A 72,089-nucleotide genomic window follows, 5' to 3' on the forward strand; every position below is an offset into this window, starting at 1 on the left:
TTTTCACCAATTTATTGTGTTGAGGTTTCATGATGCTTGTATCTAAACAAAGTAGATAATTTTCAAATTGTTCTATATATCAGTTGGGGTCTCTATAAGCTTCAATATGACGTCTAGCTTGAAAGTGCATCCTTGTAGCTGTGGACTAATATGGCCATGGGGAAAGTTTAGCCAATGGTTGAGCCAATTGCAAGTTGAGTAGGGCATTATCACTGGGATGTGAGGTAACAATATGGCCTAGCCTATGTTAAAAGGGTTTTACAAAAGTACAAAGTGTTTGTTAGGTGTTAAAAGATGCTGAAAATGATTCAAAAAAAAAAAGTGATTGTGTTGAATTGTTTTTGGGAAATAAAGATAGACATGGTTTTAAAAAGTGCACAGCAAATTCCCCAGTGTTAAATTACCACAAAGTATGGACCCGTATAGATACTGAACAGTGTTGAACTAACACACTGCTTAGTGTAAAGCTTTAGGCTGGGGATACACAAAGCAACTTTCATGCAATTTTAGTTGCATTTTCAGGTTGCAAGTTACATCATCTCAAGCAACTTCGCTGTTACATGAACCAACTCAAACTTGATTAAAATCGCATGCAACAACCAATCAACTTGAAGCTGATTGTTTGCGAATTCTAAATTCACCCCATGTCATCAGTTACATTACATTGTGGTTTCACATGGTGTTTATCCAACTGTTTGGCTATTGTAACAGCAAGGTTATAGAAGAAATGCAGCCTGTACAATTCTATGGGATGCCACCAAAGGTTTTATTAAAAATTATGCAACTGCATTTCCATCTGGTTTGAATCAATCACAATCACAGACAGAGAGCAGAATTTGCATTCCATTGTAATCATCCCAGTCGTTTACTGGCCAACAAGCTACGCAGTAATGATCAATTAGCTGATATAGCAACTATTGTATCTGAAACTGGGGAATTACTATCAGAACCCAAATTAATAAATCAAAGATTCTCTCGCTTCTATAAGAACTGTAAACCTCTGATTGTAAATCCACACCAAGCCAGACTAAGTCCTTTCTAAAATAATTAAGAACTCCTCTTTTCTCAACTGAAGAAGCTGCCTCGCTGGGAACCCAAATCTCTCTCAATGAACTCAAAAGAGCTTTGAATAGCATGAACAAAGGCAAATCACCTGGATGGGATGGTATTGCCCCTGAGGTCTATTCAAAATGTTTTAATCAATTAGGTCCACTATTGCTCAAAATTATTAACACAGCTGTTCGCAAAGGTTCATTTGGGAGAGATGTGACTCCAGCACTAATTTTGCTTTTATGAAAAAGGCAAGATAAGTGTCATCCCCTATCTTTGATAAACATTGATATGAAACTGTTTTCCAAAATGTCATCTCCTGTCTCGAGACTTACTTAACCAAATTGGTCCAAGCAGGTTTGTTTAAAACATGTTTATCCTCGGATAACCTATCAAAATGCTTCATCTATAAGGGCACAAGGCAAGACCCAAATGCAGACACAGGAGGCAGATGGTTGAGCTCCGATATTTATTATAGCAAAAGGGGTAGGCAAAAGGCAGGTCGGGTACAGGCGACTGGTTCCTAAACCAAGTCAGAGTCCAAACAGTACCAAGCGATAGGGTGGCTCGAGGTCAGGGGCAGACAGAGTGGTCAGGCAGGCAGGCTCAGAGTCAGGACAGGCAAGGGTCAAAACCAGGAGGGTAAGAAAAGAGAGACTGGGAAAAGCAGGAGCTGAGACACAAAAACGCTGGTTGACTTGACAAACAAGACGAACTGGCACAGAGAGACAGGAAACACAGGGATAAATACACCAGGGATATTAAGCGACACCTGGAGGGGTTTGAGACAAGCACAAGGACAGGTGAAACAGATCAGGTCGTGACATAATCAGAAACAACAGCTCCTTGGGCTGTTTTAATATCTCAATGCAGAAAAAAAGCACTAGAAGCAGCAGACAAGGCGATCTGTTTTCTTCTTTGCAATATTTATTATCCATGGATCCCTGGCCCAGGAATTTAATAAATCGAAGGAAATAACCCCAAATTACCTCAAATCTACTGATCATTTCATGTCATTATAGACAGACAATATTTGACTATATCTAGACAATGTATCTCAATTGCTCCCAAATACATTGAAGATCATAGGTGCTTACTTTTGTTTGTTTTCCTTTACATACTAAATGTATTATAAAAAAATATATAACTCTATAATATGATCATAAGGATCAATACTTAGTATTTATATACCTTTATTAATGCTTTTTTTGTGAGTGGCATAATTTTGGGATTATATAATTATTTGTACATTACACCTGTAACGCCCCTAGTATTACAATATATAATGTACAATAATATTAATTAAATATGTAACATTGCAGTGTACAAACTTACCATCATGAAAAGGTATGACATTTACTATTACGGGTGGCCAAAAATAACTATCTAAGAGCTATGCCCCTAATAAGCCATGCCTCCTGAAAATAATTTATTACATTTAAAAAAGACCCAGCTGCTTGGTCAACCCGGAATGAAAGTGAAATAAAACCCAACTGATGGTTAAATTAACCCATGTTTGGGTAATCCGAACAACCCAACATTTTAGGTTATAAACAAAACCGGTCACATTATGCTGGCTTGCTTAGTTATGTTAAATTTCTATTGAAATCCAGCCAGAGTAGGGGTATTCAAACGTCTGAGTTTTTTAATTGCCTGCAACCGGCATTAAGAATGCCAGCCAGGGTTGGGAAGACTGAAATATGAGACTATCTAATGCATCTATACTGGAACAACCATTTCAGTAATGTGTGCAATAAATCCAAGTAACATCTTGGATTATTTTAGAAAATGTACAGTCTGCCATTTATATTTGAGAAGCATAACATTAATGAATAAATCAATGTACATGCAAAAACATAGATATTGAACAATTCTTAAAATCAATCTGCAATAGAATATGTGGGAAATATGATAATGATAGGTGTAGTTTTGGTTCAGCTCTGATTATTAACACCAACATTGGTGTTATTTTAAACTATGTGAGTGTATGCCCTCAAAATAAAGCTTCATGAAATATTTATTGTATATAATAAAATATTAAAGGTCCTGAACAGTCATTCTGATTCCCATGTAAAGTAGCCTTTTGAGTGACTAAAACATGGGTTCCCAATTTCTTCTGGCCCAAGACCCCATTTTGATATCTGATATCTGTTATTAACAGCCAATGTTTATTCATTTTTTATTTGGGCTATGGCAGTCAAAACTTTCAAACAGTATTTCTGATTGTCTTCTCGACTTACATGACCAAAAGTATGTGAACACTTTCTCGTTGAACATCTCATTCCAAAATCATGGGCATTAATATGAAGTTGGTCGCCCCTTTATTGCTATAACAGCCTCCACTCTTCTGGGAAAACTTTCCACAGGATTTTGGAACATTGCTGCTGGGCCCTCTTACATTCTGCCACAAGAGCATTAGTGAGGTTGGGCACTGATGTTGGGCGATTAGGCCTGGCTCGCAGTCAGCGTTCAAATTCATCCCTAAGGCGTTCGATGGGGCTGAGGTCAGGGTTCTGTGTAGGCCAGTCAAGATCTTCCACACCGATCTTGACAAATAATTTCTCTACGGACCTCGCTTTGTGCATGGGAGCATTGTCATGCTAAAACCGGAAGGGTCCTTTTGTATATACAGTGGGGCAAAAAAGTATTTAGTCAGCCACCAATTGTGCAAGTTCTCCCACTTAAAAAGATGAGAGAGGCCTGTAAGTACAATTCAACTATGACAGACAAAATGAGAAAAAAAAATCCAGAAAATCACATTGTAGGATTTTTTATGAATTTATTTGCAAATTATGGTGGAAAATAGTATTTGGTCAATAACAAAAGTTTATCTCAATACTTTGTTATATACCCTTTGTTGGCAATGACAGAGGTCAAACGTTTTCTGTAAGTTTTTCTGTAAGGTTTTCACACACTGTTGCTGGTATTTTGGCCCATTCCTCCATGCAGATCTCCTCTAGAGCAGTGATGTTTTGGGGCTGTTGCTGGGCAACACAGACTTTCAACTCCCTCCAAAGATTTTCTATGGGGTTGAGATCTGGAGACTGGCTAGGCCACTCCAGGACCTTGAAATGCTTCTTACGAAGCCACTCCTTCGTTGCCCGGGCGGTGTGTATGGGATCATTGTCATGCTGAAAGACCCAGCCACGTTTCATCTTCAATGCCTTCAATTCATCTTCAATCTCACGATACATGGCCCCATTCATTCTTTCCTTTACACGGATCAGTCGTCCTGGTCCCTTTGCAGAAAAACAGCCCCAAAGCATGATGTTTCCACCCCCATGCTTCACAGTAGGTATGGTGTTCTTTGGATGCAACTCAGCATTCTTTGTCCTCCAAACACGACGAGTTGAGTTTTTACCAAAAAGTTCTATTTTCGTTTCATCTGACCATATGACATTCTCCCAATCTTCTTCTGGATCATCCAAATGCTCTCTAGCAAACTTCAGACGGGCCTGGACATGTACTGGCTTAAGCAGGGGGACACGTCTGGCACTGCAGGATTTGAGTCCCTGGCGGCGTAGTGTGTTACTGATGGTAGGCTTTGTTACTTTGTTCCCAGCTCTCTGCAGGTCATTCACTAGGTCCCCCCGTGTGGTTCTGGGATTTTTGCTCACCGTTCTTGTGATCATTTTGACCCCACGGGGTGAGATCTTGCGTGGAGCCCCAGATCGAGGGAGATTATCAGTGGTCTTGTATGTCTTCCATTTCCTAATAATTGCTCCCACAGTTGATTTCTTCAAACCAAGCTGCTTACCTATTGCAGATTCAGTCTTCCCAGCCTGGTGCAGGTCTACAATTTTGTTTCTGGTGTCCTTTGACAGCTCTTTGGTCTTGGCCATAGTGGAGTTTGGAGTGTGACTGTTTGAGGTTGTGGACAGGTGTCTTGTATACTGATAACAAGTTCAAACAGGTGCCATTAATACAGGTAACAAGTGGAGGACAGAGGAGCCTCTTAAAGAAGAAGTTACAGGTCTATGAGAGCCAGAAATCTTGCTTGTTTGTAGGTGACCAAATACTTATTTTCCACCATAATTTGCAAATAAATTCATAAAAAATCCTACAATGTGATTTTCTGGATTTTTTTTCTCATTTTGTCTGTCATAGTTGAAGTGTACCTATGATGAAAATTACAGGCCTCTCTCATCTTTTTAAGTGGGAGAACTTGCACAATTGGTGGCTGACTAAATACTTTTTTGCCCCACTGTATAGTGTACTTTTTAAAATCAGATTTTTTTTATTTTTTTTACCCCCTTATTCACCCCAATTTCGTGATATCCAATTGCGATCCAATTACAATCTTGTCTCATCGCTGCAACTCCCCAACGGGCTCAGAAGAGTCGAAGTTCAAGTCATGCGTCCTCCGAAATTGCGCTTCTTAACACCCGCCCGCTTAACCTGGAAGCGAGCTGCACCAATGTGTCGTTGGAAACACTGTTTAACTGACGACCAGCTTCAGCCTGCAGGTGCCCGGCCCACCACAAGGAGACGCTAGATTGCGATGAGCCAAGTACACCCAACCAAACTCTCCCCTAACCCGGATGACGCTGGGCCAATTGTGCATCGCCCTATGGGACTTCCAGTCATGGCCGGTTGTGTCACAGCCTGGGATCGAACCCAGGTCTTTAGTGGCGCCTCAAGCACTGCGATGCAGTGCCTTAAACCGCTGCACAACTCGGGAGGCCCTATATGGTGTACTTTTAATGTGGGGCTATGACAGTCAATTGCAAATTAGTCTGACATAATGCATCTTATCTAACCACTATTAATGAGATGGGTGTGCTTGATGCATATCGCGTCAAAGCTTCTCAAACCTCATCGCTGCTGTCACATCCAACATGGATCAATATTTGGTTTAATGCCACATTCAAAACAAATGGAAAGTCAGAAAAATACAAGGTCAAATCATGACGTCAGTGATCTTCAGGTCGGAATGTCGGAGCTCTAGAAAGAGGTTCGGGTTCCCGAGTTGGAATTCCGAGTTGGATGACCGTTCAAAATGATTTTTCCCAGTCGGAGCAAATTTTTTACAGAGTTCCCAGTTGTTTTGAATGCACTGAAGTCGGAAGTTGTAGATTTCCGAGTTCCCAGTTATTTTGAATGCGGCATTAATGCTCAGAGGGAGACGGGAGGGTATTCCCTTTGAGTCAGGAACCAAAACTCCTCCATAGTAACCCGTGAATGTGTTGTCTGCCGCATTTGGGCACAACACAGCTGGATCAGCTGTTTGATTTCACTTCCCGGCATGTCAACTGAGCCAGGAACACAGTCAAACCGATGGGAAAGCAGGTCCCAAAATGCTCTTCCAAGCATTGGAGGTGAGCAGTCATCACTCGTGTGGGACACTTACTGATGCTGTTTTCTATTATTTTATTTTCATTACAAAGAAAGTCAACCAAGTCTGTTTTTTACAACCACTGTGAATGACAACAGTTCCTTTCTCAATGCGAAAAATCTTTCCAACACTCCCCCTCAATAACCACCAAGCCTCGGTGTGAAACAGAACAATTTTTCTCTCACACATCTCTGGAGAAACCTGAAAATAGCTGTGCAGCGAGGCTCCCCATCTAATCTGACAGAGCTTGAGAGGATCTGCAAAGAAGAATTGGAGAAACTCCCCAAATACAGGTGTGACAAGCTTCTAGTGTCATACCCAAGAATACTTGAGGCGGTAATTGCTGCCAACGGTGCTTCAACAAAGTATTGAGTAAAGGGTCTGAATACTTATGTAAATGTGATATTTCCGTTTCGTTTTTTTTTATATACATTTGCAAAAAAAAGCTTTAAAACGGTTTTTGCTTTGTCATTATGGGGTATTGTGTGTAGATTGATGAGGGGGGGGGGGAATATTTAATCAATTTTAGAATAAGGCTGTAACGTTACAAAATGTGGAAAATGTCAAGGGGTCTGAATACTTTCCTTATGCATTGTATTTGCGATCGACCGGCTCGATTCGGTCTTATGTTGCAAAATTTGAAATTGTGTTTTTTACATTGGATAAAAGTAGAGACTCAGAGCTAGAAAATATTATATCATACACTACAGTTGAGGAACAATGGGAAAGTAATTCTGCTTTGAAAGTTAATAAACTTGTAACATTTGAGAAATGTACCCTTGAATGTTTTAGTACCTACTGGAGAGCTCTTCTTTGTCTACACCCATTCAGCATCGTTCACACCCTCTTAAGCTTTAGCCCTACCCAGCTTCACATTTGAAGCCATGTACTAAACAACCAAATATTTAAAGACTATAGGCCAGTTTTTAAGGATTCACATTTGAAGCCATGTACTAAACAACCAAATATTTAAAGACTATAGGTGAGTTTATACAATGGGTGTGTTCATAAATTCAATCTGGTGTGCCAGAGTGTGCTCAGAGTGCGCTCTGGGCATTCATAAACTCAGAGCGTTGTCAGATTGTCAGTTCAGAAATTCAGAGCACTTTGCACTCTGAGCGTTCAGAGCCCACACTGGACCCTCTGGCTGAGGAGTAGGGTTGATCCGTATGTTCTGAGCTAACAACAGCAGTCAAGCACCCAAGCTAACTGGCTAACATTGGCTAGCTTGCTAGCTACTTCCAGACACAAATGAGGGAACAGCTCACTGAACATTTTACTTGCCCTAGCAGAGCTGGTTAAACTGTTTTTATGTTATCCAGAACATTGGTGACTGCAACTGTGCTGCTGGCAACAATTTAATTATGCTTTATTGCCTACGTTTACTGACATCGGCCATATTGAACGGGTGTTGAGATTTTTAAATGTGTCAGTTATTCTGCGCTCTGGCACACTCAGATGAGTGCTCTGAAATTGGAGTAGATAGCCAGTGCGAATTTACCAGCTACGTCTCTCGACAGTTGTCACAGGGACATCATGAACATTCTATTGAAATGGTTACTTCTTTTGTTTAGACATTTTATTTTATTTAAACATTTTATTTCACCTTTATTTAACCAGGTAAGCTAGTTGAGAACAAGTTCTCATTTACAACTGCGACATGGCAGTTGACTAGCTAGCTAGCTAAACTATTAACCATAATCCCAACTCAAAATGTTACTACACTGCATGAATCTGCAGGTAGCTAACCAATCAGGTGCAATGTTAACTACTTAGCTAACATTATGCTTTAACTAACAATGCAAATGGCTTTGAGATATGAATAATAATTCTACACAGATCATACATGTAACGTTAGCTAGCGAGCCAGCCAGATAACGTTAGCTAGCTAGCTAACAGTATGCCTTTCTGACAAAATTAGAAACGCGTAATGTCTAAAAATGTAGCAAGCTAGACTATCTTACCCGTATACATAGATGGATGCTTCTACGTCTCTGTCACGGATGCCATGGTTGCCTTAGTTTGAAGATGTAACCCGGAGACAGGTGTTCTTTACAACAGCCTTTCTATGTGTTCTCTTTTAGGCTCGTTCTGCATTTTTGCAAACAAACGCCAGAATCTTTTCGATCTCCTTAGCTATTATACACCCTAATTCCACCGTGCATTCCATTGATTTCAAAACTCAGTCCTCCGGAAAGTGGAGAGCAACAACTGTGCAGTTATACTATATGATATCTTTTTAAAAAGCTGTGTTAGAAAGGATTACATACACATACTGACCAGCTCATCTTATAGACAGAAGCGTGCTACATGGCAGACCAATCCATACTCATCTCTCGGTATGTCCAGCCCTCCCATTATCTCAACCAATCATGGCTAGCGGGAAGGTTCCTGGCTTTTTCTGTGACTAAACAAACTTGGCTCGTAATTTAACAGTTTTATTTGTATTTCCAGACGGCATACAAGTTTGTTATTAAGGCACATGAAAGTTCACATGTTCCCGAAGACATTTCTGCCAAGAAACTAATTTAAATTTAAAAAATTATGTTCAAATGTCTCTCCTGTTAAGTAGTAAATCGCGACATACTCCTAGTTTTCTGAAATGTTTATTTTATTTAACTAGGCAAGTCAGTTAAGAACAAATTCTTATTTTACAAAGACGGCCTACCCCGGACAAATTGTGCTCCATCTTATGAGACACCCGATCACGGCAGGTTGTAATACAATCCAGGATCGATCCAGGGACTGTAGTGATGCCTCTAGCACTGAGATGCAGTGCCTTAGACCGCTGTGCCACTCGGGAGCCTTATTGAGTCACATATATTTCCATGACCCCATTTTTATGACCACTAGTTTGGGAACCGCTGAACTAAAATATCACCCATAATATTTATTTTGGAAAAAAATTCTCAATTTGAGAAAAATTACTTTCTCTCATGGATAACTACCATGAAGTTTGAAAATACAGGCTGAGTAAGCGAGGAGCTTATATTCATGAGCTCACCTTGTCTGATAGTTTTTTGAAACATCTATGCCAAGCAACTTGGATGCAGTGAGCAGTGTTGTAGTAAACCATCTCAAGCAAATTTGATGATACACAAAGCAACTCAAACAATGTTGAAATTGCATCAATGTTGTCCAGTCTTTTTATCCCAAATTGTTTTGGCATGTCTTTTGCAATGCGGTTCACAGCAGCACTGTCAGATGTGTTGAGACAGACATTTTTTGCCATGCTGGCTTAAGACCTAGCTAGCCAGTAACTAGCTAACACCAGGCACAGATAGGGGAGAAAGGGGAAACATATAAGTATCTTTGCCATATATTAGTAGGGTAAAGTTTTAATTATATTTGCTGACACCCTACAGTCACATTTTGGCACCAGTATAGTAGCTTTCTAGCTATATAAACCACGCTCCTCTGCAAACACGCCTTATCCGATGTTGGTTACAAGGCAGTACTTATTTATATTAGGTACAAAAATATCATGTTACCACTGGTGTATTAAAAGAGAATTAGGGTGATATCACCCTATTCCCCAAATAATCCCGCTTCCTGAATCCAAGTGTTTGACACGGGGGAAGGCACCAGTATGATGACACTTTATCAATGTAGAAGCAACAGTCATGTTTAATACTTTGGTCAACATACTTTGATCTGGTTCCATCCAAATATCATTACGTTTCATGGAAAACATTACATATTGGTATTCGCTCATGAGCTCACTTGGTGAAGTCCATAGGCCTGAAAATGGATGAATGCAACAACCATGTCTCTGTCACTAACAAATACAGTCATGGGTGGTAACTCTACAATTCACTTGAAAGGCACTCTGGGAAATAAGGCTTTACACCAAACAGTGTGTTAATTTAACACTGTTCCAGTGTCTATACTGGTCCACACTTTCAGTGTTAATTGAACACTCTCAGTGTTTGATTTAACACCGGAGAATTTTCTGTTTGGTAATATTTCATTCAGTACAGAAATGTGTCCACGGCTCAACTTACCCCATACCCGGAGTAAATTGTGCCAATAGACCACTTTTTGGGGGATAATCTTTCTTTTCAAAACTGTAATGCTTACATCAATTCTGATTATTTCCAGGGATACAGAACATCCTGAAATATATGTTAATTTGTTAGAAATAATACTATATTTCTGAATGTGGACAGATGGATTTAAAAAAAAATCAGTACTGAAATAAAAGCCCCACTCGTGATCTTCTTGAATTAAACTTGTTTTGACAGTATGGAGCACAATATCTTGGAGGAGTTTAGATGGTAGGAACTCCCTCAAACCTTTATTCCATAGGCTGGGATCCGCACTATGCAGCTGTTGCACTTACACAATTTCCAATGACTGTCCACTGGTAGCATTTTTTTTTTGATAGGCAGCTTAAAGTTATTCAATTCAATCTTTATTGGGTTAAAATACACATATACATTTTTGAAGAGCCATCCACAACAACCACAATCCATACGGTGCAAATAGCTAAATGAGAGAGCAGTAAATCGCATCAATGCGCTTTGTAGATCAGTGGCGTGTATTCGTGGATGCCAAGGGAAGCCAGGCTGACCAATAAATCAATTTAAATTATAAAATAATAATCTCTGTGTTTTCATAATTTTCCGTCAATTCGCAAGTGGCTGAATCTCAACGGAGAAATCATACGGGCGAGCAAAACAGAGTCCCTTGGTCTCAGTAGGCTATGTATCTGATGCACAAGCAGACCAGAAGCTGTTAACATGTTGCCACCATAGCGTTTGATTGAGTGATGCCAGCAAGCATTTGGCCTCCCTTGATAAAAACATTATAAAATAAGCTGAGCTCAACTGTGGGTGGTCCTGGTGCAGCAAAACAACCCCCAAGGGAGGCCAGTTTGGATTTGGCTTCAGACCAATCAAATCACTTCCATTTTAAGAAAAATGTGTCTGTTTCGGGTTTGCTTGTGTTAATGTCCCGCAGTAGCTAGCTTGTAAAATCGTCTCTTTCCTAAACCATGGATGGAGATGGGGATTTGAACTTGTGGATTTGAATTATTTCTCTGCACTATAAATTAATATGTTAATACTTGAATATATTCTCTCACTGTCTCTGTTTTTGGGGTTCTTAGAAAAATGAAATAATGGAGAATCTTTCTGGTCTTTTCGGGTTGTAGCAAAGCAGCCAGCCATGTGGATGATTGGAGACAGAACGGTTTAGAACGTGTTGTGAAGTTCACTTTACATTAAAGAGGGGTTCCTGCACTGCAGAAAAGCCCACCTGCAGGACGGACCCGACTTACGGGCCACCGAGTTACGGGCCTTTCACAAACACTATGTCTGCTGTCTCTATCCCGTCAAGCCTTCCTATGGGGGGTGATATGTGCCATAATTAAGCCAAGGCAATCGTACCACCTTGTGGCTGTCGCCTACCATTGAACGTCTGACTGACATGACATGATACCAATGCCTTACTAACGTGTGCGTGACATCTGTGTGTAGTAACTATCATGTCATCATACCAATGCCTTACTAACGTCTGCATGACGCCTGCGGGTTAATGAAAGTCATAAGGTGCATAGTTTATATTTATATTAATTACATTTCAACCATAAATGTTGAAACGTACAATTTTTCCCGTGCAAGCCGACATTCCGAAGTAGCCACTGAGCATACGGCTTGTGTATTTCCTGTTATCACTAATTGCCTAGAAAATAATATGTCTAATCTATAGGTAATCTGTCTTTCCCTCAACACCTCATGGCATGGTATGTTATCTTATCTCGCTGTGTACATATCTAAATGTTGTTGGCCAATCACAGACTGTGTTGTTACCAGTTCCCTGTAGCCTACATCACACAACCAATAAGGGATGCGTCCATGGCTTTCAGTCGAATAGAGGAGTTCATATGCTTACCCAGAGGGTCTGTGCTATTCAGTATCCTTGGGATGTCCCTACCTCAATCAAGTATAAATATAAAATGGTTAAGCTTAGTGTTAGTTAAGAGTTATAGTTTAGGGTTCAGAGTAAGGACATCCCAAGGAATCCGGATAGCAGTTACCGTTCAGAGTGAGAGATAGGCATGGTATTTGAGAGCTCGGCGGCGACACAGACGCGCTTTTTGAGTGTCTGCCCCAGATAGTTTCCTTAGAATTACCAAGATGTCCTTGATCCGATTGAGGAGCAAATAGTCTATATTTAAGTTGTGATATTGTTAGGAATATATTTAGGCCTACTGTGTTGATAATTTGGTTTATATTAAAATAATAACTTTTTGTTGATAACGAGTTGATAACGTATTGTCGAAAGCATGTGGGCAATATTGTTTACTGTGTCGATAGTGGAGTAGGCTAGTGTACAATAATAACGTAATTTGATGTTCTAGTATTATGTATTTAATGGATGAATTAAATTGTAAATGAAAATATAAACACGTGGTGCTATAGGATATATACATATTTTACATTGTAATACACTAACCCTACATGCCGTTGTGTGCTGGAGCTATGGGTTTATTTATCCACTGTCACAAGGCCTACACATTCACACTCAAACTGAATTGAATGGGGGATGCATAACTACTTTTCACTGAAGAAGGGAATGAGGTTGTCACGTCTACTCCCGCTCTTCCCCTCCGGGCATTCGACATCGCCGGTTTACTAACCACCGGTCCTGGTATTCATCATTACGTGCACCTGGCATTCATCATCATGCGCACCTGTGCTTCATTGGGCACATATGGACTCCATCACTTCACTGATTACCTCCCCTATTTAAGTCACCTCCCTAGTGCCATTCTCCAGGCAGTATTGACTATGTGTTTTATGTCTATATGCGGCGTGTGGTTCTTGTATTGGGCTATGTTCTGTTTATTATTAAACTCACCACCTGCACTTGCTTTCCGACTCCCAGCGTATACGTTACAGAGGTATGCCACACAACTTCGATCGAAGACCTTAAAAATATTGCCTGACAAGACCAATGAAATCTTAATGGTATCCTAATATAGTATGGATACAGGAGTAGCCTATTCTACAATAATGTACAGTGGTTGCTCAACTAAAAGTTTTGCGATTATGCTGCGGGACTTAGAGGCAATTTGTGGTTTAGTACGGTAACCTGCTCCAGACCAACGCAAGGGGAAGTTACAGCACTGATTATGCTTTTGGGTCCCAAGGATCTACTGTGTCTTACTGACAATAAATGGGCAACATAAACCAAATAGAAACTGATAGAGTGGATTGCGAAAGTATTCACCCGCCTTGGCATTTTTCCTATTATGTTGCTTTACAACCTGTAATTAACATGGATTTTTGTGGGGTTTGTATCCTTTGATTTACACAACATGCCTACCATTTTGAAGATGGAAAATATTTTTATTGTGAAAAAACAAGAAATAAGACAAAAAAACAGAATACTTGAACATGCATAACGATTCACCCCCCCCCAAAGTCAATTCTTTGTAGAGCTACCTTTTGCAGCAATCACATATGCAAGTCTCTTGGGGTATGTCTCTAGTTTTTGGGGATTTTTGCCCATTCTTCAAGGCAAAACTGTTCCAGCTCCTTCAAGATAAATGGGTTCCGCTGGTGTACAGCAATCTTCAAGTCATACCACAGGTTCTCAATTGGATTGAGGTCTGGGCTTTGACTAGGCCATTCCAAGACATTTAAATGTTTCCCCATTAAACCACTTGAGTCTTGCTTTAGCAGTATGCTTAGGGTCATTGTCCTGCTGGAAGGTTAACCTCCGTCCCAGTCTCAAATCTCTGGAAGTCAAACAGGTTTCCCTGAAGAATTTCCCTGCATTTAGTGCCATCCATCATTCCTTCAATTCTGACCAGTTTCCCAGTCCCTGCTGATGAAAACATCCCCACAGGATGATCCTGCCAAAACCATGCTTCACTGTGGGGAAGGTGTTCTCAGGGTGATGAGAAGGTGTTGGGTTTGCGCCAAACATAGCGTTTTCCTTGATGGCTAAAAAGCTACATTTTAGTCTCATCTGACCAGAGTACCTTCTTCCATATGTTTGGGGAGTCTCCCACATGCCTTTTGGTGAACACCTAACGTGTTTGCTTATTCTTTAAGCAATGGCCTTTTTTCTGGCCACTCTTCCGTAAAGCCCAGCTCTATGGAGTGTACGGCTTAAAGTAGTCCTATGAACAGATACTCCAATCTCTGCTGTGGAGCTTTGCAGCTCCTTCAGTGTTATCTTTGGTCTCTTTGTTGCTTCTCTGATTAATGCCCTCCTTGCCTGGTCTGTGAGTTTTGGTGGGCGGCCCTCTCTTGGCAGGTTTGTTGTGGTGTCATATTCTTTCCATTTTTTAATAATGGATTTAATGGTGCTCTGTGGGATGTTCAAAGTTTCTGATATTTTATTATAACCAATCCCTGATCTGCACTTCTCCACAACTTTGTCCCTGACCTGTTTGGAGAGCTTCTTGGTCTTCATGGTGCCGCTTGCTTGGTGGTGCCCCTTGCTTATTGGTGTTGCAGACTCTGGTGCCTTTCAGAACAGGTGTATATATACTGAGATCATGTGACATATCATGTGACACTTAGAATGCACACAGGTGGACTTTATTTAGCTAATTATGTGACTTCTGAAGGTAATTGGTTACACCAGATCTTATTTAGGAGCTTCATAGCAAAGGGGGTGAATACATATGTTTTCTGTTTTCAAGTTTTCTGTTTTTTATTTTTTTGAATTTTTGAAACATGTTATTTTTTTGTGTATGTCCATTACATGAAATCCAAATAAAAACCATTTAAATTACAGGTTGTGATGCAACAAAATAGGAAAGACGCCAAGGGGGATGAATACTTTTGCAAGGCACTGTAATTGTGCACGACTTCAGTATTACTTACTAAAACTGTTGTTACACTAAGGTTTTTATTATAAGAGAAACTTAGACTACAATTAGGTTGTGGAAATGTTAGGATTATTTTGCTCTTACTGTAGTACTGTAACCTACTCCCAACCGGTCACACTGTACAGTACCTGAGTGACACAGCAGTCTAAGACACTGCATTGCAGTGCAAACTCCGTTGCTACAGATACTGGTTCAATACCTGTGTCAACCGGGAGACCCATGAGACGATGGTAGGCTTTTGGTTTCTCTCCCTCTAAAAACAGAAATAAGTCATTCTAAATAACAAGCTGGCTTTATTTACAAATTAGTAACAATGTCTCACCCCATGTTCAAGAATACCCTTTTTCTCGCTCACTTTTTGTTATTTGTCATCTCCAAAATATTGTTATTTTTTAAACAAAGCAATTAATATTATTATTATGAATTAATTTAGAATGATATAAAAGCCCCTTAGATATTCTCACAGATATATTATCAACCCTGTTTTTCACAAGCGTAGCAGGCGGTGAATTTTTTAATCAACGTTTCTAGGATGGGCTATTAGCAGGACAATATATATTGGTCATATTGGTCATGGCTCCTGAGTGGCGCAGAATGGGATTGCCTTGCAGTTCTCCAACTTTATCCACTTAGATAGAGGTGGGCGCATGAGGTTCAAGGCATGAGGGCAGGGGGCACGGGACAGGCCGCAGCGCACAGAAGACAGACCTAGACCATTGGGAAGGGAGGAGGAGGAAGGGGGGGTGGATGGGGTGGACCCCCACCCCGCACCACCCCACTTGGTAGCACAGAGCAACACTTTAAAAGGCATTGCATTAATAATGGCGCTGACTAGGAAAAAGTTCCAGCTGGTCTTAGTGCCTGTCTGCACGTTCAAACTAAAACAATGTAACTAATAATGGCATGAAAAAAATCCCCTTAGATATGAATTCGGATATTAAATATTAAATTGAATATATTAAATATTAAAGCATTAGACCTCTCACTAAAGGCGTCAGTCAGAAGTTACACTTAAAACCGAACTGGATTTAACAAAAAATGACAGGATGAGCACATTTGTAAATCCCAAACTCTAAAAGTAATTGTAAAGGTAGATACAAATTATTTGTGACATTGTGGTTACAATAAAGAACATAAACAAGATGTAAACAAAATGCTGTGTTTTTATTTACAGTAGTGATGGACAGCTGGAGGCATTTTGAAAACAGGTTTTCAAATACTTGTTTTTCACAAGTGTACTGTAGTACTGTAGCAGGTGTAGCCCTATTAGCAGGACAATAGACTGTATAGCCCGGATAGTGTAGGTGTGAACATCCCCCAACTTGCAATGTATTCAATGCTTAAGTATTCTAAAGTGTTACATTTCTAACTCAAAACAGCAGTACATTATTTCTTCATCAACATCTTTATGCTTTCGTTAATAAAATAAAGAGAAAAAAGACATTCAAAATGCAGACGTTTATTTAAACTACATTTTAGTTGCACTTTCACCCAGCTCCAAAACCTTGATGAGATGATCAATGTATTTGACTCAGTGTATTCCCTCATTTGCAATGCAAACCGGGGCGGCAGTGTGTTTTGGGTCAGTCTGCATTTGGAGAATAAAAAATACACAACAGCCAACATTAGTTACAATACCAGTAATATACATGTAAATAGGCCTAAATATAACATCATTTTGCTATAATCCTACTTTGAAGGAAACTATGTGGTCCCAGAATTACCTCTCTGACATAGGGTTCAGCATATATCTTGATGATTTCTTCCTCAAAGAAATCTTGAGCCATGATACCTGAAAAAGGAGGCAACAGTAAATTATTATGGAACACATTTTATGTACCTTTTGCTTTGTAAATAGCCAAACTTACTGTCAAAAATTAAACAAGGGCCTGGTCCCTGGGGAGAAATTGCCCCCCACACATGGAGTTTGAGCAGATGCTTGAGACTCGGCTTGCATGATCTTCTTCCTTTTTTTCTGTAGCAATTTTGAGCAAATTGCTCAGTGGCCACGGTTGATTAGTCTGTGAAGATGACGTCATGACGTTTCGCCAGCTTTGATCCATGCCTGGGCCTGCAGGTCACAAATGTATTTGTTTGTCAGACGAATCATTGGGTCGAAACTACAGAACAGTACAAAACAAGCGAACACACATGGTTATTGTTCTCAGAATTTTTTATATTTATATATATCTAACATGTCTTACTGAGCCTTCCCATTAGTCCATGCAAATTTCTTCAACTGTCTTCTGACTGTGATTAGAGCGATGTTGATGTGCCGTGATGCCAGCAGATTACAGATGGTCTTTGCCGATCGCTCATCATCTTCATTCATCAGTGAGTTGATGGCTTGAATAGTCTCGCTGGAAATGGAATACAATGTAAAAATGAGCAGCATACAGTAAAGACCAGCAGTCAATTTATTTAAGCATTATTTTTAGCATTATTAGGCCTACTTTACAGTATTGTTACCTACTGTAATTGTTAATTTTCCTGAGCTTTCGCGTTCGGCATAACACAGGCATCTGATGATGGTGTTTGCGAATAGCGCTGTCCGTGACCAAAATCCCCAAGTCTACGATTATTTTTGAAATTTCTCCAGTAGATTTTCCATTCCTCCTGAAAGCCCTAGTCTGCTCACTTAAATGAATAGAAATCATGGTCATGGTGCTACAGTATGTTGTTACAGCATAATCAAATTGAGGACAATCGGCGATCTGCTGTATACTTATAGCCTATTGTAACCTGAAAGTCACACCTTTCCAGGACTCGTCACCTTGCCCCAATCCTCTAAATTTTATTATTGATGGAGAGCCATATAGATTGCAAAATAGTTGGGAAGAGATTCCATGGCACGTGGTTTATGAATTGACCCTGAGGCTTTCATTTTTAGTTTTTCTTGGAATAGAAGCACCATAAAATTGATCAAACTAATTAAGCTAAATTTCTTAAAATCAATCCCATATACTATGTTCTAACAATTTGTTTTTGTAATTCTCTAGTACAGCCAATACTGAAGGCTATCAAATGCTTCTTAAAGATGCCCTCTGGTGGTCTAACTAGCATTAATGGTAATAATGGCTGATAATTAAATAACATGCCATAGAATTCTGTGGCAGCCCTCAAGGTGTGCTGCAGTATGACGCAACTTTTAAAGGAAGAACCAAATCAAAATCAAAGTTTATTTGTCACGTGCTCCGAATACAACAGGTGTAGACCGTACAGTGAAATGCTTACTTACAAGCCATAACCAACAGTGCCATTTTTAAGGAAAAAATAGGCATTGGGTAAATAATAATAAAGTTGTCAATGAATAGCATTCTCACATAGGTGTTCCTTTTGTCCAGGTGGGAAAGGGCAGTGTGGAGTGCAATAGAGATCACCCCATCTGTTGGTGAGATATGCAAATTGGAATGGATCTAGAGTTTCTGGGATAATGGTGTTGATGTGAGCCATGACCAGCCTTACGAGCCTATGGGTCGGTAGTAATTTAGGTAGGTTACCTTAGTGTTCTTGGGCATAGGGACTATGGTGGTCTGCATGAAACATGTTGGTATTACAGACTCAGACAGGGAGAGTGTATGCTTATATCTGAGTGTAGGCCTATATTGCAGTGGTGGTTCCGTGGTTTTCTGTACAAATGGTTTACATGTAAGAGAAGGGATTAAGACCGCTTCCAAACTTTCTGTACCTTTTTTCAACAAGGTTTTAGATTCAATTAGTTTTATTGTCAATGAACAAAGGCTCAGTTTACTTTAGGTAATATATTTAAATAAGTGATGTCATGATAAAATGTGTTAGTGTTAATATTTGTAAGAAAATAGTGTTTAACAGTTTTCTTTCTTGATGCTAACCAACTTTTGCTTGGCTAAGCCCTAGTTAGCTCTGTCAATGTTAGCATACATATTAGTGGTTAATAATGTAATGGTTATAGCATCGTTTCGCATAGGCCTCCAGTAATTTATAGATTTTTTTAAATTGACACTGATAGTACAGTGAGTTTATATATAATGTGAATGTGTAGATGTCTGGTGAGTTCAGGTTTGGATGAACGTGCCAACGGGACTGCCATGGGCAAGTCTCTTGACGGGTACGAGGAATGGTGGGAGGACAATCTGAAAGTAATTATCTTTGCACACAACAGCAGCGTTCAGGCCTCCAGAGTACTTACCCTATCGCCTGCTGTACGGATGGGAGCCGCAGCTGTTCACTGAGGTAAACAATGCAATTGTATAAAAAAATATTGCATATACTGTTGCATAAAAAAGTTGTGATATACTTAGTGTTTGTCTATTGCTATTTTTATTTAATGTACTTTGAGATCACTGAAACTCCACCTGTTGTGGTGGAAGTTGTCGAACCAGATCAGAATGCCTTCGAGGACCACCTTCAGGCAAGGGCTGAGAAGGATGTGGAGATTTTTGACCTGGTAAAAATTATTGTCCGCTGTTAATTTATTTTCTGGTCCTCTAAGAGATATGTAAGAGATGTATTTGTAATAATATGAAATATAATTGCATTTATTTCTATTATCAATCAAGGTGAGACATGGACAAGGCGCAAGAGAAACAAGGAGAGCCACCGGAGGAGAATCAAGTGGACCAAGTGCTTCGACATCCGGGCGAATGACTTGGCTTGGAAGAACGACGAAAGGAAGGCGAGACCTGGGAAACTGCTCTTTCGCTCCAAGCTTGGGTCACCATCCGTTAATGTGAATATAAAATACTCAGATGATAACTATTTGCATTTGCCTCCTCATGGTTGGTGGCATTGCCATGCTGTCAGCAGTACCATTACTGGCCCAGGGGGTTCTCCAAGTAGTCAATCTCAACCAATGGGTCAAGTTAAAACCTCTTTGGGATAGGTGGGGCGCTACATCTGGTGAAATTGCAGAGCGCGAAATTCAAAGTACAAAATTCGTAATATTAGACATTCATAAAAATACAAGTGTCTTACATTGTTTAAAAGCTTAACTTCTTGTTAATCCAACCACTTTGTCAGATTTCAAAAAGGCTTTATGGCGAAAGCATACCATGCGATTATCTGAGGACAGCGCCCCGCATACAAAAGCATTAAAAACATTTTCCAAACAAGCAGAGGTGTCACGAAAGTCAGAAATAGTGATAGAATAAATCACTTACCTTTGAAGATCTTCCTTTGTTTGCAATCCCAAGGGTCCCAGCTACATAACAAATGGTAGTTTTGTTCGATAAAGTCCTTTATATCCCCAAAAAGTCAGTTTAGTTGGCGCGCTTGATTCAGTAATCCACCTGTTTCCCTCGTTCAAAATGCATACAAAAGAGTCCTAAAAGTTACCAATAAACTTTATCCAAACAAGTCAAACAACATTGCTAATCAATCCTCAGGTACCCTAATATGTAAATAAACGATCAAATTTAAGACGGAGAATAGTATGTTCATTACCGGAGATAAATAATGAAGTGAACGCCCTCAACCACGTGCGCCACAATACTACAATCAAAATGAGAGCCACTTAGAAAAACTACAAATTCTAGCTAATTTTTCAACAAACAAGTCTGAAACTCTTTCTAAAGACTGTTGACATCTAGTGGAAGCCCTAGGAACTGCAATCTGGGAGGTATTCCTTTGATTTTCCCATAGACAGCCATTTCAATGGGTGGTGACCTCAACAAAAAAAAAAGCTGGATGGATTCTCCTCGGGTTTTCGCCAGCCATATCAGTTCTGTTATACCCACATACATTATTTTAACAGTTTTTGAAACTTCTGAGTGTTTTCTATCCAATACTGCCAATTATATGCATATCCTAGCTTCCGCGGCTGAGTAACAGGCAGTTTACTTTGGGCATGTCATTCATCCGAATTTCCGAATACTGCCCCCTATCCCTAAAAAGTTTTAAGTAACCGCCGCTTCCAGGTAGGTACTGCTAAGGTATATAACTCCAGTGGTCATGACACCACCCTAGAGTTTCTCTCACAACTCACCTCTATCTTTTCCATCCCTCACCAACCCCACTGACATAAGAAATTATAGACATGTATCCTTTCTTTTATGTCTGCCATCAACATTATTGTATGTCTAATAAAACATTTAAATTAAATAATTCAATAACTGTATTTTTACATACAGTTGAAGTCAGAAGTTTGCATACACCTTAGCCAAATTCATTTAAACTCAGTTTTTCACAATTCCTGACATTTAATCCCAGTAAAAATTCCCTGTCTTAGGTCAGGTAGTATCACCACTTTATTTTAAGAATGTGAAATGTCAGAATAATAGTAGAGAGAATGATTTATTTCAGCTTTTATTTCTTCCATCACATTCCCAGTGGGTCAGAAGTGAACATACACTCAATTAGTATTTGGTAGCATTGCCCTTAAATTGTTTAATTTGGGTCAAATGTTTGGGGTAGCCTTCCACAAGCTTCACACAATAAGTTGGGTGAATTTTGATCCATTCCTCCTGACAGAGCTGGTGTAACTGAGTCAGGTTTGTAGGCCTCATTGCTCGCACACGCTTTTTCAGTTCTGCCCACACATTTTCTATAGGATTGAAGTCAGGGCTTTGTGATGGTCACTCCAATACCTTGATTTTGTTGTCCTTAAGCCATTTTGCCACAACTTTGGAAGTATGCTTGGGGTCATTGTCCATTTGGAAGACCCATTTGCGACCAAGCTTTAACTTCCTGACTGATGTCTTGAGATGTTGTTTCAATATATCCACATAATTTTCTTCCTCATGATGCCATCTATTGTGTGAAGTGCACCAGTCCCTCCTGTAGCAAAGCACCCCCACAACATGATGCTGCCACCCCCGTGCTTCACGGTTGGGATGGTGTTCTTCAGCTTGCAAGCGTTCTTCTTTTTCCAATGGTTATTATGGCCAAACAGTTCTATTTCTGTTTCATCAGACCAGAGGACATTTCTCCAAAAAGTACGGTCTTTGCCCCCATGTGCAGTTGCAAACCGTAGTCTGGCATTTTTATGGAGGTTTTGGAGCAGTGGCTTCTTCCTTGCTGAGCGGCCTTTCAGGTTATGTCGACATAGGACTCAATTTACTGTGGATATAGATACTTTTGTGGGCTAAATCAATGACAAACAGCCGAAATGTTCAGGCTTCATCATGATCTGTGATCAAAACAGCCTGGGGTGTTTTCAGTTCCGTTTAGCCTAAGGTTATTCGTAAGAACCCAACGGCAATGAAATAGCCTGATTCAATGCGATTCTCCTGAATGAAACGTTTTTATCTGTTAAACTGTTTGGTTTATGCATTGACCCATACCGATTCTAACTTTTTGGTCTTTTGCGGTAAGAATAACCTACCACTAATATTCTAAATTGCGGAGCATTTAATAAACCAACCACATTTTCCTGTGATGTTGAGGCTGAGCAAGACCTTTGATAGGCTAGTAGACTATGCGGAAATAATTGTGGAGTTAATAATTGTTGTAGCCTAGATCGTTTTACATATTCTGGGCCATTGTTTTTTCTGAGGATAAGCAAACAAGAGGTAGCATATGCTTTTTGCCTGACTCCATAACAAGGGTTAGGCCTATATCCTCAATTAGCCCCTCAATTCGAGTCCTTCTTTTAACCATAAGACATCTCCACAGAAATGTATAGCCTAAGGATTGCATGGTGACTGATTGTGTCTGTTAAACTGGTAAACTGGGAACTCTGGGGAAAAAAACAAGGTAAAATCATGTCATCAGCGATTTTCAGGTGAAAGAAAGAATGCCAGAGTTTCTGAATTGGATTTCTGAGTTGGATGACCGTTCAAAAACAAAAAATCCCAGTCTGAGCTAGTTTTTTATTGAGTTTCCAGTTGTCTTGAACGCACTGAAGTCCGAGTTGAATTCACCACTAGAGACCTAGGCTACCTCTTATTTCTGAATTGGGCTACCTCCAACAAAGAAGCCCTTGTCTATATTGATGTGAGAAATAGGCATCATCTACACAGTAATGGTGGCTGGCTGCGATATCAACTAGCCTAATCATTTTTGTAATGAGGTGATATGCCTATTTTAGCTAAATCGACAAATGAAATGGTTTAATCTGGCAATTAAAATATTTTTTCCAAAATCATGCACATGTAGATGTTTGTAAGGCGTTCATGGTGAGATCTTTAAAAATAAACTAAACAGACACTTAAACTAACGAGTAACACATGTAGACCTTTTTAATCTGTTCAACTGACACAGGATGTGAACACTATGTCATGTGTCTGTGTCACATGACGTGACGTGAAAGCGTTGGCAGTTTGAGGCCGTAGAAAAAAAACGTGGCTCCATTGACATCCATGTTAATTCATGGTGGTATTTTATGGCGCATTAGGTGACTTGGTAAGACGAATCAGTTGCTTCACGAGGCTTAATTCTGGCACTTATCACCCCCCATACCTCCCCTTTCTGCACCGCTGCTTTGTTTCACAGGCAAGATCACAGCAGATATTTGGCAAGGCAGGCTGCGTGTGTGTGCGCGACAGGCTGGCTGGCTGGGCTGGCCGCATCGGGAGCAGATACGATTTGTTTCTGTGATTACCACATTGTTGTTCTTTTTCTCTGTACTCTGCCATTTCCGGGCCGTAGAGTGGATAGCAGCTCAAGTCAGATTTGATGGTGATGTTGAGTACGTGTATCTGATTTGGCTAGGTCGAGGCAAGGAGCATCTTTAACAGCGTGAAAGTAGGATAGAGGGAGGAAAAGCGAGAGAAACTGCGTTGTCCATATTGCGTCCGTCTGTCGCGCTCCCTCAGTGTTTATCTGCAGTCACTTCGAGTCGTTTCTGGAGGAAGATGGCGGACAGGGATGAGATGTTCTCACTCTCCACCTTCCACTCCCTCTCTCCTCCAGGCTGCAGGTAAGACAACAAACCCGCAGACGGAGCAATGAAGGGTGGCTGGGCATAGCGGGTAGGCTATCCTCGAGCGCCCAATACTGAAGGGAGGAGGTGATACAGGCGGATGTGCGAGGATGGGGTGAACCGTTAGTATGTTAGTCAGTTTTGTTGATATTACCGCATTGTATTATTATCAACATGAGACATATAGGACTATTGGATGCTGATGATGCTGCTCTACGTCGTTATATAGGTATATCACTACGTGCAGCGCGTAGCTGATGCTGTGTTGGTTGCTTATGTTTTTGTCTCTCGCTTGATGTGAGTTCGTTTAGAAAATACCCTTGAGCTATACACAACACATAACTGCCTTTAAGAGCAAAGGGGAGAGAGGAGGAATGTTCACAGGGAGGACAAGCTATAGATATTTGGCGGTCATGTCGTTTGCCTGCCTGGCTGGCGCATTCTCTAGCTGAGATTCAATTACCTCAGAGGCGGAGGGAATGAGGCCCACGCCCTGTTGAGACAAACATAGCCCGAAATGGGTGCTGTGAGCTCAGTTACAATAGGCTATAGATTACACTTTTCATTTAACATCAATAGCCACAACGTGTATCCACCTATTGTTGATTGGATAGTTTAACACTTCACATCTGTGCTCATGGTTTGGGGTAAATACAGTACTGCTTGAAAACATGTGAACCCTACAGGGCTGGTCATTATTTTGCTATAAAATATTAAAATAAGCATATATAATCCTTATCTAAAACCAAATTCGTAATAAAGACATTCCAAGTAAATGACAGAAACCAAAAATATATATTTTCATTGTTTATTTAACAAAAGTGGTTGATTTAATAGAAATTCAGATTTGATGTGTGCAAAAATATATGAACTCCTTCAGTCAATAGCTTGTGGCACCTCCATTAGCAGCGATAACTTGGAGTAAACGTCTCCTATAGCCAGTAATCAGTCCCTGACATCTGTTTTGAGGAATTTTTGCCCACTCCTCCTTACAGAGCTCAGCCAAGTGAGTGAGGTTTGAGGGGTTTCTGGCATGAACTGCACGCTTCAGGTCCTGCCACAGCATCTCGATTGGATTTAGGTCAGGACTTTGACTTGGCCAATCCAAAACACAAATCGTCTTTCTCCTGAGCCATTCTTTGGTAGATTTCCTTGAATGCTTTGGCTCATTGTCTTGTAGGAAGACCCATTTTCATCCCAGCTGATGGCTTGACGTTCTGTTCAAGAATCTCCTGGTATACCACAGAATTCATGGTTCCCTTAATGATGTGGAGTCATCCAGGTCCAGAGGAGGAAAAGCAGCCCCAGATCTTGACATTCCCACCACAATGCTTGACTGTTGGGATAAGGTTATTTTGGTGGTAGGTAGTGTTTTCGCCACACATAGCACTGTTGATTGTGACCAAAACGGTCAATTTTGGACTCATCGGTCCAGAGAATGGACTTCCAGAAACCTTCAGTTTGTCCAGATGGACTCTGGCAGTTAAGACGAGCAGTTTGCTTCTTTTTTGACAGCAGAGGCTTCTTCCTAGCAACCCTCCAATTTTGATTCAGTGTTCTTCTTATTGTTGAAGAATGCACAGTTACCTGAGATGCAGCAAGGGAGGTATGCAAATCTCTAGATGATATGTTTGGGTTGGCTTTTACCTGATTTATTATTGTTCTTGTGACTCTTGGGGATATTTTGGAAGGGAGTCCACTTCTAGGCTGAGTTGCTGTCATGTTAAAAATGCTCTCCATTTGTAAATTATTAGTCTCACAGTGGACTGAGCTCAAACCTTTTTGAGATGATTTTATAGCCTTCCCCAGACTGATGTGCTCTCATTACCCTCGTCCTGATGTCCTCTGAGATCTCCTTTCCTTTCAGCATGGTATGCTTTGCATTCACCTGAATGGGTAACACTAAACTGACCAAAGCTGTGTTCGAATACTCATACTAACCGTACTATTTGTGACGTAAATTGTGTATATAGTATGCTTATTGGTCATAGTCTGGATATAGTTAGTATACCAAAAGTTCCCTGATGACATACTAAATTAGCCAAAATACAAAGTATACATGTAGTGGACACTATTTCTGTGCTTTTAGGGACCATAATGCAATTCTTCAGAAAATGGGCGTGGCTTCATAACTTTTCAGATTTTAAGAAAATGGCGGAAAATATGCATGTGAAGTCCGTCGAGAGCGGATACAAATTCTTGCTTTAACTAATTATGACAAATGTTAAGAAAATTTAGACATTTTTTATAAAGTAATGCCTTTTCAAATAAGTCACATTACACATTATCTTGGCTGACTATTTTTAGCTACGCTATCCTTATGAACCGCATAGCATTATAGCAGTATGTACCGGTATGTTGGCTACTAATACATCAAACTTGCCAGGCAGTATATTAACTACAGTTGAAGTCGGAAGTTTACATACATCTTAGCCAAATACATTTAAACTCAGTTTTTCACAGTTCCTGACATTTAATACTAGTAAAAATTCCTTGTCTTAGGTGAGTTAGGATCACCACTTTATTTTAAGAATGTGAAATGTCAGAATAATAGAGAGAATGATTTATTCCAGCTTTTATTTCTTTCATCACTTTCCCAGGGGTTCAGAAGTTTACATACACTCAATTAGTATTTGATAGCATTGCCTTTAAATTGTTTAACTTGTGTCAAACGTTTCAGGTAGGCTTCCACAAGCTTCCCACAATAAGTTGGTTACATTTTGGCCCATTCCTTCTGACAGAGCTGGTGTAACTGAGTCAGGTTTGTAGGCCTCCTTGCTCACACACGCTTTTTCAGTTCTGCCCACACATTTTCTATGGTATTGATGTCAGGGTGTTGTGATGGCCACTCCAATACCTTGACTTTATTGTCCTTAAGCCATTTTGCCACAACTTTGGAAGTATGCTTGGCGTCATTGTCAATTTGGAAGACCCATTTGCGACCAAGGTTTAACTTCCTGACTGATGTCTTGAGATGTTGTTTCAATGTGAATTATGAAGTGAAATAATCTGTCTGTAAACAATTGTTGGAAAAATAAATTTTGTCATGCACAAAGTGGATGTCCTAACTGACTTGCCGAAACTATAGTTTGTTCACAGGAAATTTGTCTAGTGGTTGAAAAACAAGTTTTAATGACTCCAACCTAAGTGTATGTAAACTTCCGACTTCAACTGTATCTGCTATCTAACTACCCAACGTTTATTGACTTGATTATTTACATAATTCTAAGCTAAGTGGTATAGTCTTGCAATTCAATGGCTATCTGCTCCAATTTCAAAGCAGTCTCGCGCAGAATAACTCATGAATTTACAAATGCCCAACATCCATTGAATATGGTCGGTGTCAGTAAATGTCAGCATAAAAAAGTGGAATTAAATTGTTGCCAGCAACACAGTTACAGTCACCAACTCTCTGGATAACATGAAAACCGCCTAACCAGCGAGTAAAATGGTCAGAGTGAAGTGTTCTCTCATTCGTGTCTGGAAGTAGCTAGAAAACGTTAGCCAGTTAGCTTGGGTGCTTGACTGCCATTGAACGCTTGGATCAACCCTACTCCTCGGCCAGAGCGTCTAGTGTGTGCTCTGAACGCTCCGAGAGCAGAACGCTCTGAATTTACGAACAGACAATGTGACAACGCTCTGGATTTACGAACGCCCAGAGCGCACTCTGGCACTCCAGATTGCATTTACGAACACACCCAAAATCGTAAAATGTTTAGCTAGTAATTTGTTATGCTAGCAAGAGGTTGCATAGCAACAGTATCAACTTCCGGTAGACAGGCGAAGCTCTAGTATGTTCAACTGAAATGATACTGTTCATTTACAGTATAGTAAAATTAACTAGTAGTATATACTCAATAAATATGTTGCATACAGTATAGTATGGGTATTTGAACACAGCTCAGGTTTCTTAGTCCCGCTCAAACACTTTCCTAACTATCTCTCCTTTGATTGGTTCATTTGCTACCAAATTATTTCCCCACTGGATTCTACTTACCTACTTAATTTAACCAATGCAACTTGGTGTTCACTTATTTTTGCATCTGCATTAATTCCTTAAAAAAAAATAATTATACTACATGCATGATTTCCTCTACACCAACATATGGTATTGGTAAATATAAACTTGTTATGTCAGATCAAAAAGACTGATTCTGATTTAAATTAAGATTTCATGGTAGAAACTAAAATACATCTGTTCAAGCAGCACAGTATAAGCTTAGTTTAACTCCGTATAGGTCTACATGTGCATTCTCTGACTGTCAGGCATTTCTAGATTTGACTCATTCTTAAAGATGCAGCCTTCACCTCTATAATCCACTGCTAGGCTGTTGCCAGATACATTTTTCTCTTCAATTGAAAAACATAAAACAAAATACAATATGGCTGTAGGTGATATGAACAGAAATGTTACAGATTATGATAATATTCTGTTTCATAACCCATGAAGGAGCAGATTCCGTTATGGATCTAATATTAGACACATGTAGGTATTATTTTCATGGATTCAGTTTGAGCATAAACTCTGCTGAAACATTTGGTTCCTCTATAACAACCATAAAGCCTTACTGTAGTACTTTTATTAATGTTGCTCATGTCACTTAGTGTATTCCAACATGAACTTTTATTTTTTATTTTTTTCTTAAATGAGAGACGGGGGGGGGTGAGTTGGAGAGGTCCTATCCCACTGGGCACACCATTTCAATGTGGATATTTGGTTGAGACGTTGATCAATGAGATACATTGCTTTCAGAAAGTATTCATACCCCTTGACTTACTCCACATTGTGTTGTGTTACAGCCTGAATTCAAAATTGATGAAAAAGTGCCTTACCCATCTACACACAATACCCCATAATGACAAAGTGAAAACATGTTTTTAGAAATGTTTGCTCATTTAGGGAAAAAAAAGAAGGATATATCTAATTTACATAAGTATTCACACCCCTGAGTCAGTACTTTGTAGATACACCTTTGGCAGTGATTACAGCTGTGAGTCTTTCTGGGCAAGTCTCTAAAAGCTTTCCACACCTGGATTTTGCAACATTTGCCCATTTTTATTCTTTTCAAATTCTTCAAGCTCGGTCAAATTGGTTGTTGATCATTGCTAAACAACCATTTTCAGATCTTGCGATAGATTTTCAAGTAGATTTAAGTCAAAACTATAACTCGGCCACACAGGAACATTCACTGTCTTCTTGGTAAGCATCTCCAGTGTAGATTTGGCCTTGTGTTTTAGGTTATTGTCCTGCTGAAAGGTGAATTCATCTCCCAGTGTCTGGTGGAAAGCAGACTGAACCAGGTTTTCCTCTAGGATTGTGCCTGGGCTTAGCTCCATTCCGTTTTTTTTCCCCTAAGACTTTACGATTACAAGCATACCCATAACATGATGCAGCCACCACTATGCTTGTAAATATGGAGAGTGGTACTTGGCCCAAACATGTCACTTTGTATTCAGGACAAAACGTTTTATTTGCAGTATTACTTTTAGAGGTCGACCGATTAATCGGCATGGCCGATTTCAAGTTTTCACAACAATCGTTAATCGGCATTTTTGGACGCCGATTACATTGCACTCCACAAGGAGAATGTGTGGCAGGCTGACCACCTGTTACGCGAGTGCAGCAAGGAGCCAAGGTAAGTTGCTAGCTAGCATTAAACCTATCTTATAAAAAACAATCAATCGTAACATAATCACTAGTTAACTACACATTGTTGATGATATTAATAGTTTAACTAGCTTGTCATGCATTGCAAATAATCAATGCGGTGTCTGTTAATTTATCATCGAATCACAGCCTACTTCGCCAAATTAATGATGATTTAACAAGCGCATTTGTGAAAAAAGCACTGTCGTTGCATCAATGTACCTAACCATAAACATCAATGCTTTTTTAATATTTTTTTTAACCTATTTTTTTGACCTGCATATTTACTTTAATTCATGTTAGCAGGCAATATATTAACTAGGGAATTTGTGTCACTTCTCTTGCATTCTGTACAAGCAGAGTCAGGGTACATGCAGCAGTTTGGGCCGCCTGGCTTGTTGCGTGAAGACCATTTCTTCCTAACAAAGACCATAATTAATTTGCCAGACTTTTACATAATTATGACATAACATTGAAGGTTGTGCAATGTAATAGCAATATTTAGACTTATGGATGCCACCTGTTTGATAAAATACAGAACGGTTCTGTATTTCACTGAAAGAAGAAACATTTTGTTTTCGAGATGATAGTTTCCGGATTCAACCATATTAATGACCTAAGGCTCGTATTTCTGTGTGTTATTATGTTATAATTAAGTCTATGATTTGATAGAGCAGTCTGACTGAGCGATGGTAGGCACCAGCAGGCTCGTAAGCATTCATTCAAACAGCACTTTCGTGCGTTTTGCCAGCAGCTCTTCGCAATGCTTCAAGCATTGAGCTGTTTATGACTTCAAGCCTATCAACTCCCAAGATTAGGCTGGTGTAACCGATGTGAAATGGCTAGCTAGTTAGCCACACACACACACACACACACAGTGGGGAGAACAATTATTTGATACACTGCCGATTTTGCAGGTTTTACTACTTACAAAGCATGTAGAGGTCTGTACTTTTTATCATAGGTACACTTCAACTGTGAGAGATGGAATCTAAAACAAAAATCCAGAAAATCACATTGTATGATTTTTAAGTAATTAATTTGCATTTTATTGCATGACATAAGCATTTGATACATCAGAAAAGCAGAACTTAATATTTGGTACAGAAACCTTTGTTTGCAATTACAGAGATCATACGTTTCCTGTAGTTCTTGACCAGGTTTGCACACACTGCAGCAGGGATTTTGGCCCTCTCCTCCATACAGACCTTCTCCAGATCCTTCAGGTGTCGGGGCTGTCGCTGGGCAATACGGACTTTCAGCTCCCTCCAAAGATTTTCTATTGGGTTCAGGTCTGGAGACTGGCTAGGCCACTCCAGGACCTTGAGATGCTTCTTACGGAGCCACTCCTTAGTTGCCATGGTTGTGTGTTTCGGGTCATTGTCATGCTGGAAGACCCAGCCACGACCCATCTTCAATGCTCTTACTGAGGGAAGGAGGTTGTTGGCCAAGATCTCGCGATACATGGCCCCATCCATCCTCCCCTCAATACGGTGCAGTCGTCCTGTCCCCTTTGCAGAAAAGCATCCCCAAAGAATGATGTTTCCACCTCCATGCTTCACGGTTGGGATGGTGTTCTTGGGTTTGTACTTATCCTTCTTCTTCCTCCAAACACGGCGAGTGGAGTTTAGACCAAAAAGCTCTATTTTTGTCTCATCAGACCACATGACCTTCTCCCATTCCTCCTCTGGATCATCCAGATGGTCATTTGCAAACTTCAGACGGGCCTGGACATGCGCTGGCTTGAGCAGGGGGACCTTGCGTGCGCTGCAGGATTTTAATCCATGACGGCGTAGTGTGTTTCTAATGGTTTTCTTTGAGACTGTGGTCCCAGCTCTCTTCAGGTCATTGACCAGGTCCTGCCGTGTAGTTCTGGGCTGATCCCTCACCTTCCTCATGATCATGGAGGCGCTACCAGGAGACAGGCCAGTACATCAGGAGATGTGGAGGAGGCCGTAGGAGGGCAACAACCCAGCAGCAGGACCGCTACCTCCGCCTTTGTGCAAGGAGGAGCACTGCCAGAGCCCTGCAAAATGACCTTCAGCAAGCCACAAATGTGCATGTGTCTGCTCAAACGGTCAGAAACAGACTCCATGAGGGTGGTATGAGGGCCCGACGTCCACAGGTGGGGGTTGTGCTTACAGCCCAACACTGTGCAGGACGTTTGGCATTTGCCAGAGAACACCAAGATTGGCAAATTCGCCACTGGCGCCCTGTGCTCTTCACAGATGAAAGCAGGTTCACACTGAGCACATGTGACAGACGTGACAGAGTCTGGAGACGCCATGGAGAACGTTCTGCTGCCTGCAACATCCTCCAGCATGACCGGTTTGGCAGTGGGTCAGTCATGGTGTGGGGTGGCATTTCTTTGTGGGGCCGCACAGCCCTCCATGTGCTCGCCAGAGGTAGCCTGACTGCCATTAGGTACCGAGATGAGATCCTCAGACCCCTTGTGAAACCATATGCTGACACATGCACACATATATATATATATATATATATATATATATATATATATATATATATATATAAATAAAAATTGTCCGGTTAATCGGTATCTGGTTTTTTTGGTCCTCCAATATCGGCTTTGAAAAATCATAGTCGGTCAACCTCTAATTACTTTAGTGCCTTGTTGCAAACAGGATGCATGTTTTGGAATATTTTTATTCTGTACAGGCTTCCTTCTTTTTACAATTAGGTTAGTATTGTGAAGTAACTACAATGTTGTTGATCCATCCTCAGTTTTCTCTTATCACAGCCATTAAACTCTGTAACTGTTTTAAAGTCAACATTTTCTTCATGGTAAAGTCCTTGAGTGGTTTCCTTCCTCTCTGGCAACTGAGTTAGGTAGGACGCTTGTATCTGGGTGCATTAATACACCATCCAAAGTGTAATTAATAACTTCACCATGCTCAAAGTGATATTCAAAGTCTTCTTTTTTTAATGTATTTTTATTTCATCCACCAATATGTTCCGTTCTTTGCAAGGCATTGGAAAACCTCCCTGATCTTTGTGGTTGAATCTGTGTTTGAAACTCCTGAACTTATTTAGGCTTTTCATAACAAAAGGGTTGAATACTTATTGACTCAAGACATTTCAGCTTTACATTTTTTATTAATTTCAAACATTTTCACAAAACATAATTCCACTTTGACATTATGGGATATTGTGTGTAGGTCAGTGACAAAAAAACTCAATTTTAATCTGTTTTAAATTCAGTCGGTAATACAAGAAAATGTGGAAAAGGTCAAGGGGTGTGAATACTTTATGAAGGCACTCACCCACTCAAAAAGTCAGCCATATATGATGTGAATTATCACTATTCTTTCAACCATCCATCCATTCTTTCAACCAACCATCCATCGGAAAAGCAATGTCGGATTTTTGTTTGTTGTCACAAATGTCTATCAATGTGCTTTCAACCATGTAAAAGCACAGCAAAGTTCAAATGAAAATACAATATCAGATATTTTGTTCATTCATACAACAGATTGTGTTATCGCTATGCTTCATATAATAACAGAACCAAATGACCTGGATTGCAGTTGAGATTATATTAAAAGTACATGATGCAAGTGATCAATTCCGTTCGAGGTTCTGCACAGATTATTAAAGCAATTGCGACGCTCTCCACAGACCTGTGACGACCTAAGCATGCTACCTTGAACATGCCCACTTTATATAGTCCAATATTTACTTGTGTATTGAGGGATGGGGGCAGTGTATAAACTGAGCAGTATAATAAGATTCTTGTAGCAGCAGTTGTGATGTGTGTGGGTGTATGCATATGAGTGAGTGCATGTGTGCCAAGGTGCAGAGAATCAGAGCAGGTGGTCAGTCCAGTTCAAGTGTACAGCAGTCTGATGGCTTGTAGATAGAAATGGTCTCTGAGCCTGTTGGTATCAGTCTGTTGGTATCAGTATTTCTTCCTATATGTTTACATAAGAAGAAAAGTGTACAGTAACAGCAAAATGTGGCCATGGATATGTTACTCATTTTAAGGTTGAATGTTTCATTAGTTTTGTAAGATAGCCTTAACTCACTGTATTTCAACAGTGATGTTGAATTGAGTTTGGTTGGGAATACAACCAAATATCAACATTTAAAGTAGATTTACCTACTGCTTGGATAGTTCAATCTGAGAAACTGGCTTAATCCTATTCTTAAACTTGTTGGAGACGTGACTCCAACATATATAATTTGTTAACTTGTCGACAAGTTAATAGTCTATTTATTATTTTGTACTCCCTGATGAAGGCCATGCAGCCGAAACGCATCAGTTTTAAAACTTTGTTTCCATTGAACATGCCATACAAATGAAGGCATTTTGATTAATTATATGAAGAGTGCCTTGGTCCTTTCTTTTTGATGACCAATTTACACCTTTTATCAAAGTGTACCTTCTGTCTATCAACACCTACTATTGTGTACCTTAGCTTGGTCTCCATCTCAACCAAAAATCTATGTTAAAGAATAGGACTAAATAAAATCAAACTTTTAAATGTACTTTAAATAAAGTTTGATTTGATTTATACCTATTCTTTAATTTAGATTTTTGGTTGAGATGGAGATTTGATTCCAACATATCAATTATTAATTTGTAGACCAACTGCAATTAAAGCCAGACTCAGTCAGTGGTACAGATGGATCTATCCAAGCAGAAGATGCATCTCCTTCAAATGTTGATATTTGGTTGCGTTGACAACCAAACACAATTCAATATCATGACATTTTAAATCAACCAGAGCTTGAAACCTTAGGCCTATTGTATTGTCTATTTTTTTGTTGTTGAATTGAAACAATAGTTGTTGATGACTTTGCAAATGCTCTATAGGCTGAAATAGCATCCTTGATAATATATGAGTGATAAAGTATGGTCACATTTGATCTGTTAAACTCTGTTAAACCTACCCTTTGGAATGACTTCAGTAGCAACAGTGGATCTATTTAGTTTAAGTGGAGAGCTCTCAACAATCATTCTCATAATAGCTCATTGGTAATAGTCTGTCAAATTTCATAGCTATGCAGGACTGGGATTGGTTAAAATCCGGTCCCGTGTATCCGGTCCCGTGTAGCTCAGTTGGTAGAGCATGGCGCTTGCAACGCCAGGGTTGTGGGTTCGTTTCCCACGGGGGGCCAGTACAAAAAAGTATGAATGTATGTACTTGTAAGTCGCTCTGGATAAGAGCGTCTGCTAAATGACTTAAATGTAAAATGTAAATGTAAAACCCTGGATGGAAGGCCAAATGGTAGCTGTAAATCCATTCTCCAGTAGGGGGTGCTGCCTAGCCTATTGTTTCTTATTTCTGATTGTGGATTTAACATAGAAGATCTTATGTTGTTTTATAGGTAAAAATTCAAACCTATTTTGTTGAAATGAGGTTACCATGATGACAGAATCCTGTGGTTGAAATGTCACCCTTAAAACAACAGTTGATGATTTTTGTTCATTACTTTTTCAAATCCAATGTATTTTTTAAAGATTCCACGTCACCTAAGGTTGACAAATTACGCTGACACATAATGTTTCAACCAGTTTGTGCCCAGGGGATGAGTCATATTAGTCATCTACATCACCAGGAATCTCTTACAGAAAGATAAAGTGGGAGTGGAGCTGAAAGGAGCCACCCCCCCCCCCTTTTGATGATTAGAATTTAGAAGAATAAACTAGACTAATTCTATTCTAAGGCTGCTCCTCCTGGGTGGAGTTCTGGAATCAAGAGTGGAGTTCGACTTCTCTCAGATACCTGGCAGTGCTAGATTCACCTCCCAGAATTGAGAGCTAGCTACACACTTAGAAAAAAGGGTTACGAAAGGGTTCTTTAGTTGTCCCCATAGGATAACCCTTTTTGGTTCCAAGTGTTCTACCTGGAACCCAAAGGGGTTTTACCTGAAACCCGAAAGGGTTCTTCAAAGGGTTCTCCTATGGGGACAGCCGAAGAAGTTCTAGATAGCTCCTTTTTTTCTAAGAGTGTAGAATGCAATCCCATTAGCAACACACATGCCCTGCCCTGGGTTGTTACAGTGACCGTGTTACTGCCACATCTGCGTTCATGAGTCATGACCGCAGTCAAATTCCATGTGATTGTTTAGTCACGGTAACTAGGCTTCTCCAAAACTGCGCTCTGATGCCGCTGATGGTCATTAGTAGGCCACCAAACTTGTCACTAATGGCCTGGTAGTCTGCGCTCCTGTAATCCTCTAATCACTCTGACATCAATACAAATGCATTCGAAAATCAAATCGAACACTTCATGAGAGCAATGAGCTTATGTTGTGCAAAATTCACTATAGGCTATGCAATTGCGTGAAGAGTTTTGAGTATCCTCTTTTTAATAGAGGCCATATCAGCTTTCTATAGGCTAAATGTATTTCTCAACAATCCTAATACTAAGCACATTGCTTTGCTTTACAACCGGAGTAGCCTGCCTACCTGGCTTGCATGAAAATGAACCGCGGGAAAAGCATCCTCCATTCGCTATTTTAGTGCATACATGACTTATTTCCCCTGCCCCTCTTCCAACAGGAGCATAATAATGGCCCATTCTAAATCAAATCTAATTTCACACATATTATTTAGTATATGTAAAGACAATATTAAATGTAGATTAGTCTGATGGGTGACACTATCACCTGTGAATGATGCTCAGCGTGTGTAGTCTAACATGCTGACGAGTGTGTGTGTCCGAGTGTGCCATCGCACGGATGTTGATTTTGTCCACCTACATCAGACGCAATCAGGACACACAGGTTTAAATATCAAAATGAACTCCGAAACTATATTAATTTGGGACAGGTTGTTCCCCATCCAGAGCAAGGGGAACAACTACTCCAAGTCTCAGAGCGAGTGACGTTTGAAACGCTATTAGCTCACACCCCGCTAACTAGCTAGCCATTTCACATTGGTTACACCAGCCTAATCTTGGGAGTTGATAGGCTTGAAGTCATAAACAGCGCTGTGCCTCAAGCATTGCTAAGAGCTGCTGGCAAACGAAGGAAAGGGCTGTTTGAATGAATGCATACGAGCCTGCTGCTGCCTACCTACCACCGCTCAGTCAGACTGCTCTATCAAATCATAGACTTAATTATAATAAACACACAGAAATACAAGCCTTTGGTCATTAATATGGTCAAATCCAGAAACGATCATTTTGAAAACAAAACGTTTATTCTTTCAGTGAAATACAGAACCATTCTGTATTTTGTCGAACGGGTTGCAACCCTAAGTCTAAATATTGCTGTTACATTGCACAACCTTCAATGTTATGTAACATTTTGGCTAATTAATTACGGTCTTTGTTAGGAAGGAACACAGTTTGCAACAGCCCAAACTGTTGCATATACCCTGACTCTGCTTGCATTGAACGCAAGAGAAGTGACACAATTTCCCTAGTTAATATTGTCTGCTAGCATGCATTTATCTTAACTAAATATGCAGGTTAAAAAAATATACTGCTGTGTATTGATTTTAATAAAGCCATTGATGTTTATGGTTAGGTACATTTGTGTAACGAATGTGCTTTTTCGTGAATGCGCTTTTGTTAACTTCTTACGGCTGAGATCCCGTTAACGGGATCGACTTGACAACAGCCAGTGAAAGTGCAGGGCGCCAAATTCAAACAAATCTCATAATTAAAATTCATCAAACATACAAGTATTTTACACCATTTTAAAGATACACTTGTTGTTAATCCCACCACAGTGTCCGATTTATTCAAAAAGGCTTTACAACGAAAGCACACCATCTGATTATGTTAGGTCAGTACCTAGTCACAGAAAAACACAGCCATTTTTCCAGCCAAAGAGAGGAGTCACAAAAAACAGAAATAGAGAAAAGGAATCACTAACCTTTGATGATCATCATTAGATGACACTCATAGGACTTCATGTTACACAATACATGTATGTTTTGTTCGATAAAGTTCATATTTATATCCAAAAATCTTAGCGCGTTATTTGCGCGTTATGTTCAGTAATGTTTTGCCTCCAAAACATTCGGTGATTTTGCAGAGAGCCACATCAATTTACAGAAATACTCATAATAAACATTGTTAAAGATACAAGTGTTTTACATGGAACTTTAGATAAACTTCTCCTTAATGCAACCGCTGTGGCAGATTTCAAAAAAACTTTACGGAAAAAGCACACCATGCTATAATCTGAGTCCAGCGCTCAGAGACCAAAACAAGCCATACAGATATCCGCCATGTTGTGGAGTCAACAGAAGTCAGAAATAGCATTATAAATATTCACTTACCTTTGATCTTCATCAGAATGCACTCCCAGGAATCCCAGTTCCACAATAAATGTTTGTTTTGTTTTCGATAACGTCCATAAATTGTCCAAATACCTCCTTTTTGTTTGCGCATTTAGTTCCAAAATCCAAATTGATGACGCGCAGGCCAGACAAATTCAAAAAATTCCATTACAGTTCGTAGAAACATGTCAAACGATGTATAGAATCAAGGATGTTTTTAACATAAATCTTCAATAATGTTTCAACCGGAGAATTCCTTTGTCTGTAGAAATGCGATGGAACGCAGCTAACTCTCACCGGGGCGCGCCTGAGTGGCACTCCTGCCAGACCCATGACTTATTCCCTCATCCTTCACAGTAGAAGCAGCAAACAAGGTTCTGAAGACTGTTGACATCTAGTGGACGCCCTAGGAAGTGCAATATGACCCCATAGACACTGTATATTGGATAGGCAAGCCTACAAACCTCAGATTTCCCACTTCCTGGTTGGATTTTCCCCAGGTTTTTGCCTGGCATTTAAGTTCTGTTATACTCACAGACATCATTCAAACAGTTTTAGAAACTTCAGAGTGTTTTCTATCCAATACTAATAATATGCATATCTTAGCTTCTGGGCCTGAGTAGCAGGCAGTTTACTCTGGGCACCTTATTCATCCAAGCTACTCAATACCACCCCCAGCCATAAGAAGTTAAATCATCACCCGTTTGGCAAAGTTGAAGTAGGCTGTGATTTGATAAATTAACAGGCACTGCATTGATTATATGCAACGCAGGACAAGCTAGTTAAACTAGTAATATCAACCATGTGTACTGTAGTTAACTAGTGGTTATGTGAAGATTGATTTGTTTTTTTATAAGATAAGTTTAATGCTAGCTAGCAACTTACCTTGGCTCATTGCCACCACAAGGTCCTTTTGACGCTGCAATCGCGTAACAGGTGGTCAGCCTGCCATGCAGTTTCCTCGTGGATTGCAATGTAATCGGCCACAATCGGCATCCAAAAAGGCAGATTACCGATTGTTATGAAATTGGACCTAATTAATCAGCCATGCCGATTTAACCGGTCTACCTCTAGACCGTACGTACATATCCCAACCAGAAGCTATGGATTACAGGCAACAACCCCACCGAGCTTTCAAGGAGCAAGACACTAATCCGGACGCTTATAAGAAATCCCGCTATGCATTTACACAAACCATCAAATAGGCAAAGCTTCAATACAGGACTAAGATTGAATTCTACTACACTGGCTCTGACGTTCGTCGGATGTGGCAGGGCTTGAAAACTATTACGGACTATGATTCCAACACCATCCTTAAGTTTGCTGACGTCACAACAGAGGTAGGCCTGATCACCTACAATGATGAGACACCCTATAGGGAGGTCAGAGACCTGGCAGTGTGGTGCTAGGACAGCAACCTCTCCTTCAATGTGAGCAAGACAATGGAGCTGATCGTGGACCATAGGAAAAGGAGGGCCAAACAGGCCACCATTAACATCGACGGGGCTGAAGTGGAGCGGGTCGAGAGTTTCAAGTTCCTTGGTGTCCACATCACCATCTAACTAACATGGTCCAAATACACCAAGACAGTTGTGAAGAGGGCACAACATAATAAAATAATAAATAATGTCTGAACTCTGTCTGCTTAGAAATCAAAGCAAAATATGGAGGATGTGTGAGTTCTAGTGTCTGGTGAGTGAGGCACAGACCCAAATAGAGTGACACGCCATATCTCAGAGCAGTCGTCCCCAGGGTCGGACCACTCTGTGTGGGAATCACTCAGAGATGCTCACCTCTGAAGGGTGGTGGTCAAGTACATGAGGACTGGAGGTGAAATCACAAATGTGTGTGTTTGTTTGTAGATGTAGGTGTGTGTAGGTGTGTGCGTGTACTATGTGTAAGTATTAACGTTCTCCCTCCTGTTCTTCCAGGCCTGCCCATGACATCAGTCTGGAGGAGTTTGATGATGAGGATCTGTCTGAAATCACAGATGACTGTGGAATAGGACTCAACTACGACTCTGATCCATACGAGAAGGTGGAACACACACATGCATGCACACACATACACAAACACACAGGCACATACATACATCAATGTAATGTAGTGAAACAGCATGTCTGTAATTAGTATAATTTTCTGGGGGCTATTCTGCTCTCATCATTAAATAGATTAGCTTGCAGACGGCTTCAAACTACTGCTGTGTAAACTAAAAGCTCCTCCTATAGTACAGATAGAAAAAAAATGTCTTCCTACAAATTTGAAGCAAAGCAACTTGGCTGTCAGTCTGTTTGGGTTTCTTTGTGTGGCTGTGTGAGTCTCTGCCAACACATGGTGCTTAGGGCTTTGATTGACAATTGCTGTGGGTGACAGCAAGCAGAGTGAGAGAGAGAAAGATTGAATATGAGAGAGAGGGAGTGATAGACTCCCCGGTATAGCCATTGGAGGTGATAACTGCCAATTTGTGTGTTACTCGGCTCATCTCTTATATAAGCGGCAGTGTAACTTGCTGTTAATACCTGTGTTACTAGAGCTCATTACATTAGTGACCTTATACTAAGCTCAGCCCTGCCCTATCATTTCCATCCTATCAACATCAGTTCCAGCATCAGAGCAGAATACGAATGGTACTGTAATGTACAACTCAAATCCCCTCTTAGTGACCGAGCTCTGGAGATAATCCACAGACCTGTACTACTGGAGAAGCACTGGGTCTGCTTCCTCTCTATATCTCTGTTTCCCTCTTTAATTATTTATCTGTCACCCCTTTCTCTCATTCTCTATCTCTCTCCCCATTTTCACTCTCCCTCCCCCCTCTCTCTCCTGAGGGATGTGAATGTTTTATGTGTGTGGCTTTGAGCCATAGCTGCAGAAAAGGGTGAATAACCCAGTGCAGTTTGCTGCTATGCAGAGACAGTCCTCCCGCATCATTCCTTTCCACCTTTTCTCCTCCCTCTCTCTCCCCTCTCCCCTGACTGCTCATTCCTTCCCTAACTGCTTTGCAGAGCTCCGTTCAGAGAGATCCTACCTTAAACCCCCTCCTTTCTTCCTCAATTCCTCCTCTTCCCCAAAGCAGAGAGAGATGTTTTTGCTTCTGCCTCATTAATCCCACAACAACAGAAAACTGGGAAATTGAGTTATATTTTTTCAGTCACATGCAAAGTTCTTTCTACAAAGCAATTTGTCAGTGTGTAGAGACGACCCGGGCCTACAACCTCAGAAAGCAAAGCTTTTATCCTTGCAGTCTGAGATGTCATATTTCAAACGCAGATCACCCAATGGAACGAACAGGCCCTGACTGCTCAGTCCACAGATGTGTGGGTGTATGCCAGAGACAGTGTCACTCTTTGTTATGTTGCATCATCAAACCCACCCCCACCAAGTCGCCCAGCCACAAAGGAACTAATCCTGCTGACATCGGACTGACACTCTGGATTAAGAACAGAGCTGGAGAGTGTTGTGTGTGTGTGTGTGTGTGTGTGTGTGTGCATGTATGTGTTTGTTTTATGTATTTGATTGGGTGATTGTCATCAGCCCATTAAGCCTCTATCACGTAGTTAAATGGTTTCTGTTTGTTTACACATGTACCTGTATGTGTGTGATAAAGCACTGAAATAATTTTGTGGAGGGTTCTTTTAACACTTTCTTTGATCTTCAAGGCTGACAACCAATCAGAAAAGTGGGATTATCCTTCTGCCCAATCCCCATCTCTGATTAATGACCATTCATTGGTGGTTCCAAACTTCTTCCATTTAAGAATGATGGAGGCCACTATGTTCTTGGAGACCTTCAATGCTGCAGAAATGTTGTTTGTATCCTTCCCCAGATCTGTGCCTCGACACAATCCTGTCTCAGAGCCCTACAGACAATTCCTTCAACCTCATGGCTTGGTTTTTGCTCTGACATGCACTGTCAACTATGGGACCTTATGTGTGCCTTTCCAAATCATGTCCAATCAATTGAATTTACCACACGTTGTAAAAACATCAAGGATGATATGGAAACAAGATGCACCTGAGCTCAATTTCGAGTCTCATAGCAAAGGGTCTGAATAGTTATGTAAATAAGCTATTTCCATTTTTTTTTTTTCATTCATTTTAGAATAAGGCTGTAGCGTAACAAAATGTGGAAAAAGTCAAGGGGTCTGAACACTTTCCGACTGCATTGTATAATTAGGGCGTGGAGAGGAGCCATTAGTGTTATTAATCAATCACTAAATGCTATTGATAAACCAGGACCAATCAATATTAATCTATCTGTTTTTGGATTAACATGGATGTATTAGGAATATGTATGTTTGGTCTCCTGTTGTTGGATGTACAGTATATACTAGTAGAATGTAATGAACCGATAGTGTTCTGTGTTTGTGACACATTATCACATTAACAAACAGTACAGCAACATTTTCTCCCTCCTATCAATTTAATTCCTCTGGATATAATGGCGCTGGCTCCTATCGTTGAGACCGGGAGAGAGGGGAAACTCATTGTCAGCAGAAGGGTTGTGCTTCCGCCAGGCTGGCTGCCTGGCCTGTAGAAGGGAGGGAATGTCAGCTCTGTCTGGACCCACATGGTGGGATGTCCTTGGGTACTTGAGAACTGGGGATTGATCCACAAACACTCATATTTATAGCTGTCCACTATCACCACTGCCACCAAGGAGCAGAATGTAGTCATTACATTCTTATTTATCTGGTGATGTTTAACTGTAGATAAATGATGTCACATGTCAATGTTTAAATGTCCACTATGGCGTAATACTGTTATGAGTACATTACAATATCATTAATACACTACCAATACACAAAACTATCAGTATGACTATAAGATTAATAGATCTACAAATGTGATCACACACAAAAAAAAATGTAATACTAATGAAAAGCAATCGATCAACCCCCATAAAAGAAGTGAAATGTCTCTTGTACAATAGGCTTTGTCATTTGACTTTCTCTGAGAAACTGTGCTGTACATGTATCTTCTAGATTTCCCCTGGGTTATAGATTGATGGTTGATTTTAGTTTCTCTGGTGTTAAGGTTTAGCAGGCGTTAGCAGTCCTGTGTGAAGGGGACAAGAAGGTGGGCTTTGATGCTGAGAGAGAGAGAGGAGGGAAAGAGACCGATGAGGAAAGTGCTGTGCTGTTCAAATGCAAAGTGGATAGCTAGAATATATTCAATCCAGTGTTCTTCCTGTCAAAAGCAATATAGTGTTGTGTTGATTGTAGTGAGTGATGTAACAACTTGTCTATTCACATTGTAGCGACTATGACAATAAATAAAGATATCATCTATAATTATTGCCACCAACTAGTCACTTGGAGACTGTGATTAGGGTTCCCGGGTGGCGCAGCGGTCTAAGGCACTGCATCTCAGAGCTTGATGTGTCACTACAGACACCCTGGTTTGATTCCAGGCTGTATCACAACTGGCTGTGATTGGGAGTCCCATAGGGCGGCACACAATAGGCCCAGTGTTGTCTGGGTTTGGCCGGTGTAGGCTGTCATTGTAAATAAGAATTTGTTCTTAACTGACTTGCCTTGTTAAATAAAAGGTAAAAAAAATAAAAAATACTGAACGGTACAGGGACTATTTCCATACTTTTTGCATGTACAAAGATATACAGTACAAAGATGTGCTGAGTGCTTTTAGCCTGGACAAAAGCATGCATGCAAATGCGCGCACACACACATCTGAATCTAATTTAAATTTAATTTTACTGTAAAACAGCTGAAACCTGAGAGGCATCATCAATCCACTTTGCTCTCTCTCTCTCTCTCTCACTCTCTCTCCTTCTAGACTTTGGAGCAGAGTGGACAAGTCACCTGAGCCCCAGCCTACTGCAGTGCTTTGATGTGTGTTTGTGTGCTGATGGGATACTGCAGTGTTATATTCTTCTTGTAGGCTGCTCTGGGTTTAACTGTCCCACAGCTCTCTGAAAACTATTGTATATGAGCCCAGGAAGGTGACTCTGGGGTTGTTGCTTTTGTTCATACTAGCATTTGAGAATTGCTGACAGCATTGCATTTTAGCTGCTCACAATGTTAAAATATTGTTAAAGCAATCTCTGCCATACCACCAGTTACTCATTCTCTCTCCCCCTCCCTTCATATCCTCCCTCTCGCTCTCTCTCTCTGTCAGGACTGTCTGATTCTGGAGAAGAGCGATATTCACCACCAGGTCTGCTCCTTCCAGGATGACTTCCAGGAGTTTGAGATGATCGATGACGAGGATGAGGAAGATGAGGATGAAGAGGTGGACCCTGACGCTCCACCCTCCCCCTCCGCTTCCCTTCCTCCTTCCCCTACCCTGGGCACGCTGAAGAGCCGGCCCACCACCCTTAACCTCACCACCACTCTCTCTCTCTCTCAGGACTCATTGAACAACAACAGCAGTCTTTCTCCAAAGAAGGGCAGCTGGCAGCACTCTCTACGCAAGCCCACCTCACAAGGTGAATACTGTGCTGTCTTATTACTTACCAATAATAAACCACTGCCAACACCTAGCAGCTTATTTCCACTCAAATACCCTAGCTTTCTAAGGAAAACGTTTTCTACAAATGTTTGTATGATAATTTATCTACCTAGTATTGTCTATTGATGCTGTGTCTTTAAATGTTACTGTAAGCTGTTGTCCTTTTGCGTGCAGGCCGTCTGTCTCCAGCCCACTCTTGTCTGGAAGATGGGAGCCACGTGACAGGCCAGTGCCCTTCCCAAACAGCCCCCCAGGCCCCAGCGTCCCAGAGCAAAGGTACCCCCTCCAAACAGGCAGGGGATGGTGGCCACCCCCAGTCCCCTCGCAGGCCCCTCTGCGACATGGATGGCAACAGATGGGAGAGACCCGAATATAATAGCAAACAAAATGGCCGCACATCAGAAGTCATCCCCCATAAACATCTAGTGACGTGATGTAAAATTGTAGTCGTCCTGTCCTCACTGGCCAGAGCTATAGATATAGACTGTGTTTGGGCCCAACACAGAGGATAGTTTAGATAGGTCTGTTTATCTACTGCTCCCATCACTGCCATCCCTACTCTGGTGACTTCTGGTTTAAAGTGGCTATTGCAATAATGTTCTCATGATCAATTCTAATCTCTTTTCTTCTCTGCATTCTCATCTCCCTCAACCTCTATCATCTCTCTTCATTTTATCTCCACTTGTTCTCTTCTCTCTCTATCCCCTATCCTCTCCCTCTCTCCATCAGGCTCCTTCGGTCAACACAAGTCTCACCTGGGCTCTGACGAGGTCATTAACTCCTCAGCCGACCACGAGGTCGACCACGACCTCAACAACGCTGACCACAACCACAAAAGTTCACGGTCCTGCATGTCCACCCAGCGACGTCCCACCGACACCTACACGGTCAATACTAAGTCAGGCCTGGACCTGGAACTGGAAAACGACCCAGACGGGACCAGCCGATGCCTGTCCTCCACTGCTCCCATTGGGGGAAATGACGGAGCTGACACCCCTCTGTCAGGTGAGGAGCTGGAGAAAGATTTTGACGTAGAGTTCATGTGTAAGGAGACCTATGACATGGCATGTAAGGAGAACCAGAGCTCAGTCTACGTTGAGTTCCCCTCCATCGAGCCCTGTGAGCTGGCTTCTTTCTCCAGCTATATGCCATCAAGCCGCTCCGATGTTCTCGACCAATCCAGAAGCACTGACCAGAGCGAGCTTCCAGCTACAGCCAATGAGGCGGCCAATGACTCCACCTCTCCGTCCTCGGACCCTGGCATCGCTGACATGAACGCCAAGCGGTGCTACGCTACCTCAGACCAAGAGCATGACCTGAGCTCTCCCGGGTCAGAATCAGACATTGAGGGGGAGCTGGAGGCAGCGTTTGCCTGCGGAGGACCCCTGGTCTCCAATATGATCTCCTCCATCTCAGAGACAGAGCTGGATATGACCAGTGATGACAGTAGTAGTGGACGCTCCTCCCACCTCACCAACTCCATCGAGGAGGCCAGCTCACCCACCTCCGACCAGGAACTGGGCCCTGACAACGAGTTAGAACAGGACAGCAGCATTGTGGGAATGAAGGTATCGCTCCTCCTTGGCCACCCAGACCCCATCAAAGTGGGCTCACCCTTACCTTCACCACTACCCTCCCCCAGCCTAGCCACCCCCCCCCCTGCTGACTCCCCCATCCTGCCCCCAGAGCCCTATGATGACGGCCAGGCTCTGATGGGCCTACAGAGTGTAGATGATTATGATGAATTGCCCTATGAGCACCAGCCTGACCCAGATGAGGCCCTGCCCACACCCCCGCGCTGTGAGGACAGAATCTCCAAACAGATGGTACTCCAGATAGAACCCGACCACAGCCTGGAGAGCTTCAAACGCTCCTTCTACCTGCCAGTGGGACCCAGACTTATACCCACTCACGCTGACGACTACGACGTTAACAGTGAGGGAGAGTCCGAGTCGGAGAGCGAGGACGAGCTGAGCGAGAATTCAGACTCACCCTGGTTGCTTAACAACCTGGTGAACAAGATGATCTTGGAGGGGTCTTATCCAATTAGCTGTCCCGAGGACTGTTTCAAGAGGTCAGTGTCCGTCTCGGACACCATCTCACCTTCCTCAGACATCGAGCCAGACACGTTCACCGACGCTGCGGGTGAAAAAATGCTGAAATCTGGGACGAAGGAATCGAAGGATAAAAAAGGTAAGGGTCTGAGGAAGGAGTGGAAGGAGAGAGAGAAGATGGAGAAGAGTGCAGAGCTGCCCAAATGGAATACAGGGAAAGCCAACGATCGATTTGGCCCCTGTCTGTACAAGAGCAATCCCACAGCTGACACCATCAGACCGGTGATCGTGGAGCGTTATGGCAACAGGGTATCCACAGACAACAATCACACTCAGGACTCTGAGAAAGAAATCACCAGCCCTAAATCAGGCAAAAACACCAAGAGGAAGGATGAAAAAGAGGATGATGATGATACTGTGGAGCCCAATAACGACCTGATGATGCTGGAGGAGAGGAAGGAGCTGGACCCTCCCAGTCTGAGTGAGAGCGTGGCGATTGACAAGGACGAGGGCCGCGAGACAGAGGCCAAGCCCACCGGACGTTCTACGGCCTCCCTGGAACGCATCACCACGGTCAAACACAGCATGACCCTGGACATCCCCACAGCCCAGACCAACCGATGCTTCAGCCTCACCTACTCCACTGACAACGATGAGGAAGAGGGAGACTCCTCCCCGTTCCTGAGCTGCCTGAGGAAGCAGTCATCCTACGGTGGCAGCCACCAGTACCTGGATAGCTCTCCGCCCATCGACGAGAGCGTTCGAGACCTAACCCTGTTGGAGCAGGAAGGCACCCTGTGTGAGAGAGACCTCCCTCTGCGGTCCCAGCCGGATGACGACGGTCTGGCATACGACTCTATGAAGTACACTCTGGTGGTGGATGAGAACACTACACTGGAGCTGGTCAGCCTCAGGAGGTACTTACTTGGAGAAAGGGCCCACCTTTATTGTGGAAGGGTTTAGTTGAATTTTATTCTATTGGCAATTTAAAAGTAATTTACATCAAGTTGTTTAATTACTCCTGTTTAGTCAGTGCTGTCACAACAGTCCCAAGCTGATTTATCAGGAGTCAACTTTATAGGGCATTATGGATGCTTTTATATTGTCTTCTTCTATTAAGCTATTATGACTAACCTGTGTGAACCGTGCCCTTCCCAGATGTACCTCTGTGCTGAGTGATGACAGTGAGCTGTCTACACTGTGTGATGATGACCCTCTGGGGATGGGGGAGGTGGGGTACTTCCGGGGGAACGGAGGGGTGCGGCCAGAACTCCTCAGCTCGTCAGAAGACTCCTCACCTGAGGCTGACATGCACTTCTCCAAGAAGTTCCTCAACGTGTTTGTCAACAGCACCTCACGATCCTCTAGTAAGTAGCCTACACTTAAAAATACCGGTTCCAGTTGGAACCAAATAAGGTTATTCAGAGTGATGCCATAGGGGAACCATTTTAAGTTCTTTGAACAAACTTTAAATGGGATGGTTCTTTGAAGACCCATAAAAAAATCAAGAGCGCCAAATAACCATTTTTCATTCCAAAAGGAACCATCATAAAAGGTTCTACAAAAATACGTTCTGGTTCTTTGTGGAACTGCATTGATAAAGGTTTTATTTTGGGTGTTTTTTTAACGCTGTAGGGTGTTGAGGCTTATTTGCATATTTCACGTATGCCTTTTGAGTACATTTTTGAGTTATCAGTACCACCCATGACTGTGCTAACTAGTGACTGAGACATGGTTGTTGTATTCATTCTTATTCAGGCCTGTACACGTTAGATCCCAACTGAATATGTCTCATTTACTGAATCCAGAGTGTCCATGTTAGCTCTCCCAAGCTGTAGCATGATAGAAGATCACTGAAGGATCGGCAACATAATTAAGGACCTATTACAAACGGAAAGAAGAATTTCATCATAATGGGTTATTTTGACAGATGCGGTTATAATTCATTTAGATGTTATTCAGAGAGGTTCTATGGGTTATATTAATGTCCCTACCAACGTGTGTATCAGTGATCTCACTGTTTGTGTGTACCTGTGCAGGTACAGAGTCATTTGGGCTGTTCTCCTGTACCATCAACGGAGAGGAGAGGGACCAGACACACAGGGCTGTATACAGGTGAGTCATAGCATTCATAACATAATTTACAGACATACCGTTGTATATAAACAGAGAGCAACACAACAAGCAATCTGAAATCATGATCAGAGAAAAACCTGTAAATATCATTTCAAGAGAGCATGTTATAATCTCTTATCTGTTTGACTCTTTGTTCTTAGTCCCACACATGCACTATGGATTGTAGGTGATATGGGATAAAGGATGGTTGTGTGCAGTAGGAGACGTGACTCTGGTGAATCACTAGTGGTCTGGAGAGAGGGAGGGAGGGAAGAAGAGATGGAGAGAGGAAAGTAGAGAGTGAGAGGGGGGCAGGTGTCATGGCCCTAGTGAAATTGCAGGGGGAACAGCTATACACACACCAGCCTGCCACCACCTGGGCCTCAGTGTGTGTGTGCTCACTGTTTCCCCTTTCCTCAGTAACTGAATAATTCCTCTCTCCCTAACCTTTATAAACCTAAATCATTCAGCACTTCCCCTCCCCCTTCCCTTTCACCCCTTCCTACTGCCCTCCCTCTTCTCTCCCCTCCTCCCTCTATCCCTAAATGTGTCTCTGCTGTTTCTTCAGCTAACAGCCTCTCCTTGGGGAGTCACCTGATACCCAGACAGATGCTGCTTCCTCCTCACTAAAACCAAGTAATGTGTGTGTATCTATACCCTCTGCCTCCTACAGGTTTATCCCTAGACATGTGGATGAGTTGGAGCTGGATGTGGACGACCCTCTGTATGTCGAGGAGGAGGAGGATGACTACTGGTACAGAGGCTACAACATGCGGACGGGAGAGATGGGGATATTCCCTGCCTTCTATGCCCATGAGGTCATAGGGCAGTTCAAGGAGATAATGGGTGAGTGATAGAGAGACATAAACCTTACGTTCATGTCTGGTAGGAGCACAGTTCTACTGGAAAGTTGACATACTCTGTATAGAAAGTGAAGTGTTGACTGTATGTCATCACTGGAGACACATAACCTGAATGTCACTAAGATAAAATAGACAGTACATAAATGCATCCAGTCTGATGTCACCTCCTGTGTGTGTACTTCCGGTAGGAGTGAAGAGGAACCCAGCCTGGATGGACAGTTTCAGCGTTCAGTTCCTGGGTTCTGTGGAGGTGCCCTATCACCAAGGCAATGGTATCCTCTGTGCCGCCATGCAGAAGGTAAACAGGAAATGCACCACTCTGGATTGGGTAAACGAACAGGTCATAGAGTGCTCAATACTGTGAGACAGTGTTCAATTAACAAAGTTGATCTGTATTGAACTCTCTCTTTGTCAGATTGCGATAGCGCGGAAGCGGACGGTCCATGTGAGACCCCCCTCTCTGTGTGAGCTGGAGATTAGTTTACAAGGGGTTAAACTGGTGATGAGCCTGGAGGACGAATATGACACTTTGGATGAGGTGAGGGATGGAGGGAGGAGAGATGGGGAGGTGTAAGTGAGGGGCGCATGGGAAGGGGGGGTGAGGGTAAGGGACGAGTGTAAACTGGGACATATATTTTTTGGGCAGAGTCTCTTAAGTGACTGTAGTGCAATAAAAAGGATGCTGAAACTACCACATAATATGAGCATCTCTCTCCCCCCCTCCCTTTCTCTCCCCCCCCCTCCCTTTCTCTTTCTCTCTCCCCCCTCCCTTTCCCTTTCTCTCCCCCCCCCTCCCTTTCTCTTTCTCTCCCCCCCCCTCCCTTTCTCTTTCTCTCTCCCCCCTCCCTTTCTCTTTCTCTCTCCCCCCTCCCTTTCTCTTTCTCTCTCCCCCCCTCCCTTTCTCTTTCTCTCTCCCCCCCTCCCTTTCTCCCTCTCTCTCTCCCCCCTCCCTTCTTTCTCTCTCTCTCTCTCCCCCCTCCCTTCTTTCTCCCTCTCTCTCTCCCCCTCCCTCCCTTTCTCCCTCTCTCTCTCTCTCTCTCTCTCTCTCTCTCTCCCCCTCCCTCCCTTTCTCTCTCTCTCTCGCTCTCTCTCTCTCTCTCTCTCTCCCCCTCCCTCCCTTTCTCTCTCTCTCTCTCTCTCTCTCTCTCTCTCTCCCCCTCCTCCCTTTCTCTCTCTCTCTCTCTCTCTCCCCCTCCCTCCCTTTCTCTCTCTCTCTCTCTCTCTCTCTCTCCCCCTCCCTCCCTTTCTCTCTCTCTCTCTCTCTCTCTCTCTCTCTCTCTCTCTCTCTCTCTCTCCCCCTCCCTCCCTTTCTCTCTCTCTCTCTCTCTCCCCCTCCCTCCCTTTCTCTCTCTCTCTCCCCCTCCCTCCCTTTCTCCCCCCCTTTCTCTCATCCTTTCTCTTTCTCTCCCCCGTCCCTCCCTTTCTCTCTCTCTCTCTCTCTCTCCCCCTCCCTCCCTTTCTCTCTCTCTCTCTCTCTCTCCCCCTCCCTCCCTTTCTCTCTCTCTCTCTCTCTCTCCCCCTCCCTCCCTTTCTCTCTCTCTCTCTCTCTCTCTCCCCCTCCCTCCCTTTCTCTCTCTCTCTCTCTCCCCCTCCCTCCCTTTCTCTCTCTCTCTCTCTCTCCCCCTCCCTCCCTTCCTTTCTCTCTCTCTCTCCCCCTCCCTCCCTTTCTCTCTCTCTCTCTCTCCCTCTCCCCCTCCCTCCCTTTCTCCCTCTCCCCCTCCCTCCCTTTCTCTCTCTCCCCCTCCCTCCCTTTCTCTCTCTCCCCCCTCCCTCCCTTTCTCTCTCTCTCGCTCTCTCCCTCTCTCTCCCTCTCTCCAGTTTGACAGATGTAGTCACTTCTTCCAGATGAAGAACATCTCTTTCTGTGGATGCCATCCCAAAAACAATTGGTATGAAAATTAATGTTGAGGAAACATTTCATTAGACAATAAAACAGCAAAGAATAAAGGTAAAACATTCAACTTTATTCATTTATCCCCCTCTCTCACTCCTCAGCTACTTTGGCTTCATTACTAAACACCCCATGCTGAACAGGTTCGCATGCCACGTCTTTGTCTCCCAGGAGTCAATGCGGCGTGTGGCCGAGAGTGTTGGGTGAGTCACACACAGTACTTCAGTCTCCCTTTCACACACCCATCTCTGCTATAGGACACACTTTGGAGTATGATTCTCAATCCCCTTTAAGCTGTGCATGTAAACCTAGGCATGTAGAGCCTCTCCACAGCACTATTTGTTTTATTGAAGTTGCAGTAAGGCATTGGCTGTGCCCCCGTAGTGATGACCAAAAAATATGCATAATCATGTTTTTCTATACTGAACAAAAATATAAACGCAACATGTTAACTGTGTGTCCCATGTTTCATGAGCTGGAATAAAAGATCACATACGCACAAAAGCGTATTTTTCTCAAAATCTGTGCACAAATGTGTTTATATCCCTGTTTATGAGCATTTCTCCTTTCCCAAGATAATCCATCCACCTGACAGGTGTGGCATATTTAAGAAGCTGATTAAACACCATGGTCATTACACAGGTGCACTTTGTGCTGGGGACAATAAAAAGCCACTCTAAAATGTGCAGTTTTGTCACGTGCAATTGGCATGCTGACTGTAGGAATGTCCACGAGCTGTTGTCAAGGAATTGAATGTTAATTTCTCTACCATAAGCCGCCTCCAACATTGTTTTTGAGAATTTGGCAGTACTCCCAACCGGCTTCACAACCGCAGACCATGTGTAACCACCCCAGCCCAGGACCTCCACTTCCGGCTTCTTCCCCTGCGGGTTCATCTAAGACGAACCACCAACACAGCTGATGAAACTGAGGAGTATTTCTGTCTGTGATGAAGCCCTTTTGTGGGGAAAAACTCATTCTGATTGGCTGGGCCAGTCATGTAAAATCCATAGATTAGGGTTTCATGAATTTATTTAAATTGACTGATTTCCTTAAATTAACTGTAACTCAGTAAAATCATTGAAATTGTTGCATGTTGCATTGTATATTTGTGTTCAGTATACATTAACTAACATATTCCTCTGAACTGTATTTTTTTTGCATAATTTGTTTTTAAGTTATAATTACTTACATGCGTTTCCATCCTAGTATTTTTGTCTGCCATCTTCTTGAAGCAACTTTAGACCCTTGGGTTGCAGTTTTGGGAGTTTTGATAACCACTCGAAAGGAAGTCTGCATGTCAATTTACTTAGTTTGGAGGGCCAACTAGAGTGCTGAAAAGACACTACCCTTCATTCAGTTGAATTGGAAGACCACTCCGACTCAATGTGGCTCGCAGGATAGTGCAAAACAGAGAGGCAGGGCTAAGGGGGGGGGGGGGGTGTATTAGGGTTGAGCCTAACAATGCTTTAGCACTGCTTTATCTCCCAATCTCGGTCATTATTGCTTATATGAAAAACTGTTATACTGTGGTCTGAATAATAATGTTGGAAACCATAGACTACTATACCTATAGTATCAAGCCCTTTAGTTCAGCTGGCATGCTGGAGAGGAGAAGAAAAGTCATTACAAAGTATTGAGTCATTCTCTCAGCCAGAGACAGAGAAAGACAGCTGGGGTTTATAATGTCCGTAGTTCCTGTCCTGTCTTGTCTGAATCAGGCAAATTGGGTTTGAATTATTAAAGATGGCCATGGTTCAAGGTCGACACAGCAAAGCAGAGGGCAGAGCAGGACGGTATGGGCTGGGGAGTCAGGGTTAGTGGACAGAAAGGCTTCAGACATTAATAATGGTATGGGGAAATGTTTACTAAGCTGATGCTCATCTTGGGCTAGAACCATGATGTGAGTCTGGCTGAGACATTATTGCAGGGTGATTTGATTGTGGACATCTGTTTGTTAAGCTACGGCCTTTGTTCTCTGTCTTGCTCTCTAGACGGGCTTTCCAGGAGTATTACCAGGAGCACCTGGAGTACGCCTGCCCCACCGAAGACATCTACCTGGAGTAGAGCAGGCAGGAAGTAGGAAGTGTTGCCATGACAACCATCTCCTCTTCTTCTTGCTGCTGCTTGTGTAGGTTCATCAATCTCACCACCAGAGGGTACTGGTGGCTCTTCTTTCCGTTGTAAAACACTCCATATATACAGTATCCCTCTAAAACTGGAATGTTAATTTCCGTTCTACAGTATGCGACGTGTTTAATTTATTGACTTATTTATTGATTCATTTGTTTACAAGTTTATTTTCCATCTTCTAGATGGATCGCCTGTTTCTTTTTCTATGATACAGTTCTAGGAATAAGTCTTGGCACCTTATTTTAGATATTATGTATCCTCTTCGGTTTAAAAAACAATAACAACAATGATATTCCTACTGCTACTTCACATGTTCCAATGCATGGCTAGGAGGGTAATGCACACACAATCACACACAGAAAAATTAGGACACACAAATAGCGCAACAATCAAGAGGACATGAAGCATATTATTTGGTCAGGTGTGGTTTGGTGTAAATATGTTTTTGTTCAAAGATCGAAGAAGAGAGAGAGTACAGTGATGTGATTGGTCCGAGCTAACACCTGTATCGTGTACAAGAAATGGTGTGTTCTGTAAATATACACATTAGGAACACCTATGTATAGGCAGTAGAGAAATACAGATGACTCATACAAACTATGTAAGTAGCATCCACAACCAATAATCAAACAAGAGGAAGTGAAGAAAGGAAGTAGAAAGGAAGAGAGGGATGATGTTTTAGCCCAGTGTTTACCAAATGGTGGGACTTGGACCTATTTCAGAGAGCTTACACTGGTTGTGTTATGTGGCTTATGCCTGGTTCCAATTCTCTTTAGTTCCTTCCCCAGCTTTGAAGTCCACCATTTTTTTATTCATAGTTTGAAAATGTACTGGCGTCAGATCTGAAAGGACTGAGGAGGTGTAAGCGATGTGGTGATGGCCACAGTTAGCCTATCAATTGAGCTAAATGGAGTTGCCATCAGGAGCTAGGGGAAGGGACTAGGGGCCAAAATGGAATGAAGCCTCAGTTTTGCAATGGAGGCTCTTCATCATATTGGTCATTTTGACATTGAAAGGGTTCTGATTTATGTTGATGATGTTGACCTGATAGTAAGCCCTGCCCACCACGGTCCAGAACAGTCTCAGTAGTCATCTGTCATTGGACAACAGCTCCTCTGATCAAATCTCCAAACACAGCAGAGTGGCAGGAAGCGGTTGCTATGGAAACGGGGGGCGATAACTGTCAGCGCTTTGGGAACAGAGAGGAAGAGAAAAAGAGGAGAGAATCATTCAGCTTCTGGACTTCTAATGGTGCAAATACAGTATTATAGAAACATCCAATGTTATATTCCATTCTATCTGGTCCAACGGTGAAGTGTCCTAATGTACATGTACAGACATAATCAGTCTGAATATCAGGTTGAGGACAGTTGAAGGTCCTCTTCAGGAGAAGCCATAATCCCACGGTTCTGACTGTTCAACACTACTCCCTCACAGGAAGCACTGTTGTACAAGTGGGTGTCGGTCCCTGTTTGGGTTGAGTCCACTGAGAATAAGGCCAGATTGGCCTTGGTTGACTGTACATAAGGCAACAAGGAAAGTAGTCATGACATAGATAATGCTGACTAAGAAAGTAGTGGTGCCTTCTCCTGTGTCCTTCTACCTTCTCTTTAAGGTCGATCAAGTCAAAAAGAGGATAGTCTAAAAATTTAAGTTTTCAAGATATTGGACTTTCAAGATGTCACCGGCCACATCATCATGATGATGCAAAATGCTGAACAATTATGGAAAAAATACAAAAAGGTAGTTTTTGAGAGGAGTTCCCCTTTAAGTTAGAAAAAGGTTTGATATTGACTTGCCACCATTGAAAGACCGGTAGTTTCTTGGATATAATAGGCTTTGGTCCGACCAACACAGTTTTACAAGTTGACTTTACAATGTCTAATGGCTCATTCTGCCTGATAAATGTCCTGAGAAGTTGACCTTTCCACATGTACTCCTTGATTTCACTCTTATCATAGGTAATATACAGTACATTGTTTGCGTACTTATAATAGGACATTTTACTTTCTACAGTTGTCTTTTCCAGTTCACATAGCATACAGTATAACATCTAAACAGATGAAGGGAGTAGAGAGGTGGCCAACACAGAATGAATTGAAATAACAGGTGTCATACTGCAATCCCCAATATCAGGTTGAGTATAGAAGACGAGGGATGCTCGTCTACTTCTACTGCTTTTATTCTTCAACGTGTATCAAACAGCAAAAATAAGATCTTGTAGAGGAGAGCATTGTTGATCTGCTGGTGATGAGGAGGCATGGGACCTCCATGGTGACCAGTTTATTATTTGTGAAAGTGGTGTCAGTAGGAGGGGAGAGAGGGTAAAATCTAAATGTGTATCGCTGTCGGTTAGATCCTGTAAATACTATAGAGTCAACAAGATAGTGCTGTGTCCTTTACGTTAAGTATGTTATTGAAATGGAATATGTAAAATAAAAGGGAGACGAATTCAAAAAAGAACCATGAAAACCACGATGGAAAAAGATAAAACATTGTACATTTCCTTTTATTATTTGTTTTAATTTGAGCGTGTTGCCTTTCCATACATGTCTCTACATCAACCACGAAGTTTTGTGAACCACTAAGTTCTTGCTAACTCAGACATTCACCCCACAGACAGGCTTCAGCAGCACTGCTTTTAGGCAAATCTGTGACATTGTTATTAGGGGACACACGTAACGTGTCACCTTTGACCTTGCTGATATCCAATGCCACACCCACTCAAGTGCTGGCCACTCCGCTGATAAAGCAGAGTAGTAGAGATAAACCAATTAAAATAGCTTTCAGAGTCTGCTTTCACACGGGAACTAGAGGTGGGACCAAGTCACTATTATTCGAGTCACTGCAAATCTCAAGTCACAAGATCCAAATCGAGTCCCAAGTAGAACGGGTTTAGTCTTGAGTCAAGTCCTAGTCTTGCATTCTAAGAGCGAGTCGAGTCACAAGTTTATGTCTCAAATCAAGTTTTTTTTTAAACTATACAGGCAAAGGCTTGTTTAACTACAAATTTGTCTTTTTTTAGGCTACCAGACAGCCCTTTTCATTATTTTGTCAACAACACATTTTGATTATGTAATAATTTATTTTACCAAATTCCAAATGCAAGCCTTATAAGTAAATTATACATTTCAAGCAATTTTGACATACCAAAACACCAGTAGGCCCGGCCTATGCTAGAAATTGTTGCTTGATACCCTATTGCTGGTGAGCTTGCAAAGTAAACAGTTGATATTCTTGATCATCATCATCAGCAAAAAAAAAATGAGATGTATATTAATTTATGACAATCCTCTGTCCCTACAATTTGACGTTTGCACTGCACACGATCCTATATAGCTGTTCAGCAAATCAGCAATCTGTTCGCCAGCTCAGTGGTTTTCTAACTGTTTGACCCGCAACCCCCAAAAAGGAGTGGTTCAAAGTTTGAGACCCCCACGCAAAGGTGCGCACAATCGCTGCTCAAATTTAGCCTATCATTACAGCCAAAAAACGGTGATGCATTTTCAAAACGAAAGATACACAAATAAACTCTGTTTTACACCTGCATTTTGAGCTGAAAGTCATTCAAGTTAGCTGTCGATATCAACTAGGGATATCATGTCACAGTGACCACGTTTACATGCACACCAATATCCCGTTATTATTCGGGATACTCAAGTATTCTGTTTTTGAGATGGTGCATATAAACATCATATCCCAATTACAATAACCCAAAAAAGCTTGTGTCCTGGTTATGAGAAACCCAGATAAAATGCCTGGGATATGCTGATCTTAGATGGGAGGTAAACAACTTATACCCTTTACTGTTGTTTTTCGCTGTCTGTGCAGGCTCAGTTGCACATATCATGGGTGTTGTGCAGTCTATGGTGTTCTGCAATAATGTTTTCATCTGATTGTCAAATCACTTCAAAAGGTGGGCTACCTGTGCAGTTCAATCCACCATAATTCCGTAATTTATTTTGCCCCTACTCCATACTGGACCGTATAGCCTACTAGCTACATTCACCACTAATTTAGACAACTTTCTGCTTATAATTTCTGACATTTGGTAGGCCATATTATAATTTCCAGTATTTGGTAGGCCATATTATAATTTACTACATTTGGTAGGCCAATTGTTTGTCAACTATGGTTAGATAGGCCTACATGCAGCTTCTCTTGTCATAAATTGTTGCCCCAGAAGACTAAATAAAGTAGTGCTCACCAGAATAATGTCTTACATTGATAGAATGAATGTATTAGTAATCTAGTTAATACCTGTAAAGTTGTCTGTTTTGTTTATAGACCTGGAAGAAAATGCAACAACTCCAAAACAGTGGAAAGATTGGTCCTGTGCAAAATGTAAAAATGTAATCATTTTGACTGGTTTTAAGGAAAAGAAAAGCTGAGAAAACAATTAAACACATTTCTGATAAGACTTCAGTTTGGCTTGGGTGCATATGTCTGCTTGCATTAGTGTCAAAGATAACACATTACCCTGTTATTTGTATTTTCTCGATGCTGAAAGAAATAAATAATATTTCTCCACTCCTGTTCCCATGACGAAATTAACATTTGTTGTATAATTTTACTGCAATAAATGCATAATTCTGAAGGGGTTAATATTTTATTATGCTATATGTTGTGGGTATAATTTGTGGAACGTTCCAACATGAATCTGTTCCAAAAACTTCGTAAAGTACAAGGATGCCAACAAACAACGCATACAAAGTAGCATGATCAATTCACCTAGCTAACTAGCTGCCAAATAGGCATCAACTCACCACATATATTATTCTTAATGTTTGTCCATAGGCTACCAGATCGAGGATAGACATTTTTCTGAATAAATGTGGTGAGTGAAAAACTTAACTGCCAACAACCTACCCGGTATCTTATTCTGCCGCTATAGAACTTTGAATGCGTTGTGTGTTGGCAACCTCGTTATTTACAAAGTTGTTGGAACGTTCCACAAATTATACTCACCCCGCTACATGTGAGAGGCCTACAGTCAGTGTCCATATTTCAGTTACTATCCCATTTAGCCCATATGAATTTAAATGAGGAATATTCTGTTTATTCATGGTTACTCATGAGCGGGATATCAAAGGTGCATGTAAACAACCGAATAAGACTTTAAGCGGGATATGAGCTACTATCCGGACTACTGTGCGCATGTAAACGTGGTCATTGTCACTTCGCTGGAGTCCAGAGCTAGCAGGATCATATGGCCTACCTGTATGCAGCAGAGGTTGTGGGATCGGATGGAAAGCATGATCTGTCTGTAGCCTTTTTCTTCCTCACAAATAAGTAATTAATTCGCCAGAATATGTTACATCTTCATCCCATAAGTATTGAAGGTAGTGTGATGTTACCACTGAGCTGTATAATTATAACCCACCCAAACTAAGCCATATCGGAAATTTGAAAATTATAAATGAAATCACCAGGTAGCCATAGTTGTGGCAAAGATGCGTCCGTAGCAGATTGCTAAATGGTACTCTATATGGATCATATGAATGTAGGCAGGCTACTCTGTTGTTGCTAAGCAAAACCGGAGAAAATTAAACAAGTGCTTTCTGGTCACTATTTGGATGTGTGCGACCGCCTTTGCGCACCAATGCTGATGACTGGACATTGGTCAACAGTCAAGACCCGCAGCTTTTTGGTTCTGAAGCACAGATGAGATGTTTTTAAAATAATTGTTCAATGCCGTAGGCCTATGTTAATGACCACATCGAATAAGCAATTGTATAAATATACAATACAAATGGTAGGCTATATGTAGCCTATTAAAATATGTATAAAAAATATATATTTTGCCCATTCAGTTTCAACTCCCTAAAACCTCACTACGATAGCTCACCCGACCTGTGTTGATTGACTTTGCTGGTCCAATCAGAGGGCCATGTGTGCGTTTCACTAGCCAATATGTTTGATTTTTTTTGCAAGTGCGATACTGTCTCTGGCTCTCCACGGAGACAAAACGTTCCAAAACCTGGCCAGATAATCAAGTTATTTTATTTTCTATCAGGCAGAGTCTCAAGTCATCAAATTTGTGAATTGAGTCAAAGTCATGTGACTCGAGTCCACACCTCTGACGGGAACCTATCGCATCTTGACAATGTAGCCCATGGCTTTGAGCTCCAGATGTGTGCCATCTCTTAACTGTACCAGATTGTTTTGTGTCTTTGTTTCTGTCTTGTAACAGCTTAATTGAAGTCCTTTGAGCTTCCCTAATAGCTAAAGTACACCAACCAACCACCAAGGATCCCCTAGTCATGTATAGCAGCTCAGACATCCAGTTAACACTTAATATACTTTTATTTTAAATCCATAAACAAACAATATTATTCACTGTATAACTAGAGCATCAGTATGTTGACAAAAACACATTAATCTATCTTGTATCATTAGGGGGACTTGTCAAAATTTAAAAGAAAAACAAAGAAAAACACTGCCTTGTCATGGGTTTGAACTTATGAATAAACGATATGCTTGATGTCGGGATGCGTCTGACTGTCTCTTTCTTGTGGTTGTGTGACTGTGCTGCTGGATCACAATTTCTATGAATCATCTGTCTAAAGTGCATTTATAGAGTAAAATCCCAACCCCAGTAATAAACTGGTTGGTTCGAGCTCTGAATGCTGATTGGCTTACAGCCGTGGTATATCAGACCGTATACCACAGGTATGACAAGACATTTATTTTTACTGCTCTAATTACATTGGTAACCAGATTGTAATAGCAATAAGCCACCTCTGGGTTTTGTGGTGGCCAAAATACAACGGCTAAGGGCTGTATTCAGGCACTAAGAACAGCCCTTAGCTGTGGTATATTGGCCATACTATATACCACACACCCTCAGGTCTTATTGCTTAAATATGCCACTGTAATTCAAATGTCAACATTAATGCATGATTTAGGTCCAAGTTACAATCTTTTTTCTCTGTGTGTGTGCATTCGTGCAAGTAGAAACATGACCTGACAAGAAAACCCCATCATACAGCACATGTGACTGCTTTCCTGAAAAACGTCACACATCCGCGTTGTCGTTCTGCTGTGCTGTTTGTCGTTTTTGTACTTTTAATAACCGTTTAATCAAAACTCTGCATTTAACACAATTACCAACTTCTTCGTTTTTTCCTCGCTCAACTTTATTCATTCAACTTTTCCCCCCTGGAAACTTTAGTACCTGGATACCAACAACTGAGCCAGGCTACCAAGAGCTCAACTCATACAACGCTCTCTATAGAACTACTAAAGAAAAGTCCTTATTTCCAGTGTGTGTGTGACTCCAATTGTTGGCCAGTACATGCTGTAATTGTATGTTTTGTATCCCACTCGACTACAGACACTGTGGACATGCCCAACACAGCTCTGAGAGGCTACACCAAACATTAACACGCAGCCGGGCCGGTGCGTAGCAAGGAACGAGCTGCCACTGACAACCGACCCAGCCATCACCCATCTCCCTGCGCCTCTCTCTCGCTCTCCGCGTCCGCGGCCATGGAGGGAGCATCTAAGTCCCCGGCGGCACTAGGAAATGTTTGTTCCCTTGGACTGTCGACGTTCAGCAGTGAAAACTCCTTTGAATCTGCTGGGGACTGCCATGCTAGTAAGTGTTTGATCTACGAGATGTTCGTAGTTGTCACGGGGAACGGTCCAATGGATACCTTCATTTGTGAAAATGTTTTGAACTTGATGCAGCTAAAGAAAGGATTATTACTCCTCATGAAGAAATTACAAATTTGACGAAGCGCCTTGAACTGAATAAGGATTCCATGAGACTATCAAATGCTTCCTATCAAAACATTCAAGAGGATCATAATGGGACCTTCCTGGACTATGATCAATTTCTGCCATTGTACACCTCTACTAGCTTGAACCAGAAAATGGCTGCTCATTGTTGGACTCCAGGTGAGCGTTAATGGATGCGTGTTGGAACCAGAAAGAAGGAGAAGATTCGTTCTCGGCACACCTGCCTTCTTCACACGTCTGGACTTAAGACTTTCAAATCGCTTTGAGCCCCTGTACCAGCTGTTTTCTGCCGGGGACTTGGGTGTTCCCTCCATGGCTGTGGATGTCCCTCCAGCTACCTCTCCCTGTCCTAGTCAATCAACTGCCTGGGCACAGCCTGGACCACCACGGCCCCCCCTCCATTGGGCCGTGCTCTCTGGTTCAGAGCTCTGTCCGTTTGGCTGTTGTGGCCTACAGGCAGCCGGCGTCTCAGGAGTCCTCTTCTCATGTGAGTTCTGGCCTCGCAATCAGCTTCGAGACACGACAGAGTTTGGATCATTCCGGCTATTGTGATAGGGAGTTCCATGGTGAGGCATATATCTGTACCGGGCGCAAAGACTGTGTTTTCCTGGGGTAAAAGTTCAGGAGATCACCAGGTTGCTTCCTGAGGCTTTGCGTCAGTCACCGGGGGCTGATACTGTCATGGTTCATGTGGGGTCGAATGACACATGAACAGCTGAAGATTGATTTTAAAGAACTGATTGGGTCACTACTTGACACCAACAAGCACCCCATAATATCTGGCCCTCTGCCCTCCATATATCGTGCCATTGAACGGTTCAGCAGACTTTTAGCCCTCCATAACTGTCTATGAGACTATTGCAGCTCTGTGGGTGTAACATTTATTGACAAAGTTATTTGGGTTCCTGGATCCTTTCACAGCATTATAAGGCTGCGTTGAGACAATGACTTATCAATGACCCAATCCCAGCTCATTTAATCCCTACCATTGTGTCGCTGTATTGTCATAATACTTCAGCAAATGTACATTCCCAGGGGCATTGGAAGACACAGTGTAAGTAACTTAATTTATGTCCCTCTTACTGACCTGAATAACTCTGCTGATCCTACGGCTATTGTGTGCAGTAATCATATGACTATGAACCAGAGTTATACTGTTAGCACTGAGGTGGTGTGCCCAAGAAAGAAGTCCACTGTGTGCAGCTCATCCTGCACTAACATAAATAACCTGAGCATGTCTACCTTTGCTAAGCTTCCCAGTAAAGCAATAAAAACATTCAAGCATCCCAGAAAAGTGTTAAAAATAGCCCACATTAACATATGTAGCTTAAGAAACAAGGTTCATGAAGTCAATAATTTGCTAGTAACAGATGACATTCATATTCTGACAATCTCTGAAACTCACTTAGATAGTACCTTTGATGATACAGTGGTAGCAATACATGTTTGTAATATCTACAGAAAAGACAGGAATGCCAAAGGTGGAGGTGTGGCCGGAACCTAGGAAGAAACCTAGAGGGGATCCAGTCTATGAGGGGTGGCCAGCCCTCTACTGGCTGTGCCGGGTGGAGATTATAACAGAACATGGCCAAGATGTTCAAATGTTCATAGATGACCAGCAGGGTCAAATAATAATAATCACAGTGATTGTAGAGGGTGCAACAGGTCAGCACCTCAGGAGTAAATGTCAGTTGGCTTTTCATAGCCGATCATTCAGAGTATTTCTACCGCTCTTGCTGTCTCTGGAGAGTTGAAAACACCCGGTCTGGGACAAGGTAGCACTTCTGGTGAACGGGTCAGGGTTCCATAGCCGCAGGCAGAACAGTTGAAACAGGAGCAGCAGCATGACCAGATGGACTGGGGACAGCAAAGAGTCATCAGGCCAGGTAGTCCTGAGGCATGGTCTTGGGCTCAGGTCCTCTGAGAGAAAGAAAGAATGAAAGAGAGAGAGAGAGAGAGAGAGAGAGAGAGAGAAAGAAAGAAAGAAAGAAAAAAAGAGAGAGAGAATTAGAGAGAGCATACTTAAATTCACACAGGACACCGGATAAGACAGGATAAATACTCCAGATATAACAGACTGACCCTAGCCCCCCGACACATAAACTATTGCAGCATAAATACATGTTGAATGCACTGAGTTGTCTGTTTGAACTACTGGCACACAGCCCGGACACCCATGCATACCCCACAAGACATGCCACCAGAGGTCTCTTCACCGTCCCCAAGTCCAGAACAGACTAAGGGAGGCGCACAGTACTCCATAGAGCCATGACTACATGGAACTCTATTCCACATCAAGTAACTCATGCAAGCAGTAAAATTTGATTTAAAAAAACAGATAGAAAAACACCTTATGGAACAGTGAGGACTGTGAAGCAACACAAACATAGGCACAGACACATGCATACAAACACACAATAACATACAGTGGTTCTTCCTGTAAAATTTGCCGCGGAATTCTGTAAAATCCATTTCCTGAGATTTTCCATTCACTTTCTGACTTTGTACAATTTGTTGACATGAAGTTGTTCCTCATGAAAAAGTATTATAGTGTACTTAAATAGCATTAATACTAGTATTCACTGTAGTGTTTTCACAGACTTTACTGTAGTATTCACTGCAGTGTTTTGTGGACTTTAGTGAATACTGGAGTATTTCCTTTAGTATACTGTAGTATTGACAGTTAACTTTAGTAATAAATACTGTAGTAAAAGAAAACTGTAGTATATACTATAGTAATTCATGTAGTGTTTTTGCAGACTGTACTTTACTGTATTATTTACTGTACTGTTTTTGCAGACTACTATACTGTAGTATTTACTGTAGTATTTTTGCAGACATTAGTGTAGTACTTATAATATTGTTTTTGTTATATCATCTTTGAGATATAAGTGGAGGTTGTGCTCTCTTATATAACCTGAAGGGAAAACAATATATGGTCTTTACTTGGCATGTAGGTTTCTCACTTATGGGGGAGGGGAATGTAAATACTGCAGTATTTACTATAATATTCTACAACATTCTATAGTAAGTACTACACAAGATTGAGAGATCCTATAGTGTGTAGTATAGTATCCTACAGTATACTACGGTTTACTATAGAATTATATAGTAAGTACTGCAGTATTCTATAGTAAACTGTAGTATTTTTCATGTGGGTCTAGTTAGTAGAGAGAGGTTTACATTTGGCTACCACTCCTCTGGTTGTAAGATGTTACATTCGCCCTCACTATAAAAGTGTATTAATACAATCCTGTATTTAAAAAGCATACACACAATTTATTTTTGGTCTGTATTTCCTGAAACAGGCCAATACAGTAGTCTTTAGGTGTTGTTGTCACTGAATTGCAGGGTTTGTCCACATGATGGTGCCATCATCCATAGAATTAGAATGTGTAGATTAGACACTCGTGGAACTGGATGTACCACTTCTAAGTGCTCCTTCCCACATACAGTAGTTTCTCATATGGCTTAAAGAACAGTCTGTCCACACTTTCAGATATTAATTTTGGGGCTACCTCATCCACAGTAGTAGAGGTACTAGAACTAGTCTTACAAAAGTTATAGTACAAGTAGCACTGTACGTTTGAGGGTGCATCAGCCACACTGCCAGTAGAAAGGTTTGGGGGTGCAGTGCAGGGAGCGGCAGGGCTCTAGATTTTCCCGATCTGGCTCTCCCCAAGCTCTATGGAGGCTTCAAAATGGTCCTTCACCATCCCTATCCTCTGCAGCAGGTCCTGCAAGTCACGGCGTCCCAGGTGGGACAGGGGGTAGTTCTAACTGGGGTCAGATCAGGTCAAACAGCAAGGGAGGATCATGGGGCTTCAGGAAGGAGATGTGACAGTCCTGGTCTGGGGTGGTCTCACTGTGGCCTGCACATGGAGGACAGATAACCAGGGAAGGTGGGTCAGAAACAGAGATTTTAGATTTAGGCCAGGTTCCATTTCAGCCTCTAGCTGGCCCCTTTGCCTTACTGTTTAGACATTTCCTGTTTTTAAAAGGCTAATTACAAAAGAGCACAGGAATCACATCAGGAACACAAACATGAACTTTGGAGTACCCTATTCTGCAGTAATGACAGTCTGTGTGTGACTCTCTCACACACAGACGTGCATGCACAAACACACATACACACACTTACCACATGTGTAGAAGTGGGCCTTGTATTTGCCCAGCCTGAGAGCGAACAGGCTGTACTTCTCACTGGGGTCTGTAGGGTAGAACATCATGGCCTCACTCAGGAAGATATTGGAAAGTTCAGGAAAACATCACAGATGTTCATCAAACAATCTTGTAAGTATGATCGTTTGTAGTTATTCTGTGCAGATTCATCACTCTCTCCCTTCTAATGAGTCCTACACAGCTTGTGTCGTAGGTGGAAACAGGTAATAGCTCCAACCATTCAAAATCTATAACCAAATTTGTAGGAAGAAAACTATTTCAAGAAGCGCTAGAAACTGCTTTTACCGCTCTGTACGTCCAAGCCGCTAATAAGGTTACTCACGTAACCATGGTTCTATAAACTAAGTGGCGCATTCAGCTGATTGAGGAAAACAACACATTCTTTCAAATTATTGCCACGAGCCGCCAATTAAGACGAACAGAGACACACAATGACTATGCCTGGTTTAAGAACACATTATGCAATGTACTCATCTTCTCTTCTTCAGCCCAAATGGCATTGAACTAAACTCTGTGTACGAATAATCTCTCATAGGTGACTCTTGGTAAAGGTAGTTCAAATGAAATGAAGTTCCAAATCTAGTTCAGATGTGAGACGGGGGGGGGGGGGGGGGGGTGGACACATCAACTCAGGCCTGGATGGGGAAAGAGAGGTTCACCAAAGGTAAAATGTGAAAGGCTCTTAGTCCTTGCACATTTGTTTTAAAACCAGTAGTAAACACAGAAAAACACATGGTATGCAACTAAACTAATACATAATATCCATACACGCTACTAGTAAACTACACTGACACACCATCTCACACACACCGACATAGCTCCTACCCGTTATCAGCAGTGTACAGTATGAGTGTTGTTGAGGACTCCAGTTTGTTCCAGAGCTGACAGCAGGTTCCCTAATGGAGAGTCAAACTCCAGTAGAGCATCACCAAACAGACCCCTATGAGCCCAACCTGCCGCTGCTAGGCCTGCATAATGGGGGTAGTGGGTGTGCTGGAGGGATGACAGGAAAGAGGGGGAAAGACAGAGTCTGTTCACCTGGAAAATTGTTGGAAGTACACACAGTACCTTTGAACTTTAAGTGATTGTTAGCTTCTCACATGGGAGAGGTAGTGGAGAAAGAAGAGATGCTTACATGGGAGGGGTAGTGGAGAAAGAAGAGATGCTTACATGGGAGGGGTAGTGGAGAAAGAAGAGATGCTTACATGGGAGGGGTAGTGGAGAAAGAAGAGATGCTTACATGGGAGGGGTAGTGGAGAAAGAAGAGATGCTTACATGGGAGGGGTAGTAGAGGAAGAAGAGATGCTTACATGGGAGGGGTAGTGGAGAAAGAAGAGATGCTTACATGGGAGGGGTAGTGGAGGAAGAAGAGATGCTTACATGGGGAGGGGTAGTGGAGAAAGAAGAGATGCTTACATGGGAGGGGTAGTGGAGGAAGAAGCATTGTTTCAGACTGGCAGACTGGGTGATGAAGTCTGTGGCGAAGTTGCTGTAAGCCCTCTCGAGATCCAAGAAGTCTACAGGCTACTGCTTGATGACATCATTGTGCATCAGTGGGATGGTAACGCCCTGTCAGCAAAGACGCCCTAATGAGAAAAGTCAACCATCATTTTATTTATTTAAAACATTGATGGGTAAAACATTTTATTTCGATCACCTTTTGACAGCATTCCTTTTGATTTAAACAAAATGATATATTTGTATAAAAAAAATGTTTTAATTAAGAAATGATTAAATAGATTGACAACCCTGTTTATAAGCTTTTAAATCGAACTCAATCGTTTATCTTTTCCATTGATGAAGATTGATGTCTCATGGTATAGTGGGGTATGCAAAATAGGTCAACTTTGAGCACCTTTATTTCTTAAATGTCTGCTATTCAGGTCCAAAAATTCACTTTCTGAGCACTTCTACAATAGGAAAATATGTACAGTATGGGAGGTTTTGTTCAAATCAAAAGGGGTGCTGTCAAAAAGCGATTGAATTCCCCGATACAAATGGATGATGAACACAAAACAGATGTTGTGCAGTGTGTCTATGATCACATTTTACACTCAATTCAGAAAACTGTGTCAGTGAGGATCTAGTTGGAGTGACTGAGTAAGAATACCACCACCACGGATCTAGCCACTAGCCAGCTGGCAGCTATGTGAGCAATGGGCTATGATAATGAGTAATTGTCCATGTGCCAGCAGGTCAAACTTGACATATTTGTCCATTTTGGGGTGGCAAAGTATAATGATGATTTTCCATTAAGGTCCATGTCTGTGGGTTATATTTTGGTATGCTACCCAAATATTGGAGGAGCTAAATGTGGGTATCACTGCATTATATCAATAGACATTTGCATATCATTGCTTTGTGGATGACACTCAACTATTTTTCTCCTTCCCCCTTCTGACACACAGGTGGCTTCATGTGGACTTCTGTTTCGCTCCTGAGTGAAAAGGCATGAGAGAAAAGGCAGTCGATAGCTTCAACTGGATGCTGTCTCTTGATAGAAGTGGTGCAGGACAGGGCCTGAAGAAAAATACACTGCTCAAAAAAATAAAGGGAACACTTAAACAACACAATGTAACTCCAAGTCAATCACACTTCTGTGAAATCAAACTGTCCACTTAGGAAGCAACACTGATTGACAATACATTTCACATGCTGTTGTGCAAATGGAATAGACAAAAGGTGGAAATTATAGGCAATTAGCAAGACACCCCCAATAAAGGAGTGGTTCTGCAGGTGGTGACCACAGACCACTTCTCAGTTCCTATGCTTCCTGGCTGATGTTTTGGTCACTTTTGAATGCTGGCGGTGCTTTCACTCTAGTGGAAGCATGAGACGGAGTCTACAACCCACACAAGTGGCTCAGGTAGTGTAGCTCATCCAGGATGGCACATCAATGCGAGCTGTGGCAAGAAGGTTTGCTGTGTCTGTCAGCGTAGTGTCCAGAGCATGGAGGCGCTACCAGGAGACAGGCCAGTACATCAGGAGATGTGGAGGAGGCCGTAGGAGGGCAACAACCCAGCAGCAGGACCGCTACCTCCGCCTTTGTGCAAGGAGGAGCACTGCCAGAGCCCTGCAAAATGACCTCCAGCAGGCCACAAATGTGCATATGTCAGCATATGGTCTCACAAGGGGTCTGAGGATCTCATCTCGGTACCTAATGGCAGCCAGGCTACCTCTGGCGAGCACATGGATGGCTGTGCGGCCCCACAAAGAAATGCCACCCCACACCATGACTGACCCACCGCCAAACCGGTCATGCTGGAGGATGTTGCAGGCAGCAGAACGTTCTCCACGGCGTCTCCAGACTCTGTCACGTCTGTCACGTGCTCATGTGCTCAGTGTGAACCTGCTTTCATCTGTGAAGAGCACAGGGCGCCAGTGGAAAATTTGCCAATCTTGGTGTTCTCTGGCAAATGCCAAACGTCCTGCACGGTGTTGGGCTGTAAGCACAACCCCCACCTGTGGATGTCAGGCCCTCATACCACCCTCATGGAGTCTGTTTCTGACCGTTTGAGCAGACACATGCACATTTGTGGCCTGCTGGAGGTCATTTTGCAGGGCTCTGGCAGTGCTCCTCCTTGCACAAAGGCGGAGGTAGCGGTCCTGCTGCTGGGTTGTTGCCCTCCTACGGCCTCCTCCACATCTCCTGATGTACTGGCCTGTCTCCTGGTAGCGCCTCCATGCTCTGGACACTATTCTGACAGACACAGCAAACCTTCTTGCCACAGCTCGCATTGATTTGCCATCCTGGATGAGCTGCACTACCTGAGCCACTTGTGTGGGTTGTAGACTCCGTCTCATGCTACCACTAGAGTGAAAGCACCGCCAGCATTCAAAAGTGACCAAAACATCAGCCAGGAAGCATAGGAACTGAGAAGTGGTCTGTGGTCACCACCTGCAGAACCACTCCTTTATTGGGGGTGTCTTGCTAATTGCCTATAATTTCCACCTTTTGTCTATTCCATTTGCACAACAGCATGTGAAATGTATTGTCAATCAGTGTTGCTTCCTAAGTGGACAGTTTGATTTCACAGAAGTGTGATTGACTTGGAGTTACATTGTGTTGTTTAAGTGTTCCCTTTATTTTTTTGAGCAGTGTATATTGGGATTTTTTTTTACTGAGGTCACTGATGTGAAATCTCTAGTTATTTTATATTTATAGGCCTACCTTTTTACTTTAGTAACGGTGTGTGTGCATTGCACTGTCTACCTGGTCTCTGCCCGCCGGCCTGTCCGAAGTGATTTTCGGTCTGAGCACTCACACCCCCTTGTGGTTGTGTTCGAGGACACAGACTGGAGAGCCCGCCTTGCCTATCTTGCTGTGTTCAGAAAACTGAACAACCTGAATCTAACTCTGTAAAGACACACACATTCTAAACAGTTATGACAAAGTGTGTGGATTCATGAAGAAGATCAAACTGGGAGAGGAAATGTGAAGATGGGGTATAAATTGTTTCCAGCAGCTTGACACCTACCATTCTACAGGTGATGTTGACAGAGCTCCTATGGTGCAAATAGTTAGCTCACATTTATCCAAACTCTACAGTGAGTTCAAATCCTACTTAAATATATCTTAAAGATATGTTTTTTTGGTGTGACAGAATGAGAAGACACTAGGGAATATTTCTTAAACTTCTGCAGAATTAAAATATAACTAAAACTAAATATGAATGTTAATATTAGATCTCTACTTCAACATTATTGTGGTTTGATGTACACTCAGTCGTCAGTTTATTAGGTATACCACCCTGTTGTCTCCTAGAATGGTGCAACAAACAAAAACATCCAGTAAGCGGCAGTCCTGTGGGCTAAAACAGCTCTTTGATGAGAGGCAGAAGGAAAATGGCGACAATTGTGGAAGCTAACAGGCAGGCAGCAACAGGCTGTCGTGACGTGACTTTTGACTGTTATTTATTTAATCCACTAACTATATTTAATTGTTTCCCAATTAAATTAATCATGTACCAATTAACTCATTAGTAATTTGGGGCACTACGGAAGAGGTTCTTTAACAAGTTACCATCTCCTGAATTAAACTCTAGAAGATATAAGCTATATATCGATAACAGTCACTTATTAATCATTACCTCATATCAGTCTCATTCTGAACAGTCGTAACCTTCTTGGATCCCCAAGAACCCCAACCTTTGCTCATCATTCAGTACTTCACAAATATATTTAATTATTTATTTACTAACTAACTAAATAATAACACAGAATACACATACACACTTACATGAGACAAAAGTCCCTAGTGGACTGACAAGATATGATGGCTTATTACACAGAGATGGAGAAAGGTGTCGGGAAAATAGAGAGAGAGAGAAAAATTGACATTTATTGTGAATACATTCTAGGACTGTCTTCACATTAATCATATACTTTGCACACGAACCGCCGCACGTTTTAGAATAAGAAGCAATGAATGTATTTACGTGTTTGAATGCTGTCGTTTGTCATCTATCTCTGTTGAAACCAAACCTTCTTGAACCCCTTTTACATGGACAGCTGCAGCCTGTTCATGTTCGGGTATAGTCTGGTGAGTTTATCTTCTTCACCTCGTGTTGTTTCAACCATTTCCTACATGTAGCTAACGCTCCACATTTCCTGGTCTAGTTGGTGAAGTTATCTACCCATCTAGTGTTGAGGTTGAGAGTTTCAGAGTTTCTAACCATTTCAGCGTGTGGCCCATGATCTCACATCTTCTGGTATGACATGTTAATTCTTCCCCCGATCCTTTTAAGCACTCTGGTCGAAAAGGGCGGTTCCATCACGCTGACAAGCTCTGACCTCATTTGGGGTGTGGCTAGTTACTGTGCAAAGTATTCTCAGAAACAATTATCTTATTAGAAAACTAGAATCACAATCATATCTTAACAAAGATAGTTTCATAATTGTTCGTATCACATAGACAATGTTTTGGATGGAATCTTGACATAAACAGTTTCAGTATGTTCGTTATACCATTTCTATACCATTTCTAATGATATCACAATGAAGACATTCGTTTTCCACATCTCCCAACTGACAATTTCCCACATTCGGATGTCAGAAATATTGTTCCAAAGTTCACTTTTTGAACATTAGCGTTTTTGGACTGGCAACAGTCTCTCTAGACAAAAGACATTCCAATCCCAATACTAAAGGGTCGAGAGAGAAAGTTCCCCCTCCAAAGAATTACAGCAGGGTGTGAAGGTACCCATCCAGCAGCTCCCCCTCTCCTCTCTGTGGGAGAGAGAGAGGCCTGGTTTCTGTCACCCCCCCATCAGTCTGATCTGCCCATTTTGATCCTCACATGACAAGACAAATAACGGCACAGTACAACAGTGGTGTGCAGAACGGCATCTCGGAGTGCACAACTCATCAGTCCTGGGCTATTGCAGCAGACGACCACACAGGTTCCATTCCTGTCAGCTAAAAACAAGAAGAAGCAGTTCTAGTGGGCACGCGGTCACCAACACAGGACAATTGAGGAGTGGAAAAACATAGCCTGGTCCGACGAGTCCTGGTTCCTGTTGCATCATAGATTTGGTGTAAGCAGCATGAGTCCATGGCCCCATCCTGCCTGGTGTCAACGGTACAGGTTGGTGGGGGTGGAATAATGATGTGTGGAATGTTTTCCTGGCACATCTACAGTCCCTTGATACCAGTTGACC

At 41.9% G+C, this 72,089-nt stretch overlaps 1 protein-coding gene across 1 annotated transcript; it reads left to right on the plus strand.

Moving 5' to 3' along the window:
• The first annotated feature begins 24,007 nt into the window (after positions 1–24,007).
• On the plus strand, positions 24,008–53,439 carry LOC120053241 (C-Jun-amino-terminal kinase-interacting protein 2-like). The gene is made up of 15 exons (XM_039000387.1): positions 24,008–24,072; positions 39,911–40,016; positions 44,117–44,426; positions 44,624–44,797; positions 45,179–46,053; positions 46,228–47,215; positions 47,312–47,420; positions 47,662–47,870; positions 48,543–48,618; positions 49,292–49,464; positions 49,670–49,779; positions 49,897–50,019; positions 51,300–51,370; positions 51,477–51,575; positions 53,367–53,439. Exons 1-15 carry the CDS (start codon positions 24,008–24,010, stop codon positions 53,437–53,439), a joined length of 3,561 nt encoding a protein of 1,186 aa, XP_038856315.1.
• The last annotated feature ends 18,650 nt before the right edge of the window (positions 53,440–72,089 follow it).

The sequence above is a fragment of the Salvelinus namaycush genome, chromosome 9 (assembly GCF_016432855.1).
Source record: "Salvelinus namaycush isolate Seneca chromosome 9, SaNama_1.0, whole genome shotgun sequence".
In the NCBI taxonomy this organism is placed as follows: domain Eukaryota; kingdom Metazoa; phylum Chordata; class Actinopteri; order Salmoniformes; family Salmonidae; genus Salvelinus; species Salvelinus namaycush.

What these genes read in the sequence shown, in the direction of transcription:
- LOC120053241 (XM_039000387.1), top strand. Translation starts at nt 24,008, where the DNA reads ATGGCGGACAGGGATGAGATGTTCTCACTCTCCACCTTCCACTCCCTC. An exon ending in ACACACAGGGCTGTATACAG is followed by an intron (nt 48,619 to 49,291) that starts GTGAGTCATAGC and finishes TGCCTCCTACAG; the next exon opens with GTTTATCCCTAGACATGTGG. An exon ending in AATATGACACTTTGGATGAG is followed by an intron (nt 50,020 to 51,299) that starts GTGAGGGATGGA and finishes CCCTCTCTCCAG; the next exon opens with TTTGACAGATGTAGTCACTT.